The following is a 72,089-nucleotide window of genomic DNA, read 5'->3' on the forward strand; positions in this document are numbered from 1 at the left end:
TAGATTGGGAAATAAGGGTAGAGCAACAACTTAAAAGGAAGTCTACTTCAAAATCTTATGGCTCTCACTCTTATCCAAAGAAAGACCAAGGTCAAGGAATCTTAGGGGTGAGACCTTCTAAGCCCAAAGATGATAAGGGGAAGACAATAGAAAAGTAACCCCTTAAGGCTAGTATGCAAGAGAAGACTAGCTCCATGAAGTGCTTTAAATGTCTTGGAAGAGGACACATTACTTCTCAATGCCCCACCAAGAAAACCATGATTATGAGGGGCCAAGACATTTATAGTAGCCATGATGAGGCTACTACTTCACCTTCCTCTAGTAAAAGTGAAGAAGCAAAAGGGGAAGAATCTAGTGAAGAGATCTACCCGCAAGAAGAAGGACAACCTTTAATGGTTAAGGAGGAGTGTAAGGAGGTAAGTGTCTCCTCCAAGAGGTTAGCTAAGAAGGAAAGACATTTTGAAATAAAGACAAATATTAAAGAAATTTCCCTTCTTAGACAACCTCCACATTTTCTCCTTTGTAAAAAGATACTTGTTAGCATTGCCACATCTCTTAGGCTTGAGTTTATTCCTCAAGTAAAGGAGTTGTTGGATGAGGGTTTGGTTCGCAAGAGATTAAAATCCTTGTGCTTTGTTGGTGCCCAAAATAGGTATTATTAGGCACCAAATCCCTAAAATAGGTGGTGTGATGAATGCTTTGGGTGGTGCAACACTCTTTTGTAAAATCACTCGTGCACCCAACATCTTCATGATTTGTGTACATAGGGACTCATTAGGTAGGTTTGTTCTTATTTTTAGTTTCAATACAAACTTAGGCACTCATATGGGACACCTTAGGTTTGTCATACTTTTTGGTAGGAATAATCAACATGAAAATACAGAAAAAGGTATGTTCTATTGCTTTACTTTTCTTAATTTTTTAAATTGTGATCAAGGGGTTCCCATGAACCCTAAGAGAATAAAGGTCATTCCTGAGTGGCCCGCTCCACCAAGTGTAAGAAAAATTTGGGGCTTCCAAGACTTAACAAACTTTTACAAAAGGTTTGCCCCATATTTTTCTATACTTGTAGCACCACTCATTGAGTTGGTGAGGAACCATGTTCTTTCATGGGAAGATGCCCAGGAAATGAGTTTTCAGACCTTACCTTACTTCAACATACTAAACACCACTAATACAAATGTTTTTGTTCTTTTTACAGGTGTTGAGGAAAAAAGCCCAGAGTTTCAAATCCTTGGGATTTGAGTTCAAATCCTTTTCAAGGGGGTACCCTAGAAATATAAGATTTTTCAGCCCTTGTATTTTAGGGCACCTAGACTAGTTTTTATATTAGGGGTAGTTTTGTAATTTCACATGCACTAAGTGGATATTTGATGTGTGTGGTTGGAAATAAATTTAATTGAATTGGTAGAAGCCCAATCCAATTAAATTTTAGAGGGGGAGGTGAGCATTTGCTTACTACACCCCATTGCCACATCATATAGTCACACTTTGTGCATGTCCTTCATGCTTTTCATGCCTCATGACACCTAAGCACACTTAGTGGAGAATCTTGGAATTGATCTTGGATTAGTGGGCTGAACCATAACTAAAATTCACTAATCATAATTAGTGAAATTTTGGCTCCAAAGTTTGGCTCCACAAATTCAATTTCAAATTCAAGTGAAATTTGAATTTCTCTCCAATTTTGTGTGACACTTAGGCTATAAATAGAGGTCATGTGTGTGCATTTTTTTGAACTTTGATCATTTGAATATTAAACTTCAGATTTCAAAGCTCATTTAGAGCACAAAATTTCGTGCTCTTCTCTCCCTCTCCTTTCATTCATCTCCTTCTTCCTCCAAGCTCTTATCCATGGCCTCCTATGGTGGTGAGCTTCTTCTAGACTCATCTTCTCCTTGAAGTGGCGTCTCCTCTCTCTCTTCCTTCTCCATTCCGCTGCCATTTATCTTCCAAGAAGCAAAGGAATCCATTGATGAAGAAGATCCTAGGCCTACAAGCTCTAATGGAGCTTGCATCACTCTAAACTTATTTTACCTTTCTTTTAAGTGATTTTTTTTCTCTGACGTATCTTTTTAGTTGATAATCCCTCTTTTTTTATTATTAAACTAGTCGGTAACCCGTGCGCATGCACGGGTCTTTTGTCTAAATGATTTTCGATGGAAGAATAAAAAAAAAAGACATTGTAAAAAGATAAAAGAAATAACATTCATATTAAATAGTTGTAATGTCAAATTGTTTGAAGATAAATATAAAAACGTCGGAAATAAACATAAACAAACATTGTTTTGCAAAATAACATTGTAGATTTTCCTAATCTATATCACTATCATCCCAATCAATTGCACGCCTGATGACAACTTCCCAGATCTTCTCAACACGCCTATAGTAGAATGAGAGCTCGTCTCCATGGCTAAAATCATCTTCTTGAAGGAATTTATACCAAGGGAGAGTGACATACTTATCACCAATGCCTTTGTCGAGCACAACTACATTCCATTGCAGTGGAGGTTCAAATCTTCTGAGAATTGTCATATGATTACCACAGTGGATTAGGTATTGTGTGACAGAGGCTGGAAGTTGCTGTAGGGAAAAAGAGAGTTAGGCATTGAAATTAATATTTGTATAGAAGATATAAATGGATATGAATATTTTACCAGTGGATATGGTGCGCCTAGCATTGATTGGGTGATTTCATATGTCCAAATGTGTTTTCTTGTTGCACGGCGCCTTTTGCATTTCTGCTGGTCTAATGGTGGAGTGAAGTGGAGGTCAAATTTTAAGGGGTGGTCGCAGGCCACGAAATTTATGGTCACAGATTCATAAATCTGCAGTTCTGTCCTCAATCTTGTTAGGCCATCAGCAAAGTAAAGTTTGCCTTTGTGTTGTCTGACTTGAATTTCGTAGGTTTCCCCATCATACTTAAATTCAACAATTTCAGGATAATTTGGTAGCCATTGGCGCTGATAGAAGCCTGGTATTTCTATGGCGTCCTGCAATGGGGAAAAAGTATTTTAAAAAGGAAAAACAATATCAGAACACAAAGGATAAAATATGGAAATGAAGGTTTTGATTTAACCTTGTCACAATGGAAGGCAGCTTTAAATTGCAATATCAGTGGTTGTCTGATAGCAGGCAATCTCAACTGCAGTGCAATGGAAAAAAAAAATGGACTTAGCATTTAAAAAACATGTATATCGACTAATTTAATTGTCTGCAGGTCTAAATTGGGGTGTTGTTGCAATGTAGTAGTAATTGGATTTAACAGTTCTAATTTAGGATAATTAAAATAAGATAAGAGAATATGCATATAATATAAGACGCAAGAAATTAGATGCAAAACATGAAAATAAGGAATACAGAACATGCATAATTCATGCAGAGCAGCGAAAGTCAAAGATCAAACGATGGCTAAAGAAAATAAAACAGAGATCAGAAAATGCAGCAAAAGCAAATACAGTAGCAACAAAAGTTCTTAATCAGAGATCATACGATCGAACAGATAAGAAAATGCATTTCATGATTCGAATTAAAGGCCAAAAGCAAGAAAGTTTTAAAGAGCAGAATCAGGATTATAAAGAGAATATAATAGATGATGTATATCAGAGATGATATGATCGAACAAATAAGAAAATACACTTCATAACGATAATTAAGGACCAAAAGCAAGAAAGTTTTAAAGGGCAGAGTCAGCATCATAAAAACAATGTAATAGATCGTGTATATAACCGAACTACTTAGAATCTTAATACAATAGTTGTAAATAATGGTAATAGAATGCTACGAAATTTAATAGGCATTTAAAAAGATTTAACTTAATATTGTTTCTGTTTTGTTTAGGATGGGGTATAATCGCACAGGATATGCATACGCTGTTTTTTCCTACATGCATGAGTCAAATGTCATTCTAGATGACATGCTACCTAGGGTTCATTGACAATGACAATATAGTAGCATCATTCAAAATTATTGAATAATTTTCAGGATTCGTTAGCAATGAAGAAAAGTAAATTAATATTTAAATTTCTTACTCTCTATTTAACAATAGAACATCAGAATCACTGGAACAGGTTTTTGAATTAGTATCAACAAAATGTCCAAATTGAACATGCATTGCGATAAAAGCACAACATGAATGCAAAAAGTGTGAGGGACAAAAATATGATTTAAACGTTACTGATATCTAAAGGGTAAGATAGATGATAACGTAGTATGCAAGAAACCTAAGACAATGGGCACAAATAAATGAAGCAGAAGCAGGGAAAATTGAATTAGGGCTTTGCCACAGGAAAGAAAGTTGAGTGAGACAATGATGGATTCAAACATACAATTGTTCAATATGTCTGTCCTAAATTGGAATTCGAAAACTTACAAACATAGATGGCAAGATGTTGAATTTTGGTTCGGGATATGGATGAAAAATGTTACCAAATGCAAGGAAAAAATCAGGAAATGAATGAACATGCAGTCAGGTTTGGGTTTAGGCTTACCTTGCTTGAGGCAGTCGATGAAGCGGGAGACATGGTGGTAGTCGCTTCGAGAGAATAATTTGGTTAGAGTTGAAATGAAGGTGGTAGAGAAATGAACCGTGGTCTGATGATGTAAAGTAGTGGGTGATGGAAGGGTCATTGCTTTTCGGGGGGGTGTAAGTGACGGCAAGTTAAGTGGTTTGGGAACTATGGAGCATTGAATGTTCCGTTCAAAGATTGGACGTGAATTGGCAGAATGATAAGTATGAAAGACTGTGGTGGTGGAGGCAGGTGAAGAGGTATTTTTATTGCTGAATATAACATATAGTAAGTTAATTTTTTCTATTGTTATAAATACAATTTGCATCATCAGATGAATGACCTGTCTAATGCTGAAGTCGATAATGATTTGGCATAGATAATATTTTGCAAGGCCAATTGATTATCTAAGAAAAGATAAATGGTTCTACTAAAAGAATAATAATAAGTGTATCATCCTGGGAAAACAGGCAGAGTAACATATAGAATTCATTTGCTGAATGGTAGTATTTAAATTGAGAAAAGCATTTTATTTTCTTTCGTGCAATTGATGAAAGAAGTGGTTAATTTGGAGTTCATGAAAAGGGATGAAAATTTAAAATGCAGCAAATAAGAAAATGCATTCCATAAAGGAAGACTGGTTTTTAAAAATTAATGAATTATAGATTGGCTCATTTGATGATGTTTTAACTGTATATCAGAGATCATATGAATAAGAAGGAAATACAGTTGTGGTTAGAATTAAATTTGCAATTGGAAATAAATTGGATTTACCTTCTAATATTTGTAAAGACCTCTTTGAAAACCACATTCGTGGTTGAAGTAATTTTCTTTTTGTCCTGATCATGTATTAAAATTCGAAGTCCTTTCTTTGACTTGTCTCTTGATAATGCAACATATAGTTGGCCATGTGAAAAAACTGGTTTTGGCAAGTAAAGTCCAACTGAAGATAGTGATTGTCCTTGGGATTTATTAATTATCATGGCATAAGAAATCATTATTGGAAATTGTCTCCTCAATAGCTTAAAAGGCCATGGTGACTGTGAAGGCGACATAGACATTCGTGGGATATAAACATAATCTCCGATATTTGTCCCAGAAATTATGTCAGCTGCAATAACATGTTTTGCTAGTCTTGTGATAATTAACCTAGTACCGTTACACAACCCTTGAGTTTGGTCTAAGTTCCTTAATAGCATTATTGGTGTTCCAATCTTGAGTTTGAGACAGTGATTGGGTAAGCCAGATGTTGTCAATGAATTCAGAAATTCAGTTGTCAGCGAGCGGAAATGACAACTTTCAATGGTTTCGGATTTGTCAACTGAATCAGAGCTTAGATATTCAATTTGTTCACCTATCAATATTTTAGACATAAAAAACCAAATTCATCAACCAAAAATGTAAAATCCAGCAAAGTTGATTAAAAGATGAAAAACAGAATAAGATAATTTACTATATGATTACCCGGTATCATTGTAAGCATATAATCATTAACTTATTGTACTGTTTCATTTGTAGAAGCTAATATTGCTCTGGTTTGGAAGTATTCAGGATCATTGTGATGATGAGATAGATCTGGAAATGTAGAGCTAATTATACTATGAATAAGATCATTATATTCTGTGATTAATAGTTCCTGTGAAATTTCAATAGTAGCATAGCCATCATTTTCATCTCCAATAATACCATCACCAATATCTATAATCCACTGTGCAAAAGCTGCAGTTTCTTCTTGATCTGTTGCTTGCATGTTGTTTTGTAAACGCATGTTTTTTGTCAGTCTTAAGATCTGACAATGATCCCATAGATAAGAGGAATTAATTGTTGCGTTAACAATATCAGAGCGACTGCCTCTTGGAATGACTGGCAGGATCTGCCGGAAATCTCCACCAAAGACCATGACTTTACCTCCAAAGATTTTATTGTCCTTTGAGTTGTGTTTGATGATATCTCTAAGACTGTGATCAAGTGCCTCAAAGCAGAATTTGTGAGCCATGGGTGCTTCATCCCAAATGATTAGACTTGTCTGATTTAATAGTTTGGCTAATTGAGTTCCTTGATGGATATTGCAAGTTGAGTCTTCAAAAACTGGAACTGGAATTTTAAATTTTGAATGTGCAGTTCTACCTCCAGGCAATAGCAGAGAAGCTATGCCGCTAGAGGCTACCATTATTACAATTTTATTGTCAGCTCTCAGTGAACTTGCAAGTATTTTCCAAATGTATGTTTTTCCTGTACCTCCATATCCATAGAGAAAAAACATACCACCTTCATCTTTATTAATAGCTTCAACAATCTGGTTGTAAATTGAAGCTTGATCATCTGGAATCATCGATATGGGGTGTTAGATTTAAAGAAAAATGAATGAAGTTAAAATACTAATTTATAGACGAGAAAAGCAAAGAAGGAAATGCACATAATAATTTTCAGAGGGGTAAATTGCTCTGTAGTTAATGTACCTGTCATGTGAGAAAATAGATGTTCAAACTTTGATCTAAGTTCTTCATTGTTGTAGTTCAGTTCAGCTAATATAAGGCTATTGTCTAGATAAGCTGGACAATTCGCATCCTCTGGATATGGCATTGAAGGATAGTCTCTAAACGATCTTTGATTTACTTGCAGCAGTTCTTCAATTTCAAGCAAGACCAGATTTTGAAGAGTTCTATCATCAAGCTGTAATGCTAATACATAAAAGGGAAAAAAGTCAAATTATGTGTCGTATCAATATTGATTTGTCTGATGGGAAATTAGCACTAACCTGGACTTGTTGATAATTTTTTATAATTATAGACAATGTCATCAGCCATCCAATGCCAAGTTTGGTCCCAAACTTGTTTAGGTTTGCTCATTGTTGCAGTTAAAAGTAACAACACAAATAGCTTTCTTATATAATGTGTTAAACCCCAGTCTTTTGCTTCCTTGATAGCCTCAATAAATTCTTTATCATCTTGTAAAAATCCCATAGCAAAACATGCTTCTTTATATGTAGAATACTGAACATTATCAACTGTTCTCAAATCTTCAAATGAGGTAGGTCCTTTACAAACAGTAAGCATCATTCTCAAATAAAATAATTCCCCTGTAATTGGTGGAACCCATAGTAATCTGCCAATGGTATAGCCTTTCTTCCTAAGGTGCCAACATCTTTTCTTCTGATTGTATACAAACTTAGAAACAAATTCTGCATAAGTAAGATTTCTCCCTTCAACAGAATTTTGGTTGGTGTTCATCCATGAAATAAACTTTGAATCAAAGATACTTGGCTTAGACAATACATCATGAATATCATCATGGTCTTCGTAGAGAACACTATGTTGGCCTAGAAGATGGAAGTGTAATCTTTCAACAGCAGGTTTTTTTCCATGTATTGGAAATCCAAAGATTCTCCAAGTAGATTCACAGGGACATATGTATCTGTTAGGAATATAGAAGTAGTTGTTATAACAATGATGATCAGATAAATTAGAAATCAAGTTTTAATAATACCTGCAATCTAGATATTCTTTGATCTCATCATTATGAGTGCCACCATTCTCAGTTTGACCGTTATCTTCATCAATCAAAACAGCAGTCACTCTATCATATCCCTTGTTGATGTACTTAAATAAATATTTGATAGAAGTGTTTTCGTTACACCATTCAATATTGATATGCGCTTGGTATTTTCTAAGCAATCTAGGATTGTAAGGTACAATATACATGTTATCAATTATAACACCATTTTTCTCAATTGCATTACCATTATTTCTTCTACGATAGACTGGAAAACCATCAGCATCTAAAACAGTATGCGGCTGGAACATTTTAGGATAGAAACGACTACACTTGCCTTCTTTCATGCATGGAGATCCAGGATTCAGACTTCCACATGGACCATGAACCATATGGTTTTTTACTAATGAATACAGTTCTGGATCATCTTGCTGTGAAGGTATCTCTGCTGATATAATTTGATCAATTTCATCTGAGGATGGGTATTTGTTATCAGGATGTAAAAAAAAGCAACAAATGGACATGAGGCAGCCCTCGTTTTTGAAATTCTATTGTATACATATCTGCAATTTATTAGTAAGTCTGTTAATAGACAACAATTAAAGTTATTAGATATGATTGTGTGATTAATATTGGCAGTGTAAAATAACAATGTCACACATAATATAAATTCACCAAACTTAGAATCAACTTACATGCAATAACTTTGCCTAGCATGTGATTCTTTGTCAGGTTCATAAGCATTTGCTCATACTTTAGTTTGAAGACTTTGGAGATTATGTCTGGCCTATCTGCTGCTTTCAGATTCAACGGATTCAGCAATCTATGGATTTCAGGCCAGTTTGGATTGCAGGTTAAAGTAATAAACATATTTGGGAAGCCCACATGGATACATATGATCATACCATCAAAATAAAGTTGATCCATATAGTGCGGACTGCCAACAAAAGTTGAAGGCAAAATGACTCTTTTACCTTTATTTAGGCCTTTCCTACTTCCATCATCCAATGACTATTGTAAGCTAGAAAACTTGTCAACTCGAAGTTTTTTTTTGGTTGTTTCTAATGTAAGAAAGCCTTTCTGACTCAACCATAGTATACCCGTCAACAACAAATCGTTGGAATAGTCTCCTAGAATTCAACAAAGTTTTAGACTCATTTGATCTACATTGTAGCCTATAAGAAAACCACTCTCTCATTGTAAAACGATTTCTTTTCCTTTTCTTACCATCTGATCGACTGCTATGTAGAATATCAGGTCTATATCCATCTTCCCCGTAAGGAAATAAGATAGGGTATTGTAGAGCTAGATAGCTAGAATGTAATTCATGGATCCTTTGTAGTTGTCCATGCTGAGTTTCAATAATAATATCTCTTTTTGAATTTGCATCAAAATTTCCTACTATTAGTGCTGCAACTTCAGGAACAATAGGTACATTATATGTACGACCATCTTTCTCACGATTAGCAATCAATTTCAACTTGATATTATCCACTTGAACATCTTGCAATCTATCTCTCGCCATCCTGAAAGTTTTTGCATGCACGTTGTATTCATCCAGCATCTCACTGAGTTGTGAAACAATGTGTTCTTGAATTTGATTATGTGGACTGTTGAGCAAAGCAAACAATTATATATACGATGATTGCAAGATTAGTAATGCAGAATAAACAATTGAATTATGTTTAAATGTAAGATTGTTGATCAATGTTGTGCATTTATAATAATAACAATGAAAGACTAACTACCTTATTGCATTAATCCTATTCTGCACTTCATTTTCTGTGTCAAAGATATACAATTGTGCAAATTTTGGTTCTTTCACAGGCATTGGTAACATACTACCTATTCTATGACATGGTTGACCTTGAATTCTTATTGTAGGAGGTCCTCTATAATGATTAATCGATTTGTCAAACTTAATACCAGCAGAAGTAAAGGCAAACATCATGTTATATGTCCTTATGTTCTGTTGGTAATTTTTACTATCAGATGTACCATGATCATACAAAAGTTGGTAGAGATATTTAGGTGGATTCTGTAACAATGGAAGTTCAACTTTGCCATTTCCACAACATAAACTGAATCTTGAATTTGTAGTTCTTTTATCTTTTGAGACTCTTTCATCATACCACATATTTGCATTACAGTGACTACACTGCATGAGTTGGTCACCAAGATCAGAATATCCTGAAATAATTTAATGACATATGGCAAAGTGAGGTTGGTCATTGAAAATGTTTTAGGAAAACATGTAAATTGAAACACGATAAACAAAAGCAGTTTTGTACAGTGAAAGATATTCGACAGTACGCTAATAACATAGTGTTTATGAATATTAATCGTTACCTTCTCTATTAATTGCGGGGTCATTAGCTGAGGACATATAATTTTGGTTTTCAGGTGAAGAAACTGAAACACAGCCTATGAAAATTGCATTTAGATTATATTATAGCATTATAATGTTGAAAATTAATTTGATAAAGTCGATTTTAATTGGTACCTTGTGTTGATTCAGAACTCTCATCCTCTTATGAATCACGAATATTAACTAAAAAAGTGAATTAAATCTAAGTTTAGTGAAATTTATTTAATGTGGAATGGATTCACATAATATTGAATGCACCTTACAGTTTGCTTGTCTTTGTGTGAAAAAATTGTGGATATTGTATTACTAAATCAACAAACTAATTAAAATTATTAAATGCAATTTGGAAGATAATATTTTGAATTGCTTACAATCAATATTCTGAGCCTCGTCATTAACTTTGTGCTGCCTGATACCTTTATTCTTTATCCTGGCTTGTGCTGTATCACGATGATTTGCATGCTCATGGTTATCCATGTTCTTGATGGTTGTTGTTAATCTTGACTGAGTTATAAAAATTTTATTGACTTCTTGTTTCAATGTTACAATACATGCAAAATTAAAATTGCAAAAGTCCATGGACATGCAGAAAAGAAATGCTATTCCACTCGGAGCAAGACATAACTTGACTTGTTGACTAAAATTATCAATGTTGACAGCTGGTTAAATGGATCATACTTTGATAAAAAAAAATGATTAGATATGCATGTACAGGCATGATTATAGCAATGGTTTTGACGGCCACATTAAAACTTGAAAAGTAAGTAATAAAAAGTAAGCATAAGGAAAAACACTGAAATTATGAATGCTGACAGCTAATTAAATGCACTAAAATGATTAGACATGCATTTATAACCATTATTATACCTATGCTTTGGCGCCATCCATAAGAAATGTGATATCAAAAATGTTATGCATGGCAGAATTAGAATGTCAACCTAAAGAGAAATTGTTTTTTTACTTGTCTTATTAATTGTACATCATATTGAGACATGATGAAAGATGGAGTAAATTTATCAAATCTTCGATTCTGCATTTGCCAAAGTAAAATCAAGCAAAAAATGACATCTAAAATAATAAATCATGCTAAACGATAATTGATAATAAAGAAACACTTAATTACATATCATTGATGATCCAAGATCATGTTTCTCAAGACTCCAAAGCTGATACTTTTGTCTTGGTGTGTATATTCTGCTGTTAGAAAATTAATCAGATATGAATGCTGATTTAGTTGTGCCAGTGATCAATATTTCGTGGTCATTATTTCTAATATTTTAATTTGTTTCCCGTGAATACTTTGTGGTCAGACAATTAAGGATCGATGCACACCTTAAAATCAGATGAATTAATCAGATATGAATGTTGATTTAGTTGTGCTAGTGATCAATATTTCATGGTCATTATTTCTAATATTTTAATTTGTTTCCTGTGAATACTTTGTGCTCATACAATTAAAGATTCACACCTTAAAATCATATGCTTTAATGGCCCGTTAAAACTTTAATTGAATTTTAAGTTATCATGATTGTGAAGAACATGTTTTCTGAACTTTCTGTCTGGCAATCTCTGATTTGTATTTTCAAATCTTACTTGTTCTATCTCTCACGATATATTCGAATTCATAACATTTCCATAGGTCGATTTCTTCAAAGATGGCTTTATAACCATTAATATAAGCATGATCTGTCGATATTTATTTTAACAATTGAACAAATAAGGATTTTGAAATATAGTGCAATAGTTAAGGTGACATCGGATAAACCACAGAGCTAAAATCCCAGGATACTTGCATACAAAATAAGATTAAAATTTAAACAAAAGTTCTGATCAGAGTTCTAAAGCAACACCACCACAACAGAATTAAAGCTAGCAGCCAATGTACAATATACAAATAGCAAGGTAAAAAAAATTGTTCAACACAACTTGAAAACAGCCAAATGCACTAAATTGCACCATGTTTTTTTTTAATTTGTTGGATGAAAGCTGTGCAGGTGAAATTTGAGAGGTCCCTACTTCATCATCACAATCTTGAAATGCCTACCGCTTTGTAGGCGTCAAGGGGAGTCCAAGCAGTGGATCATGGTATGTTGTCACAGACAGGGATTGCTGGATAAAACAAATAGAAATGAATAAGTTGAATGTTAAGTTGAAAGCCATGAAGTGTCAAAATGCAAGAATTGCAAGAAAGATCATATTAAAAAATGACAGCAGTCATCAAAACTCACAGATTCATGTTGAGCAGAATGATTGGAATTAGAAACTGGAATATTCATTTTTGAAGATGTCTGAAAAAGACATACATTGAAGATAACATAGCCCATGGAAAACAAATAAATATGAATAGAATACATACTCTTCACAATAGCTAATGTCAAATAACTTGCATTGAACATTACCTCAGCATCAGCTAGCATATCCATCACAACATTTATTAAGCTCGAGTCAGCTGAACACTTCAAAACAGCAGAATTCCTGAACTTGGTTTGCACCTTTATCTTGAAAGCAAGTTCATAACCCAACAGCTTATCAAGTGCTTGGGGTGAAGCATTCAAATCAACATCACCATCCTTGTTCAAAGAGAATAATTGTATTAGACAAACAAAAAATAACATGTCAAACATAAACAGTTACGATTGAATCCAAAAACTCACTTCAATTTTAAGCTTATTAATTGCATCAACTGATTGACCAATTAATTCACTACATTCACGGTCCCAAAGTAGGAATTTTGTGCTTTCATTTCCCTGGTTGATCATCACCTCAAGCCTATACCTGCTACCATATGCACCAATAGTAGAAAAATGAAGAAGCCATGAAAAATACACAACATTTTAAAAGATCACAATGACCTAATCATAGCTTCCTTATTGTATTTGCCGCATGCACATGTAAAGGGCGCCATCTCTGCATCACTTTTTTATGGCACTGAATGCAAGTTGTATAACACCATGAATGATTGTCCAGAACAATCCTAGTAATTGTGTCAACAGTGACACAAACAATTTCCTGTGTGAAACAACATACACATCAAATAAAAAAACTTCAGATAATGCACGACAAAGAATTAAAATCTATATAAGATCATTACTTCAGAGATGGTGTTAATGTCAGCAATAGTCTTTGCCTCAGCCTTGCCAAAGAATGATTCTTTTGATGATAATTGGATAGAACCTGAAAGCTGTGTACTCCCTTCACCATGGGATTTAAAACCTGACTGGGCCTCAATGCCTAACTCTACAAGCCTGCAAATATAGAATGAACAACAAAAATAAGACAAAAAATGATCAACATATATTACATAACACATACAAAAAATACCGTTCATTGAATTCTTGAATCTCCATCACGGGCTGGTTAATAATTAACTTTGAAGCCTTGAAAGAATTGTTGATCGATGTAGGATAAGATCCTAAATCATTTAAAAAACAGAACCATAACATGCAATAGCATAAACAGAGAAATCAATAAATTCAAGATGAGGATATACCATGTGCTTCCTTGATCCTACAATGGCTCAATAGAACTGTAATTGGGCCATCACCTTCATAATCATCTAAGAACTTCAAAAACTGTGAGCAATAATCATCCCACAAAATGCAAGATAGCAATTGCTGGCTATCAGAAACAAATATTTATGAGACAATCAGTTATTAGTAATAATATAATCATAGCCACAACTTGACAAAGCATATCACACAAATTGTCACCAAGAATCGAACTTTACCTCAAGTCCTTTAGTTTGAAGACTACCCTTCTACCTTTTCCTGAAACTTGTCGAAAGACAACCTCCTCCACAACACCAATAACATCTAAAGCAAGTAGGAAAATCAGGGAATTTGATTTAATTCCAAAAAGAACAGAACTTTCAAAATAAACTCGATTGCAAAAATATAAGTTAACATACCAACCAATAGTCCAGGTTTAAACTGGTCAGCCACAATAGTAACCCCAATAAACACCAATTTAAATTGATGATCACACACTCTGTACTGACCATTGTTTTTTAGCACTTTAAAATTGTGCATGACATAAGTACAATTTTCTTTCAAGTCCATTTTTTTTTACTTCAATTGGTCTTCTTTACAAACAGCGTGGATCTCATCACCCTGGATTGCATTAAGGTTACAACACAATGAACTGAACAATAAGTAATAAACCTACAAAAAAAACACAAAATTGAGGCATACATCGGAGTCCACAAACACCATTTCAGCTTGCTCAGATTTGTTAGGCGTGCCAATAAACCATAGATCACTGATCCTCACACTAAGTTTAAGAGTTTCTTTTGAGCCATCGATGCTCTTTATCTTGTCTGGAGAACGTGCCATAATACTGCAAAAAAAAAAAACAACAAAACCACCATCAAAACAGAAACACGATAAGCTAAGAAAAAATCCAAAACCTCATTCAACACACAAAAATGAGAAGCTAGCATGCATGTAAGAAAACACACATGAAAACAGCACCAGAACAGAACAACATAAGTACCACGAACAGACAAACACGATAACCAAACATGCAAACCAAACATCGTCCAACACAGCAAAATGAAAAAATAACATGCATGTAACAAAACAAACATGAAAACAGCACATAAACAAAAGCCAAAAACCTAAAAGGTAATATGCATGTAAGAAAAGAAAAGCCAAAAAACCATAAGCTAACATCGAATGTAAGAAAACATACATCAAAACAGCACCAAACAGAACCCAAATTATGTTGGTCTGTATCTGGAAAAATGAAAAGCAAAAACACGCAAACTGAAGAATGAAGAATAAAATGCAAGAAACCACGTAAAGAAGCAAAGGCCAGCACATGCACAACATGCAAAATAAAACACGTGTAAATGCCACAATCAACAAAATGAAACACCTGTAAGCATCAGAAGAGTGGAAAATTAAGGACTAAAAGACCAAAAAACCAAAGAAATGGACAGCTGTCACAATCTTAGGCAGGGATATTTTAGAAATTTCCAGAGGGTTCTCTTTTATAGATAGTATATAGATCCTTCTTTACTTTTATCAAAAGTTATTGTCAATCTACTTTTTCTCAAATATAACATTCTCTGTTATCTAATTAACACACATATAAAACAATAAAAATTACATTATTAAAATTTTCTTATATTTCATTTTATACTTTTTTTGTAACAATAATTACATTAGGTAGATAATATATATTAATCACTATAATTTCTTTTAATTGTTCATATTAATATTTATTTTAGCTATAATTATTTCATTCTACATTAATTGCTTTAAATATATGTTAACTGCTCTATAAATTATTTTATTTTCTTATATTAATTATAAGAACACTAATTATTTCATGTGCTATATATAACTTTACCATTCATATGTTAATTGATTTTAAGTACGCTAAACTTTTGGCACAATTTTAATTATGGTGATTGCTTTCAAATATGTTTTCTCATTTACATTATTAGGTTTTAAATTGCTTTTAATTTAATAGATAAAATAATTTATATGAAAAAAAATTAGTTATAAAACATTATGAATTCTTGTGGCCCCTCTTAACATTTATTTTTAGTTTCGTTTCTTTCAACTAGCTTATAAATTAGTTTTATCAAACAAACTGACGTTTTATAGAAATTTTTTCTATCATTATAGGTAATCCTTGAACTTACGGGGTAGTTTTAAGGAACTTTCTTTTATCCTTTTAGATAATTCTTGAACTTTTGCTAAAGTTTCATGGAAATTTCATCTTGTAGGTAATCTTTGAACTTATGTAGAAATTTTATGAAATTTTCTTCTATCCAATTGCTAAAGAATGAGTTATTATGTACTATAAATTAAATTAACTAGAATGGAAAGTAATTTTTCTCAAAAAAATAAAATAATGGAAAGTAATTTGTGAGTTGTGACACACGTCCAGCTAAATTTGCGACTATATTGGTCGAACTAGTAATTAAATTAACAAGAATGGAAAGTAATTAATTCCTCCTGCTGTAATAATATAAAACATAATAATAATGAGAGAAATATTCATGTATTGACAGCATAAAAAGTTTTACAGAATTGTTTAATCATAAGTAATTTTGTTAATTTTTAAAATAATTATATTAAAGTAATTCAAATGTAAATATGTGATTAGATGATAATATAAAATTACTTTACATTATTAATATATAAACATTAAACTCCATAGTAAAACACATGCAATTCACCTCCAAAGAAAATTTATACATGATTTTTATTATAATCAATTATTGTTATTGAAAAATTTAACTTTTACATTCATCTAGGCCCAATGAAATAAAATATTCAATAACTAATTATGTTCTATAACATATTTCCTCAAGATTCATGTATAAACAAAAATAATCAAAGTTAATTAAAATCATTTAATTTTATTGATCTCAAGTAAAAAAAATAAGTTTAATGCTAAAATATCAATAATTAAAATTTGATATCATAAATAAAACAGTCATTGAAAATAGAATTGTAGGTAAATGAATGGTATTTTTGAAATAATATCATTAAATAGAGATGAAATTAGTTAGAAATGATTATATTAGAATCCAAAATATAAAATAATTTTTTCTTGTATATGAGTTCAAATGTAGTAATATAATATTTCATAATTTATATTATTCAATAATTCAACAAAGAATCCAAATATTCAATCTTCTGTAAGATAAAGATAAATCATTATATCTAGAAAAAATCATTATATGATAAGGAGATAAGATAAGAATAAAACGTTTCCCTAATTTAATAGAGTTAGTAAATAATTATAAATCACAACATTATACCATAATTAGAATACAATACTAATTATCGCCAAAGCACAAAAACAATCAATTTTAAAAGAAATTGAAAGTATATTTATAACAAAAAAAATTGAAACTTTTAATGTTGTAAAACAAGTTAATCAGATAAAAAAAATTTAAAGTATATATTCTCGTACTTCAATCATATGAAAAAATTGTGACCAGGAATAAGCATAATCGGATAATTAAAAAAATTGAAATAGCCTAAAATTTAATAAACTATTAGAAATATATGATAATAAAATTAATATGTATTTTTTTCATCATGGTATTAGTGCGGAGTATATACCAACAAAGCTAATGATTAATCTTTGTCGGAAAATCTGGTTAGTCACCTGTAATGGATCTTCTCTTTTGATCATGTCATTTTCATTTACATGGTTCGAACTAGAGACTTTACTTAAGGTCAAGTCTAGTTTTACTTAAACTAATAGCTTATTGGTAAATTAACATGTCATTTATTGAAGAGAAGACATATATTGAGTTTTTTTATATGAAAGAGTCAAAGATAGGTATTGAAAAGTTTACTATATTCACAAATTTTACTCTATTAATTGAGTTAGACCCGCTTCATATTAGGTATTGAGTGTGCTAATATATGTTTAGTATCAAATTTGTAACTAGATGAGATAAAAAAAATTAAGGAAAAAAAATTAATAAAGTTCTTAATTTGTAAGTTTTTTTTTTATTCTGCTTTGTAAGTTTATTTTATCATTTCATTTCTTAGTTAATCTAATTTTTAAAATTTAATAATAATGATATAAGGGAATTAGTATATTTATATATGTAGCTAAATAATGGGACAAGAGGATGGAAATTAAGGGCCTAAGCTAAACTAAGCCTACGCAATGTTGGCCCAAAAACGGGATAATTGGGTTGAGTTATAAATAAATTGAATAAATTTGGTGGTCAAATAAATTCTTAATTATTCTCTATTTTTTATTAAAAAAAAAACACTTTCTGATAAGAGAGTTCAGTGAACCTGGTCATCGAATCAAGAAATTTTATTATCAACTTATGTACTATTATTTTTTTTTTTTACCTTTTTGAGTTTTTTTTTAATTTTATCCATTTTGTTTTTTTTATGAAAAGAATAAATATCATAAAAAACCAGCCAAAAATAGTTGTGTACATACCATTTCTTCCTATCTCACTAAAAGGAATTATCGAAGAACTTTTATAAATAAAGAAACCCACATTTTACAGAATAAAACTAGATTTCGTAATTGCATACAAAAAACTAGATTTCGTAATCTTATGATGTGCTTTTTTGTAAAAATATGTAGTATATTATTCTTATATTGTTAATCACACGCAGACTTCATTAATAATAATACTCCCTCCTCCGTTTCAAAACTATAAATGTTTAAGATTATGTACATCCAATCAGAAATATTAATTGATAAAATTTTAGATTAAAATATCTCTATTTGATCATGTTATTGGAATTATCATTAATCATAAATATTTGGATGATGAAGAGCCTTAAAATAATGTTAAGTGGGTATTTTTATTGATGAGTGATTACCTATTAGTGTCTATCAATGCACTAATAATGAATGGTAAACAAGGGTATAGTTGGAAAAAATTGTAAATTTAGTTGTAAAACATCTATAGTTTTAAACAAAACTAAAATGCTAAAATATATAGCTTTGGAAATATTAGTTTTAAATATATTTTTATTTTGATAAATTAGTAAATTTTGTATTAATCCTTATTTTTATGTTGTGTTCTTAGTAAAACAAAATTTTTATTTTTAGTTATTGTTATTTTGTTTTAACCCTTCTAAAATATCCAGTTTTTATTTTAATCCTTATAATACTTGATTTATTTTGTAATAGTTTCTTTGAAAAATATTTAATAGAAATTTTGACAAAAATGAAAAATAAATATATTAGAATAACTAAAACAAAATAACAAGAACTAAAAACATTTTTTTTGTTTTGTTGGACTAAACACAAAAAATAACTTTATTATGGACCAAAATAAAATTCCTTAATTTATCAATAATAAAAAAAATATTTAAACCTAAATAGATTATTACAACTTACTAAGAAATTCCTCATTTCAAGGTATTTATAGTGCACAAATTTTTTAGGAACGTTGGAAATACAAGTTTCAACAATGTTGAAAGAAAATGACTTAATATTAACTCCGTTTACACTATATCTTATCTTGTTTCTTATAAATATGATAAATAGGAACGAAACAATCAATGCAAATGGAAGTTTTTGGTACAATACAGGTAATGTGGATGGAAGTTGAGAATGAATTTCGTGTTTTATATTTTGATTAGGTACTCCCTTTGTTGTATAATAAGTGTCATGTAAAAAATTTCCTAAATAATTTTCTGTTGTCGCATGAATAAACTTTGTTAGTCAAAAGTGTTTCGGCTAACCCAAACTCCAAAATGATTCCAAAATAAGGATCAAACGATTATCGTCAAAAGGAGAAATCTGTTTTTCGACTGAGTCCTCAAATTACTTCACCGAATGTTTGAAAGCAATAATCGAAGTTATATTGAACTGAAAAATAAGTAATTTCATTGATTGAATGATTGAAGGTCCTTTACAATGATTTTCAAGATATATTTATACTAATCTACAAAGCCTAATGTTGAAATAACTGTCTACATTGGTGCATCAATTGCTACTCACATTCTACTAGTTTCATAACAATTTCAGCGGCAAAAACACCGGTTTAGGGTCTTTTTAAAAATTATTTACTAAAAAGGGGTTGTTTTGAAACTATTTATCGGGGGGTCTGTTTTTATTTGTATTGCGCCAAAGGTAAGGACACAATTCAACCGGGAGCTGACAAGTGGCATGAATTTGTTGTGCCAAAAACTTTGCGCAATGGGTTGTTACACATACAGTGGCGCAACCACTTTTGGTCAACATAGACACAGGGTAGGGCGTACTGCGCAGGTGCTGCACAGGGTGCAAATACGCATGTGAGGAGTGTGTTGCGCCAAACCTCCTGAAGCAATACTCCTTACTCTTTTCCCATTTATAAAGTGAAAATGTATGTTGTTCGCTCACTTCTTCACTTGCAGCAAACACTCTTCCCGCAGCTTCCTTCTTTCTTCTTACTGGTAAGTATTTTTTACTCCCTTCCATCCCAACTTGCTCTCTCTCTCTCTCTTGTAGTTTGATATGTCTCTCATAATAATTTTAGCTCATATTTTTTATTATTGCTAATGACACTTACATATATTAAAATAGGTGATATTATGTGTATATTTAAAATATTTAATGAGTACAGCATGTTCGGGGGGCACGTTAGCCCCCCTCAATTTTTTCAATTTTGTTTTTTATTGTTAGATATAATACTAGCGTTATAAAATTAAAAGTTAAATATAATTTTACCTTGTGAATGCATGATTCCCCAGAACACGTTTTTATTTTATTTTTAATTTTATTTCACTTCTAGAGAGCCTAGGGAAAATTACGTTTGTGTCTCTACATTTTTTATAAAATAAAATACAATAAAAGAGAAAGATAAATAGAAAATGAGAAGAAAAAAGTGATAAAAAGGGAGTAGTGAATAGTGTTTAGAATAATTAATGGGTGTAAAATAATCATGGCAAAGTGTGGAGACTAAATGAAATTATTCTCCTTATATATTGTTATAGATACAAAGGAAAATGAACCTTCACACGGATGCATTATTATATATGGACGGAGAATTAATTGACATCAAATGCTAGTTATTTAGAGATAGATAATTAATGTTTTAGTTTGTCCAATATATAAAATAATTATTTATTTTATATAATTAAAATTTATGATAAATAAATATTTTTGAATATATAAATTATATTATTATTAATAAATAAATATTTTAAACTTGTAAATCATATTTTAAATTTATGATAAATAATTTATATTAAGATAAGGTTATTTATAACTATTGATATTTAAAAAAACTATTGAAATTAAATTTAAAAATAAAGATAAAAAAATAGATCAAAAGAGACAAAAAGTTAAAAAAAATCTAAAAAATACTTTTGTTTTTATAAAAAAAATGTAAAAACACTCTTGTAAAAAAGTCCTTATTCTCGTTTAACATGGCTATTCTGATTTATATATAAAGATGACATTTGATGCATGTTATGATAACGGAAAAATGAATAGAAAAAAATTATAAATAAGTGTAGTTTGTAACCAAACGATTTTATTAACCTTTTTGGTTTAGAAATTTATTTGGAATGTTAGTTTTTTACAATTTTTTGTAATATATGATATTGTGATTTTTTTTAAGTTGTTATGTAACTTAATTATTATATGTGAGATTGTAAATGGAATTTTTAAATTGTCTGTGATATTTGTTGTTATTAATAAGGTTTTAAATAAATTTAATTATTTTTGTAATATGTAGACTATTTGATATGGCAAGTTCATCATCCTCCTCCTCCAGTTTTGATGTGGTATGTGAACCACGTGAAAATGATGTGTTGTGGATGCAAAAGCAACATGTGTCCCAACATATTTGGAACGAGGATGCAGATAGAAAATTAAGAATGAGACGAGCGATTCCAACTTATCAGGGTATAGAACAATCACCGGTAGAAATTATTTCTCTATTACAGCAGTCTTGGATTATACACAACAATAAAATTGTGTAGAATCAAAATCAATGGATGAATTGTAAATGTCTTTGTTGAAAGGTGGAGGCTAGAGACACACACCTTTCATTTGACATGTGGGGAGACCACCATCGCACTACAAGATGTGTCTGTGTTGCTAGGTCTTCCTGTGGATGACAATCCTTTAATTGGCAGCACAAATATTGATGGGATTGATATGTGTGAACAATACCTTGGAGTCAGGCCAAATGCCAATGCATTGGCTGACGGAAGCACATTGAAATTAAGCTGGTTGGCTTCAGAATTTGCAAATATCCAGGACTATGTGGACAACAAAGAGCACCTCAAAATGTTTGCACATGCTTGGATTTTGAGATTTATTGGAGGTGTCTTGTTGGTGGATAAAAGTAGTAAAAGAGTCCCCATGAGATATTTGCAATTTCTGGTAGCTTTTGAAGAGTGCAGTACTTATGCGTGGGGAGCTGCTGCATTGAGTTATTTGTACAGAGAGACGTGTAACGCAATAAATTATAATGTGCAATCTATTGGCGGTTACGTTCTCTTAATTCAATTGTGGGCATGGGAATGATGCCCTAAATTAGTCCTATCGATTGTGCCTCCACAACAACAAAACAATCCACTTGGCTATAGGTACACAATTTTTAAATTATAGACTTCATTTATAATTTTAATTCTTAATGTATGTAACGCATTATTATTTATTGTTGCATAATTGTTATACAGATGGTTACAAAATAGAAATCCTCATATGGTCAGTGATAGTGTGGAACACTGTCGTTTTAAATTAGACACCATGAAAAGGGGCGAGGTAACTAAGTATACATTTTTCAAATGAACAATGTTATTATTTGTAATTATTTAACGAATTTTTAAATTGCCTTGTAGTTTTTGTGGGTCCCTTACCCCAAAGAAGTCCAAGCATTGTTGAGTCATTTATGTTTTGTTGGGTCTGCAATTTGGAGATGTGTAGTGCCGATGATTTGTTTCAATGTTGTTGAATGGCATCAGCCAGATAGAGTCATGAGGCAATTTGGACTGCAACAACCTATACCTGGCCCTCCATTGCAACCTAGCAATATACATGGCCTAACACTAAAAGGAAAAAGTGGACATAATTGGAGGCGACTACTGTAGCCAGCGCTTAATGAATGGACTAGTCGCTATGAAAGACGGTTTCAAGAAACGCCACCATAAGTTGGGCCCCTCAGTGTGAATTCTAAGTATATGAAGTGGTTTAGGCATAAAACCAAATTGTATATTAGCCGACAACATGTAAGAAGAGGACTAATGGTATTTATTAATTATTGTAGGTCTTACTTATTTATTTTAATATTCTAAAAAGTGGTTATTATTTACATACATTTTCTAAATATATGTATTATTTAACAAGAATTTATACGCAGGGTGAAATTATAGAAATAATGCAGTTCAAGTTGTCCCCATATGGGAGAAGGGTGTCAAATTTGGACGATTTGGCATCGTGCCTTGATAAGATGACTCTTTTAGCTGAGGAAGAGGATAGAATTATTGAGGCACGTGAAGAAGCTCCTCCTTCGGTTCCACAATTTGAAAGTCAACAGTTTGATATGTTGGGTAGGAGTGTGGAGACCCAAGGTTTAGGGCGACGTAGGGAAAGTGTGGATGCAGAAGCACATGTTATTCCTGCGATGCTAGAGCGCTAACATGGAATGTATTACACACCTGATCAGTTCACCCAAGAGCCGTCTCAAATGTCGCCCCTGTATCCGTACCCATATCAAAGCAGAACTTCATCAGGTAAGCAATTTTTGTGTTAATTTAATTTATAATGTCCATTAATATTGTATTTTGCGGCAACCTCTAAAATCTTTATTTACACATTCAGATAGATTAGTTGTCATATGATCATACCTACGATCTCCTCTGTCATATGCCATGGTCCATTTTTCTTTTGAAATCTTGTCGATCCATGTTTTTATGGCAGGACTCAAATCACAAAATTTGTCAAAATTCCTATCGAATATATGCTTCCAAGGAGTGTATCATGCACATTAGTCATTACCAATTTCAGTAAAATTATCATAAAAAATAAGATATATTATAAGTCAAATCTTACTTAATTTTTTCAACATATGTTTTTGTTTCTCATTCTTGAACTTGTGGTTGAAATTGCTTGTGATATGTCGCACGCAGTAAATATGATAAACATGGGGAGGTTGCCACCCAAGTCTTTCATTAGCAACGACTGGCTTTATACTTGCATGACGATCAGAAATGAGACATATATCATCTTTATCTATGACATGTTCACGCAAGTGTGCCGAAAACCATGACCATGCTATTAATGTTTCTCCCTCAACCACAGCAAATGCGAGCAGAAGAACATGGCCATTTCCATCTTGTGTTGTTACCATTAATAGTGTCTCACGATATTTTCCATACAAGAATGTACCGTCGACTTGTATGATTGGCTTGCAATACTTGAAAGCCTCTTTACATTGACCTAAAGTCCAAAATACTCAATGAAACTAACGGTACTCACGACTCACCGTATTGCCAACTACAAAATCATCGTCACATATTTGATAATACGATCTTGGACAATGATTTTTCATGTGCTTCATCCATGACGAAAGTTGGCCATAAGATTCATCCCAATCACCATACTCAATCATAATGGCCTTTTGTTTAGCCTTCCAGGCCTTTCTATATGAAATTTTATAGTTAAACATACCACTAATCCTTTCTTGAATCAAAGAAATTTTCAATGACGGATCTTCTTTAATCATCCCTATGAAAATAATTATAATAAAATTAATTATCAACATAAACCAAATCAATGATAAACAAACATGAATAATTAAAATAGTTAAAATCATACCTACTACACACGTAGCAATCAAATCAAAATCAAATTTGTCATGGTCTTGTGTTATACTTATATTCAAACACGTGCGCGGTCCCCCCCCCCCCCCCACTGTGTAACTTTTCATGTATCAGTTTTTTTAGATACAATTGCCCTTATATAAAAAGGGCATGGGATGTCATCATTTCGATTTGCGCAGCAAACAACATATTTTTGTGATTTTGATTCAACAACTTTAAAAGTTTGTTACACCTTCATAACATATTGTTGCAGTGCATTTTTTACTGCATTTTTGCTTTCAAATTCCATGCCAACAAATAATTCTTGGTCAATATTGAAGGTTGATCTCATATCGAAACCACGGATGTCTTCTTCATCCGGATGACTCCAATTAATGTTACTATAATAAGAAGCAGATTCCCAAAATGCAGTCCCACTTCCACCTGCAAATAAATCTTAATATACGGTTTTTTCTCAAAAGTATTTATGAATTAGATATAAGATTAAAATATTATAAGATTACAATATTATTTAATTAAATATACCTTTTTCATCTGTGTCAAATATATCATCGATATCTTCCTGCTCATCCAACGAGTCCTCAACATATGAATTAGATATCATGTAATCATCATCGTCAGAATCATCATCTAAATTTATTGCAAATCTTTGAACTTTTGATTCATTGCCCACTATATTATTCCCACATGATAATAGTGAATTTGTCGAATTCAACGCAGAAGCACCGACAACATCTACTTCAACGCACAATTCAATGACACCCATTTCTTGTTGTTGTTGAAAACTTTCAATCATTGTTTCAACATCTTCATCATCACAAATTTGCAATGCAATATATTTACCTGCAACTAAAAATCGACAAGTCATAATAGATATACTTTCATTTTTATCTAATTTTACCTTATCACGAATTCTTTTTTTTAACCCATCAAAAGTTACACCACATTTAATTTGAATAGCCTTTTTAGGGCCTTCAAATCTGATGTCGTCGTCACTTTGAAATATTCTTCCATTCAAATAAACCAGAACAATAATCGAAGAACTCATTTTTATAATAAAACCTACAAAATAAATCAATAATGTCATCAATAATTTTCATTAACTATAATGACAAAAAATAATACAAATTAATAAATATATTACCGATTTTCACCCCACAGAAGAAATATTAGCAAAGTTGTAATATAGAGAGAAAGAAAATTGGAGAGATGCGGAAATGTACCAAAGAAAGAAAATTGGAGAGATGCATAAATGTAGTAGAAAGTGTGTCTCGTTTATATAGGCATGTATTGCGCCGATAGTAATGGCGCAATACGTTGTACTTAGGTAATTTGAGCAAAGAGTTGCTCCAACTGACATGCCACAACACCTTTTCAGCTGGTCACATGCTGTCCAAAGCAATCAACACTGTCGTAGCCTGTCCAAAAGTGGTTGTGCCACTGCATGTGTAGCAACCCATTGAGCAAAGTTTTTGACACAACAAATCAATGCCACTTGTCAGCTCCCCGTTGAATTGTGCCTCTGCCTTTGGCACAATACAAATAAAAACAGACCTCCATGATAAATAGTTTCAAAACAACCCCTTTTTGGTAAATAGTTTCTAAAAAGACCCCAAACTGGTGCTTTTGCCCAATTTCAGCTATCCAAACTTCATTTTGGCTAGCTTTGTCTTGTCAACAACTCAACATGTAATTGATTATATTCAAAATTAATTTTCTCAATGCTCTTCCAAACATACACTTAAATCATACTATCTATCAAATTCAAAATATTTTATCACCATCAACCAATTTTCATTTTTTTAGGAACCACTTCATCACTTTATCAATTTCAAATATGGCTCATATTTTTAGGCCAAATTACAATTTTAGTCCCTAACTTTCCCAAATTCATAATTTTGGTCTCCCTAATTTTTAATTGTAACATTTGGTCTCTTAGTTTTATAAATTAGTGGTTTTGGTTCACCTATTACATTATTGACTAATAATTGTGATTAGTAGAATTAATAGGCTAACTATAAAATATATTTTTTTACCAAAGTTGATTATAAATGAACTAAAAACCATTAATTATTAAAAAAAATATAATTAAATTAATAATTATATTAATCACTATAATTAGCTAATAATCTAACAAATGAACCAAAATTACTAATTTATAAAATTAGAAAATCAAATGTTATAGCTAAAAATTAAAGGAACAAAAATCATATTTAAAAAATTAAGAAGACCAAAATTATAATTTAACCTTATGTTTACTGCATTAACCCAAGTCTATTATTTTGAATAATAACTGAAAATAGCTACTAGCCAAAAATCTTTGGTTCTCATCTCTTCGTTAATTTCGACCAATTACAAATTTTGATTCCTTGCATAATTTGGATCTTAACAGTCTCATTTTAGTTTTTTAATATAATATTATATATATATATTACTGATATTGATATTCCTAATAAGTATTATTTTAACTCTTCAATATAATATTTATAATAAAAAATGTAAAATTATTATTTCCTTTTATTTATTTGTTAGTTTTTCTTTGCTTGTATATATAAAATAGCTACAATAATACTTATTATGGGACGGGGAAAGTAGAATGTTTGTATTGTTAATGTACTTTGTTTAGAACTTTTATTCTTACTGGGTTTATGTTTTTGATTTCTAATAAATATTTAAATTTTTAGTTTGTTCTCTGATAAAAAATTTATTTGCATTGAGTCCCTAATAAAAAAGCCAATTGTATTTTTTGGTTGCCTTTAATACTTTTTTAGTCCCTTATAAATTAATGAATTTTGCGTTTTCTCCCTAGTATTTTATTTTCATTTATTATTAGTCTTTTTCAAAGGGACTAATAACAAATAAAAAAATTTATTAAGGATCAAACACAAAATTTACTAATTTATTAAGAATTAAAAAAAATATCAATAATCAAAAATAATTTTTTTTTTATCAAGTAGTAAAAAGGAAGAAAAAAATTATTAAAAAACAAACACAAAAATTCAAGTATTTATTAGAGATCACAAATATATTAGCCTTAATTTTAATATGTAGTAAAAATTTATGTATATCTCCTTTTACGCTTCATTTGATACAACAAATTATGAACGGACAATTTGAGAAGGTAAGAAAATAATTTTGAAAAAATTATTTATCCTTCATTGGTGGCAGGGATAGAGGAGAGAAGATGTTCTCCAAATGAGATCCAACACGATTTAAAATTCTTTTGAAGAATGACAAAATTATCTCTATTTACATCAAACTTTATTATTTATTTAAGATATTTATGTCATTTTATTGACATATGTTTATCTCTATCACATATATCATTGTAGAATGAAAAAAATATATATCTCTATCACATATATCATTGTAATTTTTTTTATAAGTTTCAAAGTGAAGCTTCTAAATAAGCTCACATACAAATAAAGATGGCTGATGAGTAATTTTTTTTATATGTAGGAGTAAAAAACAGGTATAAGATGATTTATAATAACTTATGCACCCTACTCAATCAATTGAGCCGATGAGTGATTTTCATTTGATAAAACTTTATTGAATCTTAATTTGTTTACTCAAACACGTTATGAAGTTTTTATTCTCTCTTACAGAAATAGCCTTTCACTTGTTCATGAAGTATTTGTTTCAAAAATAGTATAGCCTTGTTAAACATATTAAACAAAAAGAGTGGCCTCATGCAAGAAAATTAAGAATAAGCATTTTAGCACAATTATTTCGCTATAATTTAGTTGCTTCTTGTTCGTGTAGAGTAGGAAAATTTTCCTAGGTTGGAGAACTTCATAGTTTGTTAAAGTTTCCCAAAAAGCAAAGTACAAGCTAGAACCATGAGCTCTATGCTCCAAGATTTAATTTGTTACTGATTATGTTCTCAAAAATATCTTTTTTTCCACAACTTTAGTCATCCATAAAGATTAATATGGTGACATTTGGATTTTTAAGAAATTAATTTAATGTTCAAGTAAATATTTAAAAGATTAACTAATGATAAATTTTCAGAAGATCAACATAGTGATAACTTAAATTTGAGGGATAAATGTCCCCAAAAAAATTGAGGGATTAATTTGATTATAAACATTTTTTAAGGATTAATGTGTAGCAACAACAATAACAAAATCTTATCTAATTATCTAAAGTTGATTATATGAATCACAAGACATCATTTAACTTAGTTCAAAATCAAAATTTTAAAGATATTATTAATTGTAAGACCCCTCCTGATAACTTCTTCTATTGTCTTTCTTGGTCTCCTTCTTTACACATGTTCAAAATTATATAATTTACTCTTTTTATGGATGTCTCCCACGATTTTGTTTGTATGTGTCTAAATCTTGTGATCACAAAATTTTATAACACCAAATTGACAATTTTCTAAAAAATAAAAAGTAAAACTCTAATAGTACACATCAAGGATTTTCTTCATGCATCCAACATATTTCGAAAAAATAAAAAATATCCTTACGTATAGCTTATACGGATTGTAAATCCATATGGGCCTTACGGAATTTAAAATTTATATATGTTAAAAAAAATATTATTAGATCAAAATTAATTGTTATGTAAACTTATATGCATATTAAATATACATTAGAAATTTTAGTATTATATGTAACAATATTAATTATTTTTTAACATAATTGACCTATTAATTTAGTTATTTAGAGCATCATACTAATAATGCGATAGTTTATGTTCAAGACTTATATGAACCATTAATTTTAAATTGATGATTGATAATCCGTATAGACTATATGTAAAGTTATTTTTAGTTTTAAAAAAATATGCTGGGTGGAGGAAAAAAGTCCCTAATCATCATACAGACCCACTCCCCTTAGTCCCAACCTTTTTTTATTGATTTGAAAAAACAACTGAAAATGACTGGCAAAAGCTTGCAGTGGCCCGATGGGCCCAAAGGGACACCCAATTGTGGTCAAATCCAGGGCCCGGAAAGAACCCGGCATGTCACGAACCAAACACAGGATCAACACGCAAAGGGACAAAAGGCACATATGTTGCCGTAGAATGGGCCTAATCATCAATTATCAGTTGGAAGAAAGGCATACACTTCTCCAAATGACTACAGTATGTCGGGTATGGCCCAGAAGTGCGAAAGGTAATAAGGGCCCACTCTAATGGCATTGTTGTTTTAATATAGATCAGGGCTATGCTTTCTTTGGGACCTAATATATCATAATCCTTTTAAATATTATTTAGTTTGTGATCAGATTTTCCTTTACAAAAAAATTCCATTTGTTTGTCTCTAAAGAGAGGGTGGAAAAAAGAAACAAATACATGGTTTCAGTAATAAGTTACGTAGCTTTAACATTCACTTTCAAGAATATCATCAGCTGAAAAATTATTTATTTATTTATAAAATGACGTACTTTTAAACAAAAATCTTGTATGTATTAAAGTGTTTGAAAAAAGTCATTTTCAGTCATTTGATCATTGTTATGGTAAAAAGAAAATAATACATTTTCCTTGTGCTTTCAACCCAAATGTGTTTTCAGCGAAAGAAATAATAATCTAGGGGTGTTCAGAGTTCAATCTAGATTAGTTTAATAATAATAATAATAAAAAATCCAATATGTCATAAAAAGAATTTGTGATTCAACTTGGATCGATTTAAGAATGATGTAAAATTTGAATCAAATTAATCCAATTTATTGTGATTTGAATTGGATCAATTATTTTAATTTTTACCTAATTTTTTTAAGGATAAAATTTTATAAGTTTAGTCACCAAATAAATGAAATTCCATTAATTAGAATAAGAGTAAAGTCTAAAACCAATTTTAATGATAATTTTTGTATGTAAGTGAACATTTATCAACCAATTCATTGGTTTAAGGGATATTGGACTCTATTCTCTTAAGTAAAGTTTTAAATTTGAATCTTATGAATAAAAAAACATAATTAAAAAAAATCTTAATAAAGATAATAAATCAAATTTTCCGACATAGATTAATCATCAGAAAAGTTGATAGATAGTCCAGAACAATATCATCATCACATCAAAACATAAAATAAATAAATACATAATGCATATAACAAAATATCATTTCAAACTATTAAATCTGGTCATAAAACCACAACTTGATCTAAATCACAAACTAAATTGCAAATTATCTTCAAGTTATTCAGAAATAATAATATAAGTTCAAATAAGGTTAAAATTTATTTCAAGATAAATATATAGGAATTGCAGTAAAAAAAGAAGACAAAATAAGACTAATATAAATTTAGTTACGTTTCCAATTTGACTCAGTTCAATTTTGAACATGAGAATCACAAACCGAACTGCATTGAGTGTTTAGTATTTTTTATAACAATTTGCTCGATTATCAATTTTATTGGATCAATTTAATAGTTTGGATTAATTCCTGAACACTTTTAATGATAACTCAGTGGAGGCGTTGCAAGAGATGTAAAAAGAATACACAAGTTATTTTCTCTATGACTTCAAGCTTCTAAGCATAATATGAAAAATGAGGACTCCAAAAAAAAAAAAAAAAAACTGCGTCTAAGGTGGACCATGAGGGTAAGTGATCTTTGTGGATCACTATCATTGGCTTTCAGATTAATCTATGTGCATAATTTTATTGTGCACCTTCCCACATCAAAACTTTGTCTCCCTCCTCCTGGAGTCTCCCATCCCATGGCTCCTCTTGTCACTCTTCGACATGTGCCGCCGTCGTCAGTGATTTCTCCGATGCTGACGACGTAATTGTTCCACAACATAACACAAATAAACACCACAATCAGATTCACCAATGAACATAAAACGCATACCAATGAACATAATGTAATTGTGCGATGAGGGCAGTTAGTGGCGATGTTGGGTGACGATGCAGATTGGTTATGATGGGTAACTGGAATGTAAACTTTACATTTCCGAACACATGGGATGCAGGAAGCTTTAGCCATTTGGCATTTTGAAGCCAAACAAACTTACCACGATTAGCACACGAAGCCCCAAATAGCCACGAAAAATTGTGGGTACACGAAGTTCTATGATTCAAATCAAATAGTGACTTTTGGTTAGCAAATGACATCAATTTGGTCTCATTAAAGAGAAACTACTCACATGCCAACGACGACCAAATTATTGCTCTTGAAATCTTTTGAGGACAAAAATAGAGGTTTGGTTTGTTGAACATCTAAATAACATGTACCACTGAAATCATCTCTCAACGTTAAATAAAACTAATAAGGTACCAGTGCATCACAGGTCTTTCCCGTTTTGACGCATATTTAAAATACACTTGTTTATAAAATTAAATATTTTCATAAAAACAAACATATTTAGCTAATTAAATTCTTCAAAATGTCAAAAAAATTGAGAGTTTTCAAACAGAGAAAACGTAGTTAGTTATAGTGTTTAGTATTGATCTCAAGTGGACAATTGATATTTCATCAGCACTTATGTAAAGATGTGTTGGTGTAGGTGTTTAATATTGATCACAAAAAAAAGTGCTTAGTATTATCTTCATCCCATGAGAAGAAATATAATAACTAATTGGATTTTAATTAATTTTAGTATTTTATTTTATCCATAGGAATAAAAAACAGTTAAAAGAATTAAATAACTCAAAAGAATTTAAATAACTCATGCATTTACTTAACCAACTAAACCTCCTTAATAATTAATGTTCGATATAAAAATTTCGACATCTTAATATAAATATTATATATATAACAAAATATTTATTTATAAAATTACTTTATTTGATTTCTAAGCAAGAATGATTTATAATATTTAAAAGTATATATAATTAAGTCAAATATGTAGTTATGTTAAATACAAATGTTTTTTTATCCATTAACTAATTAGTATTAAAGTCATTTTTAATTTAAAATTGTTAACTTCATGTATAACTATTGTTCAACTAAATATTCATTTATGAAATTATTTTATACAATTTTTTTTTAGTAAAAATGATTTCATAGAATTTCAATGTAAAAAAAATATTGTAAAATCTTGGATATGCAATTGCCTTAAATCTTAAGGAAAAAAAAGAGTGAAAAAATAAAAAGAGAAGAAAGAAACATAAAAAGGAAAAAAACAAAAAAAGAAGAAAAAAAAGCAAATATAAGGAGAAAAAATGAAAAATAGTTGAGAAAGAAAAAATATAAAAAAAAGAAAAGGATAAATAGTCAAAAAAAGTTGACACAGTGACAAATTTATCTCTAGAGATAAAAAAAATCCAAATTTAATCCTTGAATATATAAAACATACAACAAATTAGTTTCACAAACAATTCAAAATTAAATCCTAAACTTAGTAACTTAAAATTATTCCTCAAAAAATATAATTTACCATCAATTTAATTATTGAATGTTATAAATTAATGACAAAATGATCTCATAAATTTAACAACTAAATTGATTTGTCACTTTTTTCACATTCAAAGCCTAAATTTATATTTTTTATATTTCAAGAACCAATTTATCATAGCATTACACTTTTAGAGATGAATTTGACTATTTAAAAAAATGTAAAACTCAAAAGAGAAAAGAAAAAATGTAAAAAGGAAAAAACATAAAAAATTAAAAGAAATAGAAGAATTGAAAACAATCAGAGAAAGAATTGGGTGAAAAAGAAAGAAAGAAAGAAAAAGTTGAGAGGAAAACAAAAATGTTCACAAGTTAGCCGCTAAAATTTTGCTGTAAGGAAGACACGTATCCCCAGGAAAACAAAAATGTTCAAAGAATAGATTCGTGCAACAAGCTATTTCAAGTGAAAAAAAGACTATCAAACAATGGGGATACACGAGTTCGCAATCTTTCATTCAAATTAATGACTAACATTTCTATTTCTGTACAACTAATGGTACAGATTAAGTCACAAATTCCCACCAAAAAGGGGACCCTCCCAGCAACTTACCCAGAGTGTCATACACTCATACTGCACATGTTGTGGGTTACCAAAGGTTTCCTATGTCTTCATCGTCTTCGATGCCTAAATAGTAGACGGCGGTTAATGTAAGCCTGCAAATAGAAAGTTGGTAGAAAAGTTTACCTTCAGGTTGGGGGAGTTAAAAATTTAGCCATGAAGAATGAAGCTTGCAAGAATAAGCGTAGAATATTTCAGATACCCGAAGGGAAATTGTCCATTTTATTTTCCCAAGGGAAGGAAAATTTAAGAAAACACCATAAGAGCAAAAAGGAGGAAAAGCATTCCAATTTTAAGTCAGGGCAAGTGAAAACATATTTAAATTTCTTTGGCATAATATTGACTGGAGTGGTTTATAACAAAAAGATAACAAGATAGATAGACACAGAAAACCCTAACTTATTTCTTGTGTCAAGGAAATTCTAAAAGTCAACAAATAGGAGGATACAATGGTCCCGATAAAATAAACACACACACACAGACAAATGTTTATTGTTTTGATTAATTATAAAAAGCTATCTTGCTTTCCAATATATTAGCAACATGCTTATAACCAAAATACATTTAGCAATTAGGAGAATTCAAGGTTCTCATCTCTTTTTTTTTTTTTTTTCCACAGATCAAGGGGAGGATCTACCGCAAAGGTGGGTCCTGGGGGTAGCGCACAGGGAGACCCATGAAGGAGAGATGGAAAGGAGTTGGAAAAGTAAGGAGAACACATAGTGAGATTTCAACCTGCACACAGTCGTTACAAACCACAACTCTACCAACTTAGCTATCTCAGGGACCAGAATTTTCAATTAAAATAAAACATAAATGTATGTTTGTAGAGATCCACAACAAGAGCCCCAATTAGTGTCGGAGAAATAATTAATTACAGACTCCAAGGTAGGCCTAAGCAAAACAAACGGATTCATGTCCTATATAAACTATTAGGTTAACCATGGAGTACCATAGTAGTCAATAACACACTATACAGGAGTAATCAAGCGGAGTCGCCCAGGGCTGCTATGAGATTCAAATTGCGTATCAGTCTTCAATAGCAGCTTTTCACATGTTATAGCAGGACTACTATGATATAGGCTTCAAACACCCATTTTTACCCCAGAAATAACATTGTGATTTCTCCACGATTTTCTAATGCATTTTTTGCTTCAGAAACATAATAGGATTTTAAACCCTTCTTCCTTAACCATTCCACAAAAGGTTACCTCTTTTTCAACCTTTGTTCTATAGGACTTCTTTTTTTCGGCGTTCTGTTCTTTCTTCTTCCTTTAAACTCCCCCATTCACATTCTATTAATTTTTATCTAATTTATTTTGTTCTTTTTCTGTTAATAATACCATGCTCTTTCAATTTTTTGACTTTGTTGTTATTGCTCCTAGATTGATGGTAATTTTGTGCGTAAATTGTGACTTATTATTTATCAAGAATTTCTTCTTTTTTTTCTTTTGCTGGAGTATTTATTGTAGTATAAATTAGTTTTTCTCAATTCCTCTTCCTATTTAGAGGCAGCTACTGGTATAACATAAACCCACCCTGAATAGGCCTAACCTAATCAGTTGCAGGCCCATTCCCTTTCTTTCAACATAACCTCAAACCTAACTAACTAATTACTAACTTAACTAAAGGGGTGTTTGTTTTAAGGACAAAGGTATAATATGTACTCTCACGAATCACAATCCTAAGAATATTATTCCAACAAACATTTTTTTTTATTATTCAGAGTGTATTTTTTTTATTCGGCCCCATGAACATGTTTGGTTGGCCTTAAGTAATTTCAGAAAAAAAAAATATTTAATTAAAAAATAAAAAATAAAGTGTAAGAAGTGAAAGAATGGAATGGGGCTAGGTAGTTATTGTAGAAAATAACTTACATTCCCATGGGAATATAAAGAAACCCACATTCAATCATGGGAATAGGAAACACTATTCCTGGGAATAAACAATTCCTTTTTGAATGATGGGATATTCCCATGAGAGAATGTGATATTCCCATGTTCACTTTCCCATGATTCCTTTTTGATACCTTGAAACAAACACAACCTAACTAACTGACCTATCATATTTCCTTTCATTTAAATTTCACTTATACTTTGATAGGATTCAGGAAGTTATAGAGTTAGAAACAGAGTATAATTAAAATTAGGTGGTTAGAATAGGAAGGCAAGGGCTTGGGAGGGATAGAAGGGAAAGAGATTTAGATTTGTCAGCATTTGGGAACTGAGCATTAGCTCCATTGTATTAAGGGGAAACCGTTAATTAAAAGAAAACCTTAGAGGAGAATTCTAAACTTTTCTTTATTGTCATTCAACATCCTTCTCTTTATTTTTTTCTTTGTGCATCTCTCTAAATTCTCACATTCTGTTTCTGAGTTTGTATTGGTCTAACCTACCATATCCACAATTCAGGGAGATGAAGAATTCACATTGAAGCCTTGGAGAAGATAACCAGTTAACAAAGAGTTCAGCTGCGATCCTTGGAAACAAATATAAAAAAGATCAAGATGTTGGATGGCATCAATGAGATTAAACTGATGCTGGGGAAGTGGAACATGGCCCAAGATGGGAGACAAAGGAGACCAAGGCACGTCAGTCACACAATTAGGTGTCAGTGTCACTCCAAGGGAATAAGAATGTGGCGTAAAATGCAACAGACAATTTTAATTCTGAAGAACTGAGTATGGGGAAGATTCAATAAGAGGCAAGGTGGAACTACCCTGTTTTTTTATGGAAAAATTCACTTGGTTAGATAGCAAAAGCAGCAGAGAAGATACAATTAGCCTTCATCAACTAGGACAGCAAAATGGTTCTCTGGTTTCAGTTTCTTAGAATTTGGGCTCATGACCTAACTCAACCCCACAAAAGTGGCTTATAAGATGAAGATTGGCTAAGATTTATAAGGTCTACATTGGTCATATTTCTAGTCAATGTGAGATCTCAACACACCCTCATACCCATGACCATCTAGAGCATGAACAAGTGCATGTGGCTCAATAACAACACCTCCTCACACCTAGGAATAGAGATCTAGAACATAAACAAATACAGGTTGCCCAATAAAGAATCTAGGATAAGCTCTGATACCATCTTAGAACTTGGGTTAGGGTCTAACTCAATCTAAGAAAACCAACTTGTAAGGTGAGAACCGTCTAAGCCCTATAGGGACTACATAAGTCATATCTCTAATTGTTGTGAGGTCTTAACACAGTTCTTTCACAAGAAGCCAAGAAGTCTCCCAAAATTTCTTAGAAGCAGCTAACAGTGATTTGAGGAGTGTATTTTAGGATCAGTGCATGAGTGATTATCCACCTTGAGGCAAAAGGGCTGAGGTGGCCAAAGTTTAGCTTCTGGATTACTTCTTGAGAGGTCCGACTGTCCGAGACAAGATCCGAAGCAAGTGACTGAAGTCAACAATCTGACCAAGGGCATCAAGGAGGAGCTGTGGGGCAACAAAGTATCACCATGGTGGATGAGGAGCTGTCAGCTATGTGCAAAAATTGTTGGGTCAAATCACCAATCTCGAGGCCTGGACTCAAGCTAACAGAATTCTAAAGAGAGAATATTTGAGAGAAAAGAAAAGCTTAGAAAAGAGAAGATGAAAATACTATTGGCCAACTGAATTGAGGATTACAATTTTAATTATATAGGCTAGACAGTTAGTTATGACAGCTGTCAACAGCTGTCATTAACTAACTCTAACTAACTCAGCCAACTAACATACTAATATTAACTAGAGTAAACTCCCCAAGAGTGAGTTGAATAACTGCAACTCTATTACAATACTCTAATACATGCTTATGGCATCTATTAGAAAAGGAAATCATCACCAAAAAGTGGTCCATTCATTCTCACAAACCTAATGGATCCAACCAATTTAGATTATGGATAGTTGTCAAACGGCAATAAAAGAAGTACAATGGGCCCAAACAACTCATCAGAGGGGAGTTTCCCAGTAGGGTATGGCCCCCCCCCCCAACACAATGAGCATTGGGTAGTTCATTTCTGTTGGAAACAGGGGAACAAAGCAGCTTCCATATGAGGAATATGCTTGACTAAAGAAAGGTCAGTATTTACACTGCGGCCAACTGTCTATTCTAATGAACCAATGCCCAGAAAAGAGCTTGTAGGTGACAATTCTAGCAGGGGGTGAATAGTTGGATGATGATGGAGAAGCTATCAAGTGGGATGAAACATTGAGGGGAAGACATATAGCTGGAATTCACTACACGGGCAATATTCTTTCTCTTTCTTTATTCTCTATTTTTGTCTCTCTAAATTCTCATTTTGTTTCTTGGTTCATGACATAGAATTTATTAACTAACAATGGAAATTGGTTGATTCTTCAATGAGAATCAAATATACAACAATAAAAATGAAGTAGAATGATGCTCTTCCACCTGGGAAAAGCCATTTTATTAGGTAGAAAAGAGGAAAGAAAAAACCAGGATATGATAACTTATTATTCAAAACATAAAAACAACAAGTGGAATGATGCCAATCATCAAAAAAGGATGGCACTCCCATGAAATAGAAGTATGATCTTTTCAATTTAATCCGATAAAAAGAATTTGGTGAACCAGAATTGTAGAAGTTATTTTTCCAAAAGCAAGTAAATAATTAATAATATGTCAAATAATTATTTTAAAAGAATATGATTATATTAATATGCAACAAATCCATAATCCTTTTTTTCTTAAAAGGATCAAATCCTTTTAACTTGCATAATTACATTTGGTATGTTCTATATTTTTCAAATTTCGATTTTGGAGGACAAAATACTTTGAAGATTTATTTAGGTCACATAACACATGTAGACAAGGAACCCAAGCATTCTCACGTGTAAGCTTATGTGTATGTATGATCAAGGTTATCAAACTCTTGAGTTAATTCGCTAACTCTTATGAATTTACAAATTCACTTACCCTCTGCGAGTTTACTCGTGTATAAACTCTTTTTTCAGTAAATTCTGGATAGACTCTATAAACTTTAAGTAACTCGATAGACTCTCGAATTTACCACCGAGTCAACGAGTCAGCGAGTTAAAAAAATTAGACCAAAATATAAGTCATTTTGAATTGTTTTCTGTTTGTTTAGTGTTCAACATACCTTCATTTAGTGTGTTGCTCCCAAATAAAAAAATTCTCACATTTAATAACATCAAACTCTTGTTCTCTAATAACATCAAACTCTTGTTCTCTAATAACATCAAACCCTCGATGGGAATGATTTATCACTACTATAACATCTGCAAGTTACTATCTAGTAACAATTACTATTTAAGTATTGTGAAATTTATGATTTACTATTTTAATTTATTATATTGTTAAAATATTTAATTGATATGTTATTTATAAATATTTTGTTATCATTTTTAGGTTAAATTACTCATTTGATCTCTATAGTTTCACGATTCGTACTTTTTAGTTCCTATAATTTGAAAGTGGTTTTTTAGTCCCTATAGTTTACATTTTAATTCTCTTTTAGTCCCTAGTTTAAAAGTGGTTTTTTTAGCCTTTATAGTTTGTATTTTAATAATCTTTTAGTCCCTATAGTTTGAAAGTAATTTTTTTAGTTTCTAAAATTTTTATTTTAATTATCTTTTAGTCCTTACTACAAAAAAAATATATTTAAAAATAATTAGCTACAAATTAGTTATAAATTATCAACTATTTTTTTATTACAAATTATCTTGAAATAAATTAGTTATGAATTACTTGTTAATATTTTGTAGTTAATTGTAATTGATAATATTAATCATATTTTGATGATAAGGACTAAAAGGGAATTAAAGTATAAAGTATAAGGACTAAAAAAATCACTGTCAAGTTATAGGAACTAAAAGAGAATTAAAATGCAAATTATAAAAACTAAAAAAATCACTTTAAGAAAACCACTTTCAAATTATAGGAACTAAAAGAGAATTAACATGTAAACTACAGGGACTAAAAAACCCACTTTAAAACTATAAGGACTAAATTAGTAATTAAACCTTATTTTTATATGAAGTGAACTCTTACGAATCTACGAGCTAAGTCTACAAGTCGAGTCTATGAAATTCTCACGAGTTTACGTAAACTCTCGAGTTTGATAACCTTGTGTATGACACAAAAACAATTACAATTTCAAAAGTAAATATCAATGAATCAAGGTCACTTGACAAAAATTCACTCATTTAAATCAATATTGGAGACCAAGAGAATTAAAGAGGAAAAAAATATTGTAGAATATTACTCTTCCTGCAGCAAGAATCCTAATGGAAAGCCTTAATTAGAACAATGTTGTTAATGGCGGATGGCGGAAAGTCAAAAATCCGCCATAAAAATATGGCGGATGGCGTAGCGGAAAATGGCGGATGTTATGGCGGACAAAAAAAAAAAAGGGACTGTTAACAGTAAAAAGGCGTGTCAAATAGCAAAAGGAAAAAAAAAGCTGCAGACAGAAAAATGGGGTGTCAAACAGCAAAAAGCCCAAAAAAAAAAAAAAACAGATCAGCTGACCCGCGCGTCTTCTTCGTCTTCTTCCTTCGCGAGACAGAAACAAGGGGTGGTGCCGCCGTTCGTGCGTTGCGGGCCTCGTCGTCGGAGCTCGTCGCCGCCGTTCGTGCGTTGCGGGCCTCGTCGCGGTGCGTGCGCGTGCGAACTGCGGGTAAGGGGTGGTGTCGCGGTGGCGGCTGGGTGCGGCGGGGTGCGGGAGGGACGCAGGCAAGGGAGGTTCTGAAGGCAAGCTGGGGAGGTTCTGAAGGCAAGCTGTGCGGGAGGGACGCGGGAGGGTTTTTAGTTTAATGAATAACCAGGTAGGGTTTGGTCGGGTCGGCCCAACTCCTACCGCGGACAAAAGCCAAACGAATTTCCGCCGTTTCCGCCAGTTCCGCTACCCCGCCACGACCGCCATGGCTACGGCGGCCGCCATGACGCCGCCATCCCAAACCCGCCACGCCACCGCTATTCGGTGGCGTTTTTTCGAAAATCCGCCATGGAAAACCGTCATGGCGCCGCCATGGCCGTCATTTAACAACACTGAATTAGAAAAACGAAATAGATATAATGTTAAGCAATAAGACCATCCAAGCTAATGCACAGTAGATAAGCATGCTCTATTGTAAGGGTGTGACAAACCTGAAGATAGTAACAATGAGAACCGTTAAGTATAAAGCAAGTTTTGCTATCCGATATTTCTTCTCAGCATTAAGTACCCTAAACACTTCAGTAACATCAATAAGATGTTCTCTTTTCACATACCTGAAACATGGAAATGGAATAATCATGACAAAAAAACATAAACACATTTAAATGACAAGAGCCCAAATGAAAGTATGAAACAAGGACAAACATAAACTCAATATACTCAAAAATACTGTTGTTGACACTTGACATTTCCTATCCAATATGTATATCACCCCCAAAATAATTCAACATTTGGATATACAAGTTGTAAAACTTTTAAACATGAAAGTAACCGGGTCATGTGGCATGGATCATGGCATCACGCATTCGTTTCACTTTACAAAACCAATAAACAAGGTTAACAAACTAATAGCAACATATTTCCCTCACACAACTATTAAGGTTAATAAATTAATAGCTCAAGAACATAAACTAGAAAACTATAATGCCAAAAAATAAAAATAAACCTCAAAGCCAAACAGAGAGTTTAAAGAATTCCATCTTATTTGTCTAAAGTATCCAGCAGTTAATAAGGATAAAAAAGAATCAGACTGAATGCAGTTTCAATAAAAACCTCCAGATCCAAACAGTATAATGAAAGGATTAACAAATAATTTCATGTTGATTGCCAGCCTATAGTAGGAATACAATATTCAATATATTTGTGTCTTTCTCAATCTCTTTGGTGAGTGAAAGAATTTTGATAATAAACAGCTAAAATATCTAAGTATTGAAAAATGTTTACAATGGCTTTATGTTAGGATACTGAGCTTGGGCCAAACACAGATTAGTTAAAATTACTTATGTGGAGCCAGTTGGTTACACCTATGGCCCTCATTATGAAGAAGCATTTGCCCCAATTAAAAATTATGCAACTTAAAAAAAAAAAAAGAAACAACTCAAGAAAAACTGCTTTAATACTTTTTCAGAAGTTAAAAATAATAGTTTCCAAAAAGAAGAAAAAAACTTCATCATGAAATGAAATCTTTCTTTTAAGAAGAATCTACTACAGGTTTCCAGTGTTCTCAATGGTGGATGGCAGAAGGCCAAAATTCCGCCATATAAACATGCTTGCACCTTATGGCACCGCCTACAAATTGCCTATGGCAGTTGGCCAAAACTCCACCACACCATTCCACCATGGCGGGGCCATAGCAGTTATTTAACAACACTGCAAGTTTCTAAAGGTAAAGGCAAGAGAGTTGAACCAAGGGAATCTCATTAAGGATGATGAGGAGATAAAATCTAGTCAGAAAACAAGAAATCAAGAAAGGTGAAAGAGTTACTTTTACAAGCTATTTAAAGGACACGACATTATATTGTACTCTGGTAGGCTAAACACTAGAGAGGAGGACCAAAACTATAACTTCTATCATAGAACTTGGAAATCTGAGGTAACAGAAGCATTGAAGAGGATGAATAATGGCATAGCAATAGGACTGGGTAATATATCTATTGAGATATGGAAGGGCCAAGGAAAAAAAAAAACATATGATGATTGACAAAGTTGTTAAATACAATTATGACTAGGGAGGTCTGAGATCATGTTGGATGAGGGGAGAAGTACTTTACACAATGCCATTAAAAAAAATAAAAATAACTTACAGCCTGAGATGATAGCAAGTAACAGGAACAGTGAGCAAAAACATGAACCAGTGGCCAGTGAAGAGGCAGAGGGCACACAGCGCTCCCTGCCCAACGTACTCCGGGAGGACGAAGTAGTTAATCCGCGACGCCGCGTCGAACGGGTTGATGTAATCAGATTCCAAATCCGACAGGATCAAAACCTTAAACCCCCAACAACAACAACAAAAAATCACAATAATTAAAAAAATAGTCGTATTGAGAAAAAAAAAAAAAAAAGAGTGAAAAGTAAAAGGGAAAATGGAATAGAAGAAGACCTGGTAGAAAGTGGAGGCGAGAAGGGCAATGTTGGCAGGGAAACAAATGACGAGCCAGAAGAGGAGATTCCAACCCATTTACTGAGTGAGAAAAGAAGGAGCGGAGCAAAGTAGGGTTTTGTGAAGGTATGTTAGAAACCGAACCGAACCGATTTGAAATTTCAAAAAGTGAGGATTATGTTGTGAGAGTGACGAGTTGGGAAAAGAGTGTGGGCGAGTTGGAGTGCATGAATCTTTTCACGGATTCTTTGTTCGCCTCCTCGCCTGTTGAAAAAGTAAGAGTAAAGTTGCAAGCGTTCACCTCTTCACCCTTCCACATTCCTGCATATGTAACCGTGATTTTGAAAAAATAAAAAAGAGGTAAAAAAACGTGGTAGAAACTAGAAAGGGAGCAACACCCTCGACTTCAAGGACTGTTGGAGAGATTAACGTAGAGTTAATTGAAGGGTTGATTGAACTTATTCAATGGTTACTGCTAATCATTTTTTGTCCCAAATCTTTGGGGTTGCTTTTTCCAATAAATGTTGGTTATAGTAAAAAAAAAAAAAGAATAAATTACAAGGACTCTAATATGATTTGCTTCAATTACATTCAATATCTCTTTCTTTTTTTACATTATTTTTAATATTTAATTTGGTCCCTTAGTTTATTTTACATGCTAAATTTTATTTTCTATTTTTACCCAATTGGGTCATTTATGTCAAATGGAATAGATGTCTATTAGGTAATGAATCTCGGTGGTTGTTAAATAGTGGTTGTTTCAAATCACAATTATATTTTTTCATTATTTTTAAATTTAGAAAATAAAATAAATATAATTTTAAAACCAGTGAACAACCCTCGTCATCAACAACCTTATAGGCCCTACAAACCTTGTATGACAACTACGTCAATTGGACCTCTTATAGGCCCTACAAACCTTGTATGACAACTACGTCAATTGGACCTCTTTGAGCATGCTTTCAAACAATGTTGTCGTGCAATTTGGAGAAAATATAATCATTATCTTCTCCTCCACTTTCTCATCAAGAACAGCCTCCACTAAATTAAGATCAAATTGGTCAAGCTTCGCCCACTCATCAAGCCTCTTATTGATTGCAAAAATAAAGAGTAAAAATATAACTATGCAACCAACCAATCCTTGAAACCAAAACCCCAGTTGTTCACTAATTCATTCAAATTGAGGGAGAGAACGAAAATTCGAAGGATGAGGGGTCTTACACTCGGTGTAATGGACATAATACCCGTAATCGTCGGGGATGGTGTTGGGAACCTTGTGGCGTTTGATGACTTCGATGGGTTGGTACTTATTGTCCCTCCACTGGCACATGACACGCATGCCCACCTCCAACGGGAGCACCGGCGATCTTTATTGCTTCGATGCGTTGGGCTCCGATGGTGCCTCTGCGCCATTGACTGAGAGATTTTTTGTTGCATACTCAAAAGACAAAAGGACCCAATTTCATACTCAAAACTAAGGGACCTAATTGAGCACTTAAAATAAACTAATAAACTAAGGGAGCAAATTGAGTATTAAGCCTACTTTTAGAGTAAAATTATCCATATGTTGGGCGCTAATCGTTAAGAAGCACATGTAATGCACTAACTAAGTTGCCATTGGACGATGTGTCCTTTAGACGCTAGGTCAATATGAGCTCAACACTTAGACAATTAATCATTCCTTTATAAATTTTATTCCAAGCTTGTTCATAAATATTGTAATCACACAGTATAGGAATGCCACTTTCATATATACTGTAATCTTCAAGTTGATGCTTGATCCAAAGCAATTGAGAACAACAACTTGCAAATGAGATATACTCTGTTTTTTCTTTCACTTGTTCTTTTTCTTTCAATTCTATCTATCGCATAATCAATGTCACAGTAATCAACTAATCTAAAATCTTTCTTCTTTTTAAAACACAAACCAAGAGTAGTTGTACCAATGAGATATCTAAAAATCCTTTTCATATCAATTAAATGTACTTCCCTTAGATCCTTTTAGAATATGGCACGTAGGCATCCACTAAACATGATGTCATGTCTAGACGTTGTGAGGTATAGGAGTGATCATATCATTCCTTTGTATAAGGTGTTGTTGACTTCTTTGATTCTTCGTTCAATCCAAGTAGTGTTGTTGGATGCATTGGTGTCTTCATTTCTTTAGCATCATCCAACCTTGGCATAGTCTAAACATACTTTGTGTGTCTTCATTTTCTTCCATACTAAACATCTTAGTGTCTAGTAAGCTAACTAAGTTTATTACGTTTTACCTTAGTGGAACCCTCATATGTTAATGTAAGAGTGACCCTATTTGCTTTGCACTCTTGAATTTATGGATTATTGTGTACTCCTCTTCAATCAGGGCACACATGATAAAGTTTCTTGCTCTTGATTTCAATAAGTATATCTGCTCCTGCTCATTAGTCCATCTACTTCTAGGGACCTCGTTCTACTTTTCATCATATAGGATGTGATTCCCATTTTCTACCATGTGGCGTCCCTAAATAATGACTGGTTTTAATAGTAATAAATTAAATAGCAGAAACCATGGGAATTTTTTTTTCTTTTCTCTCTCTTTTTTTTCGCACTGTTATTCATTTCACGGTAATTAAATTCAGAAGGAAAATTATCACTATAGAGTCCTGAATGGTCAGTTCACATCTCTATTCGGATTCATTTCTTTCTGATCATTCATAACCTCCAAACTATTTTTCTCTTTTAAAAATATACTAGCCATCATTTTAGATCGTCACGTAAAAGATAATAAGATGCGGTCGGTAAACTCTTTTCAAATAAAATTCGTTAACATTTCCTTTTCAAATAACAAGATCAAACATAATTATTTTTATCATCTAAAACTGTCCAAAATATGGGAGTTTGCAAAATAACATAGTGACATCCAAAGCAAAGGTAACATCTGTGGTGGCTTCAGCCACATTATATACAATCATCAAAATTTTTATACAATAGGTCTACCCACCCAAAAATCAAAAGAGTAAACCAAGTAGTCTGAGCTAGATACACCCACCCACAAAAAGTATGTACGCCTAGTCTAAGGAGTCGTCTGCTATGATGAAGAGTCGTCACTAATCGCTGTCCCTCCAGGGCCACTCTCCTCTGTAGAGTCTGCCTCAGATGCTGACATAATATCCTCTGGGGAATCAACATCAGGGAGCGGATCTTCATCATCCTCAGGTAAGTCAAGGGCGTCCATAGCAGGTTCAGGAGGTAATTTCTCTGGATCCTCTTCAAGATCTTCTTCAGAGGATGACACCTCTATCACTTGGACCGGCTCAACTAGTCGATATGGAGTAGGTGTAGGTAGTATCCACCCCACAGGCTGCTGAAGTGTGCGTGCAGGTTCCTCCGGATGTACTAATGAAGTAGCAGTGAGTCGAATTGTGCCACGGAATCGGCACCTCTCATTGCCTTCAAAGGTCTCCCAAACACCCTCTAGGCACTCCATCACAACGCGATCATGGATCAACTGCGCTACCATCGCGATCTACAAGAGATGAAAGAAAGAGAGTAGACTCTTTCACAAGAAATCTAACTACACAGGTAACCATACAATGCATCCCATAACGGCTACGCATAGTCAAAATGTCTTTTTCAAGGGATTTCCTCTCTGGTAATCGATTACCAAAGTATGTAATCGATTACCAGTGCCCAAAAACGAATTACTCAGCCTTTGCACATTGGAATCTACAAATTACACTGTGTAATCGATTACACATAAATGGTAATCGATTACCAGTAGCAGGTAGCACTGTGTAATCGATTACACACAATTGGTAATCGATTACCAGAAGCTACTTAACATCTTGTCTCCATTTTTAAACCCTGTAATCGATTACCCACGAATGGTAATCGATTACCAGAGACTAATTTTCAGATAACACCCAAGATAAATAGCTGGCTAGTCGCCACACAAGCCTCCTTGCTTCGTGGGCTTTGTTCTTTTATTGGTTGACTGCCAAGAGCTCGCCTGTTTAGGTACGTCACAGGTTCTCACGGACTGAGTATGCCCGGGTTGGGTCGGGATTAGCCAAGTCATATGTGGTACTAGGTGGCGATTGGGCGATGGCGCAAATTAACTCTCCCATTTCCACAAGTCAGGCATAAGCCCACCATCCCCAGTTGCCCACCTTTAAATTGAGCTCATGCACTCCTACGTAGCCCTTATCCTCGTTCCTCTCAGCACCGGGTCCCCATCATCCCTCCAAGCTTTCTCAATATCCAAACAATTCAATTTCATTTGTCATGAAACTACTCTAAACCAAGAAAAACAGAGTGGAATCTACAAATTACATTGTGTAATCGATTACACATAAATGGTAATCGATTACCAGTAGCAGGTAGCATTGTGTAATTGATTACACACAATTGGTAATCGATTACCAGAAGCTACTTAACATCTTGTCTCCATTTTTAAACCCTGTAATCGATTACCCACGAATGGTAATCGATTACCAGAGACTAATTTTCATATAACACCCAAGATAAATAGCTGGCTAGTCGCCACACAAGCCTCCTTGCTTCGTGGGCTTTGTTCTTTTATTGGTTGACTGCCAAGAGCTCGCCTGTTTAGGTACGTCATAGGTTCTCACGGACTGAGTATGCCCGGGTTGGGTCGGGATTAGCCAAGCTTGGTTTTGGGCAATAGCACCCCACCTGACGTCGCCAAGGTCTCCTGACCCCCGCGACATATCTCCAGGTACCACTCTGTGGTCAACAAACAAAAGTAGGAAGACTGACTCTTCCACGTTTTCTCACATCAAGCTTATTGGATTATGGGGCACCCGTCATATGTGGTACTAGGTGGCGATTGGGCGATGGCGCAAATTAACTCTCCCATTTCCACAAGTCGGGCATAAGCCCACCATCCCCAGTTGCCCACCTTTAAATTGAGCTCATGCACTCCTACGTAGCCCTTATCCTCGTTCCTCTCAGCACCGGGTCCCCATCATCCCTCCAAGCTTTCTCAATATCCAAACAATTCAATTTCATTTGTCATGAAACTACTCTAAACCAAGAAAAACAGAGTGAAGGCAGAAAACTCTGCACAAAACTCATTCAAATTCCACAGTTTTTCCTACTCACATACCCCAGTAACATTCTCTTCGTTCCGATTCGTTAACCATTGGATCGCCTTGAAAATTTTACTGGAGGTTCCTAATACAGAAATCTAAATTTTGACCGTTGGGATCTGCTAGAAAATATCTAGAACACTAGATGTACTACCTTTCCCGTGACTAGCGCTGCATAACCATTTTTCTGCATAATTTAGCAGTTTTGCTGCACAACTCAACAACTTTTTCTGCATAATTTTGCAGATTTCGAAATCCAACTTCCATACATCCAATTTTACTCATATTGGATCCTACAAGTCCTAAATCATGTATAAATCATACTCAAGCCAAAAACAAACTTCAAATCAAGGTAAATCAAGTTCTAGGTATCCAAAACCCATCAATTTGGTGAATTCTCAAGGTTTGAAAGGTGAAAATGAAAATTGGGTAATTTTGGGGTAAACTCTCATCTTCATCAAGTCTATAACATTGATTTAGACTTGCTCAAACTGGTTTTAAGGCGAAATTTCCACCTATTCAAAATTTGACCTCTCAACACCCAATTTACCCTAGAAATGGCTCTTTTCTTTCACATTTGTCACTCATTTTTCTCATTTGCTCTGCCCAAGCTTTCCTACAAGTCCTAATTGACATTCTAAACTAGAATCAACTCACTTTAGACTCCAATTTCCACTAACCCCAAATTTGGCTTTTCTAACCCTCAAAATCTCACACTTTTCCACCCACAACACTACCATTCTCACATTTGGCTCTAAGTTAACTCTCCCCATCCTCTCTACCAGTTTTCTATCAATATTTTAAGCATACATATATCACAAAGCATCATTATTAAACCCTAAATCAGCATGGGTAGTTTTTTTTTACATCAAACATGTCAAGTTTAGCATGATTTCAACAAATTCCTTCACAAACAACTACCCTAAGGCAATAACCTAGTAGAACTACCCATCATAGCTCCCAAAAACCCAACACCCACAAATTTCAAGTGAGAAGAAGTCCACCCTTACCTGAAATTTAAAGCCCCACGAAGTAGAAGGAGACTCCAAGACTCCGAAAATGGCTTTTCCTTGCAATTTGGGGTAGAAAGGAAGAGGAATTTGGAGCTTCAATGGAGGCAACAATGGTGGAGAAGAAGAAGAGAAAAAGCAACGTGGAATGGAGGAAGAAGCTTCTGAAATTTTTCTGAAGGAAGAGAGAGAAGATTTGGCTTTTTATAAAAAAAAAGTTTTTTTTTCAAAAAGCAATGCCACATGTCCTATTTTAAATGGAGCAAAAAGGGCCCACTTTTTTACTTTGATTTGACCTCATACTCAGCCACAAAGGAGAAAAAATTTGGACCTCTTTGGATGCTGAAATCCTGCCTCAATTTGCGTGCCGCCTCTCTGGTTCCAGTTCCTCGCGTTTCTCTGCACCCGTCGGGGCCCGTTTTCGAAAGTAGGCAATATATATATATATATATATATATATATATATATATATATATATATATATATATATATATATATATATATATATATATATATCAAAACGCTCAGAATGAGACCCTGAGCGTGGTCCAGAGGTTGGTTTTGTTAAATTTTAAGTTGCACGCAAAATGATAATTTTTAGACTAATTAATTGTGAATTAATCTATAACCGTTCGGTTATGGGTTACTCTTCGTTAATTAGTCTAACCCGTGTATCTTTCCCCCAATGTACATACTTCTACCAAGAATATATATATATATATATATATATATATATATATATAATTATTTGAATGTAACACTTACAAAATTCCGGGTAGAAATTCTAGGATGTCACATACCACGTCTAGCATATCAACATGGCATGATTTAAAGAATGCAATCATTCTTTGTTTCCAATTGTCAAATTTTATGCCCTTGAAGAGTGGTGGCCTATTGATAGTTTGTCCCTTGTTTTCCATCTTTTGTAGGACCATTACTTCCTCTATACTATAAGGTACTCAACCCAAGACATCAAGCTCTAATGCCAATTGAAATATTTGAAACACACTAGAAGGGGGTTGAATAGATTGTATATGTAATCTTAAAAAAAATTTCTTAAAGATGGTGGTTTTTCTAAAATAGTTTTCGCAAGAAACTCAGAAAACACAATAAGTAAAAGATCATTAACTATTGAAAATAATAGTTTCATAGAAAACTAAATTTTAACAGATATCGTCCAACAACTTAAAATAGTTTTCATAAATAGGTTTTGCAAAAAGACTTATGCGTCCAAGGTGTGTAAGAGAGAGCACAAAAGAAAAACAACAATAAGCTAAAAATAAATAGTATAGACACTTGTTTTATACTACTTACACACCTTTAATCTCCCCTAGAGATTAAAGAGCACTGAAGTATTCTTTGTCGCTAAGTCACTCTTGGCTTTCCAAACAATAGTTTGAATGAATACAAAAATTCAACTCTCAAGGAAAGGATAAACAATTTAGCACAAATTACAAAAGAACTTTGCTAAGCAAAGAATAACTCTTTAAGCACAAATATATAGATCGTCCAACAATTTCAATAAAGTTTCAACACTTAGGAAAATTTCAGAATGCTTCGTTGTTAATTGCATTGCCTTGATTCTCTATTTATAGGCTTAAACAAAATATTCGTTTTGGTATCTATGTGTCTCAAAAGTTTTCCGTTATCACGCAATTGTTAATTCTTGCGACGTGACAACTTGGGGGGGGAGAGAGAAAGGGGACAATAGTACAATCTTTGCAACAAAATCCTTGTCTCCACTACTTGTACGAAAATGACTTGCCAGATAATATATTCCTTTTGTGCATGCTTGGCACACACTTGAAATTCAAATATTAGCAATTTCAAATAACAAGAAGAAATACAAATAATTTAGGGTTTCTAGAAATTTATCAACCTCGTTGTATGCAGAGGTTTATGAACACGTCATTTGATGTTCAACTAACTCAGATAGAAACCTTTTGTGCAAGTTAGTTAGCTTCTTTTAGACGTTCAAAAGGAAACACCACAAGGACGTTGTTTTCATAAAGGTTTGGACACTTGTTTATTAACAGTGCATGATGTTGGTTGGTTTACTTAGAAAATAAGTTTCAATGCATTAGGCACTTAGAGATACCAACAATATATAACTTAAGGTTTAGGATTATAATACCAAACATATTTGGGCGATATGTTTCCTGTAAAACTCAATAAAATCCATTAGTCTACACAGAATGTAATAATTTTGTTATCATCGAAACCATAAATTTTTTAGAGGTCTGATATCATCCAATGTCTTTGGTTCTAACATTTTTTCCTTCTTGGAAGTTTTCTATAGTCACTTGAGTATGCCCTTTTGTCCATATGGATCAAAACTTCTCTTATTTTGTCCTTTATCAAAGGTTTCCTACCTTTTTATAAGAATTCAAGTTCAGCCTATCCAACCCCAATGGTGAGGTGATTAGCCACTCATAACTTGATTACAACTCCAAGAATCATACATGAAAATGAGGTAATGAATCTAGTTCTAAAGCCCTGGAAAGTAGTTGCCCTATTTCTTAGATGTCTCTGCTTAAATTGCTCAACCTCCTCTTCAATCGCATCTCAATTATTTTTATATTTTAATATGGGCTTAGGCCTAACGCTTAAGTGTGAGAAACATTTTGCTCAAGTGAGGCCTTCTAATAAATTTAGTTCAACTACTAACTTATTCTCACTTAAGTTAACAAAATATCACGCTTAAGCGAGGTCTTCGTGTTCTTCCTTTTCTCTATCTACCACACTTAAGCCCCTTAATGCTTGGGCTCAAGTGATGGCCTTCAATGAATCCAAGTTTGCTCTTTGACTTTGCTTGCTTAAGCCTCATCTTGCTTAGCTTAAGTGAGCTCAACTGCATCCATTGTCTTCATGATTCCTCTTGCTCAAGTGCTCAAAATGGCTCGTTTGAGCAAGGCATGCCAGTGTCTCTTCATTTTGATTTTGACTTGTCTCGCTTAAGTGCATAGCATGCCACACTTAAGTAAGAAGGACTCAGTTTCTTTAGCTAACTTAAATTCCTGCAAAAACTCGACAAAAACATCAAAAAGTCCTAAAACTTAAATTCTAAAGTACTTATATGATTATTCACAATTCACCCTAATCTTAAGGTAAAACAATGTCAGATAATCACCTCAAATCATATGTGAAATTAAGGTATACTTAGCGATTATCATAAACATATCATTCAAATTTCTATAAAAAAAAATTTAAAAAAAACTGTCACAAACACTTTACCTCATATTTGTTGAAGGATCCGTTGAGAAGATCTGTTGGTGCTAGCTATAATCATGGTGGCTTCCTTGTGAATTTGAATTTTGAATCATGAAAGCTTTCGGGAGATTGATTCTATAGCAAGTCTTCTAAAGAAAAGTGGTTTACTACTTTTGTCAATCTCTCTTTTACTATTGGTTGTTGGTTCTTCTTGACTAGGACAAATGTATCCTTTGAGTTCCTATGACTTGGACTACGTTAAGAATCGGAAAGAAATAAGAACACCAGGTCAATTTTGTCCAAGCATTGATGCAACTTATGATGATTCTCAAGTCATGTGTAGCCTACTGACTTAAGTTATCCCCAACATCATGAATCTGGTCATATACAACTTTTGATATCTTCACTTTGACCCGCAAAATATTATTTCCTTTCTTGCTTCTTAATAACACTCCTTTTGATAGTCTTGCTTCTAATTGCAGAATCTATGTCATAGAGAAGCTTTCACTATAGGCTTATGCTTCACACTTGTGCTATGCTTCTGAATATGTCATGTTTGAAGTATCTAAAACACAATAGAAGGTGGTTAATAATGTGTATATATAAAGTTAAATTTTTTTCACAAAGATGGTAGCTTTTCAAAAATAGATTTTGGAAAGAACTTAGAAAACAAGATCTACAAGAGATCTTCCAATAGCTAAAACATTTTCACAAACAGTTTTCAACAAATACCTTAAGCATCCAAGTTGTGTTGAAATGAACCCAAAAGAAAAATAAGTTAGAGCTTCAAAAATAAAGTATAAGCACTTGTTTTATATTGTTTCAATCAACGTCTTGAGCTACATCCAATTCTCCTTCAAAAAAATTTGGTCCACTTGGAAGGGTTCCACTAATCAAACTCATTACAAAGCAAGCATTCTAATTGAAAAAGATGATGGTACTCAACAAACCAAGAGGGGGAGGGGTGAATTGGTTTTCAAACAAAACGAACTTTTAAAACCAGAGTTACGAAAACTTCTTGTGTACAGATCGCATCATAAAACTTTTCAGAAATCAAACTCAACCAATACTTAATAAATCCACCCTTTACACTAGATCCTTCATTAAAGTTCTTTCTTTCACAAAGATATATTCTTAATCCTTACAAGCAATCACAACGAGTCTACAGTTCCCACCCTGGAAAAAGAGATTTAGGCACCCAACACTAGGGTCCTTAGTGAATAAGAGCCTAAGAGAAACCTACCCTTAGCCCAAACTAGAAACACTTATTCTAGCATGCCTTCAGCGATTCATGCACAAACAAAAAGATGTGTAAAACCATACACAAAAACCAAGAGTAAAGATAGACACAACCTGATTAATCCTTTCTACAAAACCTTGCTCGACTAAAGAGGTGTTCTTCTTAAACTCAAGAAAGTTACACAACTAACTTATCACAAATGATCTTCACAATCAAAAGATTTAATGAGTTACTTTTTCTAAGCACTTTTCTTCTCTTCTTTCTTTAAATAATAACAACACGTGATCTTAGCTCATTCAAAATTTTATTTCATTGTTTTTCCGAGATGTTTTAGAAGAGAACACAAGCTGGTTATTTATAGAGAAAATAGTTATAATCGCCTGTAATCGATTAAATCTACAAGGCAATCGATTAATTCAGTGAAGTAGTCGACTAAATTATCTTTTTAATCAATTAAAGTGTTCTTCTCAAAACCTGGAAACAACTCAAGAATAATGTAATTGATTAGATACTCAAAGTAATCGATTAAAGTGTTCTTGTTCTGAAACACTTATAGAAAGAGAAGTAATTGATTATATCACATGGTAATCAATTAAAGCAAACACTCCTAAATGAATCAGTCATTATCTCAAAAACAACTGTGTAATCGATTACGAGAAGACTGTAATCGATTAAACCAATAGGAGACATAACTCTGCAAGCTACAAAAAACTTGTGTAATCAATTACATAAGGTTTTAACCGATTAAAAGAGGGAGTTTTGCCTTCTGAAGAAACTTTGCTAACTTTAGAAATTTTCTTCTCACTTACTCATGATGATGCATGATGCACAAGAGATATGAGATGGACTAAGATGCAACATTCAATATAACAACTAATACAAATGCCACTCAAGGAGTTGGACATGTAAAAGACAAAACATCTTCAAACTTTTCTCCAAGCTTCAAACTTTAGTCTTCATGTTGCTCATGTTACTCCCCCTATCTCTAACACTAGCATACCACTTCTAGCTACAACAAATATTCTCTAGACCACTTATAGCACACCCTTAATCTCCCCCTAAAATTAATAAACACCAAGTATTCTTTGTCACTAAGCCAATCTTGGCTTTCCAAACAACAATTTGAATGAATACAACTGATTCAACACTCACAAAGAGCATAAACAATTAAGTTTAATTACAACAGAAAAACTTTGCGCAACAAAGAATAGCTCTCTAAGAACAAGTGATTAGATTGTCAAGTCATTTCTGCAAAGTTTCAACACTTAGAAATTTGTTATTGCTTTGTTGTTGTCTTTAATGCTTTCTCGAAATTATCTGTTGTCAATAATGTTAGACAAGTGGCCTCAGTATCTTAAGAAGGGGGGGTTGAAAAATCCTCAATACTGTCAACATCAAAACATAATCTTTTACAAAGCTATAAAGCCTTCATGTTCTACATAACCTTGTATTGTGTCTAGCTAGTGTCCATCAAAGACAATCATTGGATATAACATAAGAAACTTGGCCATGCCAGCATGACTCGCAAAGCTGAAAAAACATAACCTTGTAAAAGATCTTCCAAGCATGTCATGTCAGAATGATTTGCTTTGTGAAACATGTTAGAAAAGGAAACAAGTGAAATTTTTTTTTCAAAGTAGAAACATTGTTATCATTTCTAGAACTAGAACACTTGAGTTGTTACACAATGATTTGTTTGGTCCAACAGGAACAACTTCTGTTAGTGGCTCTGCATAAAAGGGATAAGAAAACCAAGTGAAATACATTGTAATTGAATCAATAAAACCAATTGATTTTTTAAAACAAAAAGCTACCATTGAGAGAAAACACAACATTTTAAATGGACAACAAGTTTAAACATCAAACATTTACATAACTATTTGAGTAAATAAGGTTAAAAGAAACATCTTCATTCTCAAAGAAGAAACTACTTTAAACAACATTAACCAAGTTAAAACATGTTTACATGAGGAGACACAACAACATATATAGCAAACAAGACTCATAGATCCAAACCTTAGTAATAACCACTTTGAGTAAAATGGTAAAACACCATCTTCATTTTCAAAAGAAAACCAATTTTCAAACTACATCAAACTCGATAAAACATAGAAGGAAATAAAGAGAAATAAAAAAGAAAACATGACAAAAGCGTCACATGTTATATAAAAGGAAATCTCATTAAGCACACAATATTGGCCTAAAGATTATTGGCCTTAACATATTCTGCCTGAGGCAATCTCATTCTAGGGAATCTTGGCCTCACTCAAGTCTTCATCTATCACAAACTATTTGATCGATACGTCACGGACTTAAGGCTTCTCACACTAATAACTGTGACAACCCATATTTCGCTATGAATCTCTAACAATGCGAACTAACTAGGGATTCTAGTGAGATTGCACAAGCATACTCATTGAGTACAATTACTTTCCTTTGGGAATAATTGTACTCATCGCACAATAAACACCATACCAGTGATCTCCTTAGAGAATCAACTAAATATAGTCCAACAACCAACAATCATTCTTTCATGAAAATGATTTCACAATACACAACAAAGGAGACTAAAGATTTATTTTTCAGTAAGTTATTCATACAATGTTGCCTTCAACCTTTAGTGCCCAAATACAATTTTGAGGTGATCATTCTCACAATCGCATTGTAGTCACTTCTAGTGGACTAAACAACACAACTAAAGGATTTTCTAACACCAAATAGAGATCTAACACACAACTTCGACCCCCAAGACGTCATACTCAACTCTTGGGAAGGTACCTGTAACAAAACAAACAACCAAAGCTACACAATAGAAAACATAAAAAATTTATTCCCCATAGGTTTGTTCCCAAAAGACATGACCGATTTTGGTACCATATATGTAACAACCCACCGTCGTTACATGAAACTAAGAACTAACTTTAGCAAAAGATGATATTTAATTCATTTAAAACTCTTCTATTAATTTCATTATGAAAATACTAGTAAAATTTTCGTGTTTCCAAAGCCAAAAGCCAAAACACAACATACCAAGATAAAATATCTCATAATACACACACACACACACACAACATCCTGAACTCAAATCTCCTCAGTACATGCATATAAACAAAAACCGCATTATTAGGATAAACTACATTAACTCTAAGTCGATCTCCACTATACATAACTTTAAAGAGGAAACAAAATTGATAACACATCTTCACATCCAGATACACATATCCACGAAGTCTTTGAAGACATGAGAACAATTAAAGAATAATCTACAATCATCACATACATAACATAATATCTAGAAATCATTCATAAAGCTTAAATCTTAGAATCCACATAACAGAGAATATCTTATGACAAAGCATCTCAAAATAATCATCAGTTCATCAACCATTACATCAAGATTCAATCAACCCATGATCATCATTATCAATCAATCATCATCACCATGATTCATACATTAAACATCATCATCATTAGTCCACCAATCATCGACACCAAAGACAGACTCAACTCCATAGAGATTCATACTACATGAGCAATTAAGTTAAGCACATTCCTTAATATAGTCGCACTCTATGATTTGGCCATTCAAGGAGACTTAGATTAATCCTACAGAGGATTTGTGACTTTATAAAAACTAAATGAGTGTAGGTAGTGGCTTACCTTAGTAAGGTATGCATTAACCTTAACCTCTATAGGAATTCATCCACTCATATATTCTATAGGACCCATTTGGCATTAGCCACCATGAAAACCTCCAACACTAGCTTGAGGGTCTTCCTAACACGTACAACTTACATGCCCACTCACAAAAACAACAACAAAATTTAGATTCCTTGAGATTTAAGATATGACACCTTCATACCCACCATTTCACTCGTGATCAATATAAAGGATCTAAGTTTCACCGTCAACAACAATTCATCCCATATACACTAAAAAGTTACTAAACCTCTTGGAAAGTAGTTTTCACCACTCTAACATGCCATTTGAAGTCAAAACCTAGGGATGATACTTGGGAAGATATCTCACTAAGAAAGACCCTTGGGTCGCTTTAGCGAGGTGGAGTTCTGGCATGAACTCTCCCTCCCAAGTATAGAATTTTTGTTTCAAAAAAAACCTTCCCAAAGGCTATAACTAACCCTTCCAAGTTCCAACACATATGGATGGTTACAAGATAAGATTATTATCAATGATCATGAATCTTATCAATGTCACCACATTCACCTCATTAAACGATGTTCATGCCATAATCAAGAAATCAACCAACATAACTCAAGGCATCACCATTCAATATAATTATCTCATCATCAATATAATTCATTTCATCAACAATATGAGCATAAATCAATAAAGTCATATAATTATGCATCACTATCAATTATAACAACTTTATGCTTCATGTTTAAGGTTGTCAAAATATCTCATAAGTTTTGGGTTACTATTTCCTTCATTTTCTATTAGGCACCTATTACCTTCATACCTCATGATAAATAAATATATAATAACTCAATTGACTTCATTCTTCTCTCATTTTAAAGATTATCTTCAACTTTTATTATTACCCCAAAACCTAGTTTGGAAGCATACTATGCCAAAATTCACAATCTATATGAAACTTTTACTTATTACTGACAACTTGACCTTTGTTCACTAATTTAATCATTTATAGAGTTATACATAATATTTTAAAGTGAATCCAAAGCCATTAGTGAGATAACGTATAGGGTTTCAACTTTTATGAAGACTATCTTGGTTATTCTCACTTGAAGATTGACGTTTGGTCAATTAACGTCTAGGGCTCATTTTAATCAATTATAGTTGACTAAAATGATTCAAGGAAGTAATGAATATGAATTTCACACCAAAACCCCCAACTTTCTCAGATCTAATACCATCCCACATTATGAGAACATCACCACAATGAATTCAAGCATGCATAAGAGATTCTTAACCATCAAATTCCATTTATATCCATACATATCATCAAATAAACAAGAATAAGGTCAGCTTCCCTTGCCTCTATAAACCAAGGAGCAATATTTGAGAGGAAGAAAGGGAAAAATGAAAGGGCTTTGGGTCCAAGATGAGAGCTTTCCCACTACTACTTAGTCACCACACAATGTAAAACCCATTAACAAACAAAAACAATATTAAAATTGTTAGAGATAAGGGGAACAACATGAGCAACATGGTGAACAACCTAAGGCTAAAGCTTAAAGCTCAAGGAAAAGTTTGAAGAAGTTTTGGCTTTTACATGTCCAACTCTCTTGAATGGCATTTGTATTGGTTGTTATCTTGGTTGCTGTATCTTAGTACATTTGATATCTGTATTGCATCATGCGTCATAATGGGTTGTGTGAAGAAAAGTTTCTAAGTAAGAAAATTTTCTTCAAAGGCAAAAACTCTATGTTTTAATTGATTGCAAAGTTATCGTAATCGATTACAACATGTTGTCTGAAACTTAAAGAGTTAAGTCTCGTATTGGTTTTATCGATTGTGGTAGTATTTTAATCGATTACACTGTTGTTTGAGACGATGATCGATTTATTTAGGAGTCTTTGCTTTAATTGATTACCATGTGGATTAATCGATTACTTCTCTTTCTTTTAAGTGTTCAGAGGTGAACAAGAACACTTTAATCGATTACTTAGGACATCTAATCGATTACATTGTTCTTGAGTTGTTTTCCAGTTGTTGGATGAACACTTTAATCGATTACTTAGCTAAAATAATTGATTACCTTATAGATTTAATCAATTACAGACGATTATAATTGTTTTTTTTTTATAAATAATCAACTTGTGTTCACATCTACACATTAAAAGATCAATAGAGAATACTTAATACATCTCGAAAATAACATCTTAGCCTCAGAATGAGCAAGATTTCATGTTGTTATTAGTGAATAAGAGAAGAGAAGAAAAAAGCTTTATAGTAACTCACAACTTCTTAATCGTTTGGTTATGAAGATCTTTTCTTGAAAGTGAGTTGTGTCATTTGAGTAGAAGAAGATCACCTTCTCAATCCAACAAGGTTTTTGTGAAAAGATTGGTCAGGTTGTATCTTTCCTACTTGGTTTTTCTTGTGTATGGTGTTGACATGGTCTTTTTGTTTATGCGTGAATCACTTACAACATGCTAGAATAGGGTTTTCTAGTTTGAGCTAAGAGTAGGATTCTCTTAGGCTTATATTCACAAAGGACCCTAGTGTTGGGTGTCTTAGTCTCTTTTTCTGGTGATGTGATCCTTATTAGGAACGGACCGCTTGGTACAGGTCACAAAATCGGATGACGCCACTTCTAGAGATGGAAGATAAGTCAGGGATAGACATCACAAGGGTTCAACTTTGATAAGTTCGTAATTGGTTCGACAAGTAACTCAGAAAGAAACTCTCATGAATGGGTATTTTCTGAAAATGCCAAAAATTCCTTTCCTTCAAAATGAGTTGAATACATATAGTGTAGCATTAAATTACTAAATTAGCTGAAATTGGTGCAGCTAAAAAGGCATAGGATTCAGCTACCAATTTATTTAATTGCAATTACAAAATATAAAATATTGGATATGGGCCTTCAACAATCAAGATTCTTTGGAGTGCCCTGAGCCTTCGTCCTTCTCCACTTGGGCCTTGTCATGTATGGTTGCTACCATTTGTTGGAGGATATCCTCTGACTGTTTGGTCTTATCCCTGGTCATAGGTCCTTGTATTTAGGCAGTTTTAGGATTATCATCATTTGGTGAAAGCTTATTTGTGAGAAAATTGAAGATATATTTCTTATCTTTCCAGGGACTACTCACATGTTCCATTAGGAGTTCTATAATATCCTCTAGAACCTGCACACGACATACAAGTCAAGTAAGCACAAAATCTAAAATTTAGCTACAATTCTCAATTAAGCTCAATCATTTGCCTTAGATGAAAACTAAGGTGAGAAAATAACGGTCAAAGAGATGTCAATTGAGTTAACAAGAATAGAAAAATATTATACTACAAATGCCGAATCAATGTGATTTCATTCATCTATATATTTCTTTTAATTTTACACATTGTGACAATTTTTTACTACCACTATTTTAAATTAATTATTTCAAAAGTTAGAACACAAATGGTGTTAAACGTTCTTAAATAAAATTAAAAAAAAGAGACCAAAATAGAGTATTTTGAAACATAAAGAATCAAAATGAAACTTTTAAAACTTAATGTACCTAAAGGAACAACATTTAAACATAATGAACCAAAAATAACCATTAGCATTCGATTTATTAATTTTTCACATTCTTTGTTGAACATTTTCACTCAAATCGGGTAACACGTTTAACCTTTAAATTTTATGGAGACTATTTCATGTTCCACTTTCAATCTTAAATATTTTAATTTAAAATAAGTTACTAACATCATTTATGATTTCATGACTTCTAAATAAAACAAACAAATTTCGTGAGGAAGTTAACAAAAGATCCTTAACGACGCAATGTTTATTAAACTTTAAAAACCCGTAATAAATCAAAATAATCAGTTTCAACTTATAAACATTATAGAAACTAAGTAGGGTCTTCTTTTATACCTCTGGATATTCTATACAAAATATCGTGAATTATCTTGGTAGTGAAATTATTATTTTACCCGATATCTCATTCATACATAAGTAAAAAGGTGTATTTAATTCAAATAAACTGATAAGGATATATTTCTGGAAATTATACCTAATAAATAGTAAATAATATCACTCAATCTCAGAAAATAAAATTTTAAATTTTAAAATGACAATTGTGCCCCTCTAATTGAATTTTTAATGAAATACACTTATTTTCACACCTGAAAATTTCAAAAATACCAAATAAATTTAAAATTATATTTTTCACTAAATTAAATTTTCAATAACATATTAATAAGTATAAAAATGACAAATTACATTTTCACCTCTTCAAATATTTTATTTAGATTCTTATATTTAGCTCCATTAAAGCTACTTTTTGTGCACTCTTCTTCTGAAAATTATTATAAATCAATTATAAACTTTTTAATTGTAAACCACCTCTACCCTTCTTCAATTAACTGATATAATACTTTTCATCAATTATTTTAAATTTGTCTTCGTTATAACAATTTGTTTTCAATTTTCTATCCATCCTCCTTCAAGTTTTCTAGGTCCACGAATTTAACCAGCAGGAAGTAGCTCTTGTACAGCTCCATCATGTTGTGTATATCATTGAAATATTTTATTTATATTTTTATTAAAAAATTTGTGTTTTAAACAATTTTATGGAACGAAAGTTCCCTAGAATTCCCAAAATATACCCAAAACTTACTCAAATGAATTCCAAAAAAAATAAACAATTTCAAATTATCAAAAGTTATATCATCCCTGCAGAATTCATATAAAAATTTATTGGTTTGAAAAGGTCAAGAAAATTACACCAAACGTATATTCTCAATGCACATTCTTATAACAACATAATATACAAGATAAATACAATAAACATTATATATTTTCAGCAGTTAATAGAACATAATCTCAAACGAAAATTCTCACAAATTTATAACAAAAATTAACAATAAGAACCAAATTTTAAATATCAATCACAAGGGAACCACTTTGTAACATTTTAAACATCTAAATTAAATCCGTATATCAAACACATGTTTGAATGATTTTTGAGACATACATACTGTTGTGCAACCGAGGGGGGACCAACTGGGGAAATTTACACTAATAGACCATAAACAATCATATAAGTGAACTTGATACCACATCTTAACTCAAAATCTTAAGGCTCGGATTTATGGGTCTTTCCTTCACTTATATGGTATTCAACCTTCTCATTTCTACATGATGTGAGATTTCACCTCACACTTGTACTCCAACAATCTCCCCCTCAAGTGCGAGTCTCATCCACATGGTAGTCTCTCCCTCAAGTATGAGTCTCATTCACATGGTAGCCATTTTCATCAGTATTTCCAAGGTGACCATTAGAGCCCACATGCTCTAGATACTTGCATTGCTGCTCCACCCACGGGACATGCCACCTGAATCCATCGCCGGGAAGACTTTCGATACAAGAGATTCCTAGGCCAAGGATCCACTGTCGCCATCTTACTCGCCCGAGCCGGTCACCAAGTCGAACCTGGCTCTGATACCAATTGTTAGCAATAGTAATTGAAATTCTAAAGGGTATGAGAGAAATCACACACACATACGCAAACACAAGAGATTTAGTGAGGTTCCGTAAATGTGCCTACGTCTTTGGGAGTAGAGCGACTATTTCTATTTCTTATTCATAAACAATAGGGTTACATCACAATATAGAATATTACACATACCACGGGCTTTACCTGCACCCCAACCCACTTTGTAACCCAATAACAGGTGCCCTTTACGCTCTACTCTATCATTTTGTGAGGCCCATAAAATATGAGCCATGCATAACAATCTCCACCTTGGCAAATATTTAGCCCTGTGGAAGATAAATAATAAATCTACCTTGGTCTCCTAGGTGTGAATGTATGTATACATGATTTTGATGATGCCAAAGAAGAATCAAACAAGGCTGCTTCAAAGGATAAGCATTGCTTCAAGATTAATATAAGATTGCTTCAAAAAACAAAGCCTTGCTTCAAGATTTCTTTAAGATCAAGCCTTGCCTCAAAACAAAGTGTTTCCAAGACATGCAAGGCTCTAGTAATCGAAAATAGCTTTTTTAAAAAAAGGGTTTTGAATTTGAATTTTGAACATGTAATCGATTATCAGATGTTTGTAATCAATTACCAACAACAAAACTCTTGAAATTCAAATTCAAAAGTCATGACCCTTCAAAATATAACTATGTAATCGATTACCAGAAACCTGTAATCGATTACCAATGAAGAATTTCAGAAAAAGCTTCTTGAAAAGACACATCTCTTCAAACCATTTTGAAAAGGCACGAAAGGCCTATATATATGTGTGTGTGTCTGACTTCATTGCCAAATGCTCTCTCAACAACTCTTGGGCAAACACTTGCAAATCTATTAAGAGTTCATGGAACTTCAATTGTAATATTCTTCTCTTAAAGAGAGAATTCTTCTTCTTCTTCTTCTTATTCAAAGAGATTGATTAAGGGACCGAAAGTCTCTTAAGTTGTAAGGATTCCTAAACACAAGGGATGGGTTGTCCCTGTGTGGTTCAGACTTTGTAAAAGGATTTTTACAAAGAGAGTGAAAAATCTCGAGTGAGTTGCTTGAGGACTGGACGTAGGTACGGGAAGTGGCCGAACCAGTATAAATCGAGTTTGCATTTCTCTCTTCCCTTATCTCATTTATATAATTGAAATCAATTTTGTCTTGCATGTTTAAAGAACATTATTAAATTGATTGCTGCTTCTACTTCTACATTCTGAGCCTATCATTTAGAAGGGGGTTAAAAGTTTGTTAGTGGGAAATTAATTCACCCATTCTTAAAATAACTGAGGCCATTTTTACAACACAAGGTTGGGGGTCCTATCACGTCTAACACTTAACAACATTTAACAAGTCCAAGCAATGCTTGAAGTTGTCCGTTGTGACCGCCTTGGTTAACATATCAGTTGCATTCTCTAAAGTGTGAACCTTCCTGAGCAAAATCTAACCATACATTACTACAAAACGAAGCTTCAACGATGCTAGTTCAACAACGATTCTACTAAAATTGATATCGTAAAAAATATGGTGGTATTTTTGTAAATATTTGTACCTATTTTAAGACAATTTTAAGGAAACCATCTTTGAAATTGCATTTCGACATCGGTTTTTGAAGAAACTAATGTTGAAAGCAAGAGTTCAACATTGGTTTTCAAAAACAGACTTTGAAAGGGATTGTGATTTTTCCTTTTTCATTCTCTTTCGATGGTACCTTAGTTATCTTTGAATCTCCCTTGAAACAACTTCTCCTTCAAATCTTTGTTCCTCTCTCACCTTCCAACATCGTGAATCCCACTTGCACTCTCGCCCCCCAACAACCGCTAAAACTCTCTATCAAGGTAAGAACCCCTCTCTCGCACCCTTTTCTCATTCTTCTTCATTTGTGTGGTAGGTGACGAGGTTGGCCTTTGTGACGGCTATAACATTGTGAAACTTTTAGAAGGTGAGGTGGTGGTCCACGTGGCAGGTGAGGAGGTGACGGTCTTTTGGGGAGGAGTCATGATCGAGGTGGAGGGCATAGCGATTGCAGGGATGGTAGAGGGAGGAGAAGGTGCAAAGGAGGGTAGTAATATCGCTGGAGGAGCTGAAGATGAGGTAGGTGAGGCGCGGCGAGAGAGTGGAGGGGGGGGGGTGGGGTCGGGAGAGAAAATAGCTTGGACTCGATGAAGGGGGAGGAATGGCGGTGGAGATAGGGAATAAAAAGATGTGTGTGGTGAAGAAAAGGGTTTATGTGAGATTAAAGAGGAGGAGGAAGAAGAGAGAGAAAAGAGAGATAATGGTTATTACTAGGAAAATACACTTTCTTTGTTATTGTTGTTGTTGTTGTTGTTCAGAGGAGGAGTTATAGTGTTGGTGTGAATTGTAGTGTTTTAGTTTCTTCATTGCTTTGGTTAATTTGGTCTGAGAAACTCAATGAGACTCTTTGTTTCACTTGCTTTTTATTTTTTTAGTCTCTTCCTTCTCCTGATTCTGCAATCAAATATTCCATTTACTATGTTGGTTTAAAATTCAAAAAATTGTGATAGTTGCAATTATTTATATCAGTTTATTCTTGTCACTTGTCAATTATTGTCCAGGTAATTATCTTCTTGTCAAATAATATGATGTTTCTATTTTGTTGGACACATTTTAGCAGTATCTGTATACTTTTTACCCATAATGCCCTTTTTGTTGAGATTAGGCTAATAAAAGCATTTTGCTAGTATTTCCTAGAATGGTACATTGTGAACCACATGACCAGATTTCATGGGCTAAGTTTCAATATCATATTGATGATGTTAGAGTTTGCTTTCTTTTTGTTACACATATATTTTTGTTTATGAAATGAGAATTATCACTTACCTTAATGAATTCTTGATTCAATATTAACTATTAAACATTTAGAATTGTAACATATTGTTTTTCCCTGTAGATATATATTTTGAAATCTTTGATGATGCAAACCCTTTGGCTGATCTTGGAGCTACCAATCCTGTGGTAGGAATCTTCTAGCCATTTTCAAAGGGATTTCTTTGTTAAACATGAAAGAGATCGGCCAACCATGCTTAACTATTCAGCTTTTTTTTTAGTAGTCCATATCCTTTGTTCCTTTTTTGTCTCCCCATATGATAAGTTATTTTTATATATAAAAAGATCTTTATTATCTTTTTAAAAATTGATGGAATTTCCAGGTAGTAAACATTTTAAGAACCTTGAAATATAAATCGAGAGATTCAGTGGTCATTTTAAAGTATTGTTTCTTTTAAGTGATTCAACTCTGTCTTTGTGCAACAACTAGCTTTAAAGAGCTAAATTTGTAGTTTGGATGATAAACTGAAGTAGTTTTGTCATGGTTGTGGAAGCAAAGCTTCCAAGCTTATTTTGATGATGCCAAAGACTCAAGTCAAGAATCAAGATTCAAGCAAGTTTCAAGAATCAAAGAGTCATTCAATCAAGAATCAAGATTCAAGTGAAGATTCAAGAGAAGACTCAAGATATGCAAGAAATTCAAGAAAAGCATCAAGATAAGTATATTTTTTTTTTCAAAAGAAAAGATTGAATAGCACTATTTGTCCAAAAGAATTTTTCAAAGAAAAATCTTTTACCAGAGTTTTTATTCTCTGGTAGTCGATTACCATAAGACAGTAATCGATTACCAAAATCGCAAACAGTTTTATAATTGTTTTACAAAGTAGTAATCGATGACCATGGTAATGTAATCGATTACCAATGTTTTTTAACGTTGAATTTCAAATTTCAAGAGTCACAACTTGTGATAAAATATTTTGAAACTTGTGTAATCGATTACACAATATTTGTAATTGATTACCAGTGTTTCTAAACGTTGGTTTTTAAAATCTAAACATGAAGAGTCAATTAAACTTCTACCAAGAACTGAGAAGCACAAGATCAACACTCTAGAAGCTTTAGCCTGTTGAAGCTCTTGAAGACCCTTTTTTTTATGTTTTATAGCCATTATGAAAGCCTTCTATATTACTGGATAATCATATCTTATTATGAGCCTTTGACATTATAACAGGTTGATTCAATTTGTGCAAAGGCTACTAATTAAAGAATTTGGGGAATGTATTTACTACACCCTTGCTAAATTCCCAAAAAATCTGAAGCAAGGGAAAGGGGAAAAATATGAAAAGGCTATGATCTTCTCATAGTCTTACTAGGATAGTAAATGTGTTCCTCTAGTCACTCTAGCGTCTATAATCTTGGCTAAGTTAGTTAAAAGTAAGCAACTCTTTCTATAGGTATGTGATTTTGGGTTGCCACAGTTGAGGCACAACACTTTTTTGTCATCAAAGTCCTGCTGGAACGGTGAAAATATGAGAAAATCTTTGTTATTTTGTAGCTCATTTGTTTAGAAACATGCAACATGTGTATGATCTACAATTTCTACATTCCTTTGACATGATTTTGTCAATATGTTAGTAAGAATGGATGGCTCCTGAAGTTCTCCGCAATGAACCCTCAAATGAGAAGTGATTTGTTATTTATTTAAGGTTTTTTATTCTTAATTTCCATTGTCATTTCATATCTTATTTGTGTAATCAATGTGTGTCCATAATCACTTCACTCTACTAGGTCTATAAAATGTGAATGGTATTGAGCTAACAACTAACCTGCTCCTATTAAAACAATACTTATAACAATTTTATATCTCACAAGTACAATAGGTTCTATTAGGCCTTTTCTTACAGATTTTCACTTGATGAAAAGCATTTTCTTAACTTGCAAGCATTTTTTAATCATTTGGTAATTAATAATGAAGCCCTATTTCATTGGTAATTAATAGTATGCTAAATTTTGGTCTAATTCAATTCAAGTTATAAAAGGTTAGAATAAAAAATTGACTCATGCTTTTAGAAGTCAGGAAAGGTATGAAATAAACCATGAGATGGAAAGTGAGAGTACTTGTGTCTCATAGCAATTAACAAGGGGTGTTGTGATTAGACAATTCATTGAAGCAATTAAAGAGGGAGAAGCTATGGGTCTCCTCCAAGTCGTCCAATGGTTATATGAGTTAGACGTAACTCATGTTGTTATTGATTGGTTTGTAGAGACCTTCCTATTCATGTTCCAAACTTTTTAGTTGAGTTTTTTTATAGACAGACAAATGTAGTGATGTTTTTAAAATGACAAGCCAGGTTGCTTGTTTAATTACAAATTTTATGTGAATTTTTCCCTTTTAACTAAAATCGAGCCAAGTTTTTAAAATTTCAAAAGATAAAATGATATTTGCAATTGAAGAAGCAACCTGAATATCTAATTTTAATTTGTTGGTTATAATTAAATGTTCTCATTTCTCAAGATAACTACAGTTCTCACCTGATACACTATGCATATGTTATAATTATGAGTGATGTTCTTAGTTACTTGATCTTGGTTTGTAGATAAAATTTCTATGTTTCTCATTGCTATTTGGCACTAGAATAAAGTCATGTCATGATCCTTTTGTAGGCCTCAAAACATCATTGGGGCATCTATGGTTCTGTGCCACCGTTTCTTTGTTTGACAATCACATGCTTGCCATGATAGATTTGTGAGTTTTCATTTGTCCTTTAGCAATGAATACATGCTTTACTTTTCTTACTAAATGTTTCAATGAGGACTGCATCATCCAAAGATTTTTTTTCTACTTTTAGAAATGTACAAAAACATTGTTATGAACCTGTTTGATTAATTAGTGCTTCGTATTTCATTTAAATTAATTGTGTAATGTTATTTGTAATTTGTTCCTTTGAGTTGCATTTATATGGCCAAGCTGATTATCTATTCATTTTGATCTGTGTTGCAGTTGATTATTGCTATAGTTGTTCTTTGTTGGTCCTTTTAAAAAAAATTATCTACTTTCTAAGACAGTTTTTTGAAGAATCATCTTAGAATCGTCAATTTTTTTAACATTTTTAAAATAAATAACAAACATTTGAAGACGGTTTCTTAGAAAATCGATGTAGAATGCAAGATTTTAAGACAATTTAAAAATCGTCATGGAAAATGTTGACTTTCCACGACAACAAATTCAAGGATGGTTCATAACCGTCATGGAAAGCGTAAAATAACCATCTTTGAATACCTTTTTGCAGTAGTGAGATGTCATCAACTCCCTGATCTACTAGAACCTCACATCAATATGCTTAGTTTTAGCATGACATACCTGATTCTTTGCCAAGTCAATAGCACTCTGGTTATCATAATGCAACTGAGCTCCACCTTGCTCAATGCCTAACTTTTTCACCAACCTTGCTAACCACACAACTTCTTTGCTAGCCTCTGCTATCTCCATGTACTCTGCTTCAGTTGTTGACATTGTCGCAAGAGATTGAATAAAGGACTTCCAACAAATAGGCCCACCTACAAGAGTAAAGACACTCCCTATTGTAGACCTTATGTTATCTAGATATCTTGTAACTGAAGGATCACCCTACTGACTGCCAAACATAGTAACATGACTTGTTGTACCCTTTAGGTACCTCAAGATCTGTGGCGTCCCTAAACAATGACTGGTTTAATAGTAATAAATTAAATAGCAGAAACCATGGGAAATTTTTTTCTCTCCTTTTTTTTTTGCACTGTTATTCATTTCACGCTAATTAAATTCAGAAGGAAAATTATCACTATAGAGTCCTGAATGGCCAGTTCACAACTCTATTCAGATTCATTTCTTTCTGATCACTCATAATCTCCAAACTATTTTTCTCTTTCAAAAATATACCAGCCATCATTTTAGGTCGTCACGTGAGAAATAATAAGGTGCGATCGGTAAACTCTTTTCAAATAAAGTTCGTTACCATTTCTTTTTCAAATAACAAGATAAAACATAATTGTTTTCATCATCTAAAACTTTCCAAAATATGGGAGTTTGCAAAATAGCACAGTGACATCCAGAGCAAAGGTAACAACTGTGGTGGCTTCAGCCACAATATATACAATCATCAAAATTTCTATACAATAGGTCTACCCACCCAAAAATCAAAAGAGTAAACATAATAGTCTGAAATAGATACACCCACCCACAAAAAGTATGTACGCCTAGTCTAAGGAGCCGTCTGCTACGATGAAGAGTCGTCACTAATCGCTCTCCCTCCAGGGCCACTCTCCTCAGTAGAGTCTGCCTCAGATGCTGACATAATATCCTCTGGAGAATCAACATTAGGGAGTGGGTCTTCATCATCCTCTGGTAAGTCAAGGGCGTCCATAGCAGGTTCAGGAGGTAACTCCTCCGGGTCCTCTTCAAGATCCTCTTCAGAGGATGACACCTCTATCACTTAAATCGGCTCAACTAGTCGATATGGAGTAGGTGTAGGTAGTATCCACTCCACAGGCTGCTGAAGTGTGCATGCGGGTTCCTCCGGATGTACTAATAAAGTAGCAGTGAGTCGAATTGTGCCACGGAATCGGCACCTCTCATTGCCTTTGAGGGTCTCCCAAACACCCTTTAGGCACTCCATCACAACACGATCATGGATCAACTGCGTTGTCATCGCGATCTACAAGAGATGAAAGAAAGAGGGTAGACTCTTTCACAAGAAATCTAACTACACAGGTAACCATACAATGTGTCTCATAACGGCTACACATAGTCAAAATGTCTTTTTTTAAGGGATTTCCTCTCTGTTAATCGATTACCAAAGTATGTAATCGAATTACCAGTGCCCAAAAACGAATTACACAGCCTTTGCACATTGGAACCTAAAAGTTACACTGTGTAATCGATTACCCATAAATGGTAATCGATTACCAGTAGCAGGTAACACTATGTAATCGATTACACACAACCGGTAATTGATTACCAGTGCCCTATCATACTGTGTAATCGATTACACACAATTGGTAATCGATTACCATAAGCTACTTAACATCCTGTCTCCATTCTTAAACCTTGTAATCAATTACCCACGAATGGTAATCGATTACCAGAGGGTATTTTTCAGATAACACCCAAGATAAATAGATGGCCAGCCGCCACACAAGCCTCCTTGCTTTGTGGACTTTGTTCTTTTATTGGTTGACTGCCAGGAGCTCGCCTGTTTAGGTACATCACAGGTTCTCACTGACTGACTATGCCCGGGTTGGGTCGGGATTGGCCAAGCTTGGTTTTGGGCAATAGCACCCCACCTGACGTCCCCAAGGTCTCCTGACCCCCGCGACATATCTCCAGGTACCACTCTGTGGTCAACAAATAAAAGCAGGAAGACTGACTCTTCCACGCTTTCTCACATCAAGCTTATTGGATTATGGGCACCCGTCATATGTGGTACTAGGTGGCGATCGGGCGATCGCAAATCAACTCTCCCATTTCCACAAGTCAGGCATAAGCACACCATCCCCAGTTGCCCACCTTTAAATTGAGCTCACGCACTCCTACGTAGCCTTTATCCTCATTCCTCTCAGCACCGGGTCCCCATCAACCCCTCCAAGCTTTCCCAATATCCAAACAATTCAATTTCATTTGTCATGAAACTACCCTAAACCAAGAAAAACAGAGTGGAGGCAGAAAATTCTGCACAAAACTCATTCAAATTCCACAGTTTTTCCTACTCACATACCCCAGTAACATTCTCTTCGTTCCGATTCATTAACCATTGGATCGCCTTGAAAATTTAACTGAGGGTTCTTAATAAAGAAATATAAGTTTTGACCGTTAAAATCTTCTATAAAATATTTAGAACACGAGATGTACTACCTTTTCCGTGACTAGCACTGCACAACCATTTTTTTTGCATAATTGGCAAAATTTGCTGTAATATTTGACAACTTTTGCTGCATAATTTGGCAGATTTTGAATTCTAGCTTGCTTGTATCCAATTTCACTCAAATTGGATCCTACAGGTCCTAAACCATGTATAAATCATGTTCAAACCAAAAACAAACTTCAAACCAAGGTAAAGCAAAATATAGGTATCCAAAACCCACCAATTTAGTGCATTCTCAAGGTTTGAAAGGTGAAAATGAAAATTGGATAATTTTGGGGTAAACTCTTATCTTCATCAAGTCTATAACATTGATTTAGACTTGCTCGAACTGGTTTTAAGGTGAAATCTCCCCCTATTCAAAATTTGACCTCTCAACACCCAATTTACCCTAGAAATGACTCTTTTCTTTCACATTTGTCACTCATTTTTCTCATTTGCTCTGACCAAGCTTTCCTACAATTCCTAATTGACATTCTAAACTAGAATCAACTCACTTTAGACTCCAATTTCCACTAACCCCAAATTTGGCTTTTCTAACCCTCAAAATCTCACACTTTTCCACTTACAACACTGTCATTCTCACACTTAACTCTAAGTTAACTCTCCCCAACATCTCTATCAGTTTTCTATCAACATTTTAAGCATACATATATCAAAAAGCATCATTATTAAACCCTAAATCAACATGGGTAGTTTTGCTTACATCAAACATGTCAAGTTTAGCATAATTTCAACAATTTCCTTCACAAACAACTACCCTAAGGCAATAACCTAGTAGAACTACCCATTATAGCTCCCAAAAACCCAACACCCACAAATTTCAAGTGAGAAGAAGTCCACTCTTACCTGAAATTTAAAGCCCCACGAAGTAGAGGTAGGCTCCTAGGTTCCGAAAATAGTTTTTCCTTACAATTTGGGGTAGAAATGAAGAGGAATTCGAAGCTTCAAGGGAGGCAACAATGGTGGAGAAGAAGAGGGAAGAAAAGCAATGTGGAGGGAGGAAAGAGAGCTGCTGAAATTTTCTGAAGAAAGAGAGAGAAAATTTGGGTTTTTTATAAAAAAAATGATTTTCTTTTCTT

At 33.1% G+C, this 72,089-nt stretch overlaps 2 protein-coding genes and 1 pseudogene across 4 annotated transcripts; all 3 read right to left on the minus strand.

Moving 5' to 3' along the window:
* Positions 1-5,278: 5,278 nt before the first annotated feature.
* LOC106797517 (uncharacterized) lies at positions 5,279-10,845 on the minus strand (annotated as a pseudogene).
* Positions 10,846-12,408: 1,563 nt separating this feature from the next.
* Positions 12,409-20,283, minus strand: LOC102670309 (uncharacterized). The gene is made up of 14 exons (XM_006575906.1): positions 20,038-20,283; positions 15,058-15,101; positions 14,559-14,703; positions 14,460-14,477; positions 14,276-14,360; positions 14,096-14,180; positions 13,859-13,986; positions 13,690-13,780; positions 13,460-13,613; positions 13,319-13,377; positions 13,023-13,143; positions 12,768-12,938; positions 12,597-12,656; positions 12,409-12,477 (listed from the first exon to the last, which is right to left on the minus strand). Exons 1-14 carry the CDS (start codon positions 20,281-20,283, stop codon positions 12,409-12,411), a joined length of 1,476 nt encoding a protein of 491 aa, XP_006575969.1.
* Positions 20,284-31,019: 10,736 nt separating this feature from the next.
* Positions 31,020-44,087, minus strand: LOC100819066 (protein cornichon homolog 1). 3 transcript variants are annotated; one of them, XM_041013678.1, is made up of 5 exons: positions 42,615-43,067; positions 42,319-42,500; positions 40,666-40,788; positions 33,540-33,643; positions 31,020-31,367 (listed from the first exon to the last, which is right to left on the minus strand). In XM_041013678.1, exons 1-4 carry the CDS (start codon positions 42,690-42,692, stop codon positions 33,577-33,579), a joined length of 450 nt encoding a protein of 149 aa, XP_040869612.1. In that variant the 5' UTR covers positions 42,693-43,067; the 3' UTR covers positions 31,020-31,367; positions 33,540-33,576. The 3 variants fall into 3 exon arrangements, with proteins under 3 accessions (XP_040869612.1, XP_040869610.1, XP_040869608.1); XM_041013676.1 differs by lacking the exon at positions 31,020-31,367 and adding an exon at positions 43,836-44,074 and having other exon boundaries at positions 33,292-33,643; positions 42,615-42,935; XM_041013674.1 differs by lacking the exons at positions 31,020-31,367; positions 33,540-33,643 and adding exons at positions 33,866-34,283; positions 43,836-44,087 and having other exon boundaries at positions 42,615-42,935.
* Positions 44,088-72,089: the final 28,002 nt, after the last annotated feature.

Source organism: Glycine max, chromosome 2 (genome assembly GCF_000004515.6).
Source record: "Glycine max cultivar Williams 82 chromosome 2, Glycine_max_v4.0, whole genome shotgun sequence".
In the NCBI taxonomy this organism is placed as follows: Eukaryota; Viridiplantae; Streptophyta; class Magnoliopsida; order Fabales; family Fabaceae; genus Glycine; species Glycine max.

What these genes read in the sequence shown, in the direction of transcription:
- LOC102670309 (XM_006575906.1), bottom strand. Translation starts at nt 20,283, where the DNA reads ATGGAAGGGAGTAAAAAATACTTACCAGTAAGAAGAAAGAAGGAAGCT. An exon ending in TAAACCTGGACTATTGGTTG is followed by an intron (nt 14,181 to 14,275) that starts GTATGTTAACTT and finishes TACTTGCTTTAG; the next exon opens with ATGTTATTGGTGTTGTGGAG. An exon ending in ATATGCTAGCTGATGCTGAG is followed by an intron (nt 12,657 to 12,767) that starts GTAATGTTCAAT and finishes TGTCTTTTTCAG; the next exon opens with ACATCTTCAAAAATGAATAT.
- LOC100819066 (XM_041013674.1), bottom strand. Translation starts at nt 42,692, where the DNA reads ATGGGTTGGAATCTCCTCTTCTGGCTCGTCATTTGTTTCCCTGCCAAC. An exon ending in ACTTGCTATCATCTCAGGCT is followed by an intron (nt 40,789 to 42,318) that starts GTAAGTTATTTT and finishes TCCATGTTTCAG; the next exon opens with GTATGTGAAAAGAGAACATC. An exon ending in CTCATTGTTACTATCTTCAG is followed by an intron (nt 34,284 to 40,665) that starts GTTTGTCACACC and finishes GACTGTGTGCAG; the next exon opens with GTTGAAATCTCACTATGTGT.